The 72,089-nt window shown below is 39.8% G+C and overlaps 1 protein-coding gene across 1 annotated transcript; it reads left to right on the forward strand.

Annotated features, from left to right (window-relative positions):
- Positions 1–5,192: 5,192 nt before the first annotated feature.
- On the forward strand, positions 5,193–42,336 carry mdfi (MyoD family inhibitor). The gene is made up of 5 exons (XM_036152114.1): positions 5,193–5,714; positions 11,137–11,319; positions 25,627–25,755; positions 36,684–37,040; positions 38,465–42,336. Exons 2-5 carry the CDS (start codon positions 11,175–11,177, stop codon positions 38,716–38,718), a joined length of 885 nt encoding a protein of 294 aa, XP_036008007.1. The 5' UTR covers positions 5,193–5,714; positions 11,137–11,174; the 3' UTR covers positions 38,719–42,336.
- Positions 42,337–72,089: the final 29,753 nt, after the last annotated feature.

Genomic DNA, 72,089 nt, shown 5'->3' on the forward strand with positions numbered 1-72,089 from the left:
GAACACAATTTAAGGATGGACAGCTTGAAGGTGTCCGTCAGTCAAGATTAAGTTTTGCTCAACGCCTTTACTCGCATTAACATCTGTTTCTGCCTCCGCCTCGATCTCTCTCTCTCTGTGCTGCTGTTCGGTGTTGACATTTCCTGGATCGTTCCCGTCTGAGCACGAGTTCTCATGCGGTCTGGTCAGAAGACCTTTAGGAAGCAGAGCAGGACTCAGACCAGTCCTCCAGCATCCGACTGTTTTTCACCCAAGGATTAAAAAGGCTCCCAAAGACAAAATAAATAAATAAATAACATCTGACAGAAACTTTGTGTTTGGACTATTTGCTCGTTGCTTAGCTTCAAATAATTTATTTTAATCAAATTTGTAATAAAATTGAATAACATTAATACATGAATACACAATAACTAATTGTGAAATACAATATTACCTATTACTCATAAAATATTTGTTTAAATGTATTAAATAGTTTATGTGAAGGATTTTGCTTCGCTGGTATGATTCATGGTCATGCATAATAACACCAAATATGTTGCAATAACATTATGGCATATCCCCTCCCCCAACTAACATTTTTCTTACTTTAAACAAGGTTGGTTTCCTCCCGTCAGTTAGATGGTTGTTAAAGTTACATAGTCAAACTGAACATTGTCCTTGTGCATGTTCAGTGTTGACCGAAACCCTGACTCTTCCATACGAACTTTGTCAATTCAAAAATGGATTTAAAAGGAACTGCTAAAAAAATCTAGGGCCAAATGCAGCAACAAATATCTCCGTATTCACTTAAATGATAACAAGAATGGTTTGATGATTTAAAAAAAAAAGTAGGAAATGGTTTACGTGAAAATGTGATAGAACAAAATTGTGATGTAGCAAACATTTTAAAGATATATAGCCACGTTATATGCTTATACAAAAAGACCAAAAACTGTTTGATCATGATAAAATAATGTTATATGCACCAAGCGTCCATCCTGATAGTGTTTTCATGGTCCTTTCTGAGCCTCAATAGAACCCAGCACCTGGTGCCATGAGCTGACATAAACAGACCTGGCGCCATCTACCGGCAGTATCGCAGAACTACCAGAAAGCCAGATGGCGACTAATAAATCACTACTAAATAATGCCAGACCGAGCCTGACCCTCTGCAATGCCTCGCGGTAAAGCGGCAGCTTGGTGTGATCAAAGACCAACCATTATTAATTAAATAAACCAATCTACAGCAACTCTAAGAGCATGGTATAAGAACATGATAAATAAAAAAAATTCCCGTTCATAAACGGAAACAGGGACACAGCACCAAGGTAAGAACCAATCAATGGATCTATTTATAATGTTTTTACTTAAGATCATAGAGGCTAAGAACAACATTGATATTACTATTATCATCGTATTAATAAGGACGTTTACTCACATCAATCAACTCTGCAGTCACATCTGAGCGATCAGCAGCTTTAGATTCTGCTTCAGTGAACGTCAACATTCATACTGTATTTCCAGCGCTATTCCAGTCTTTTCCCTCTTGGAATCATAGTTTTTTACACTGGATCTTGGATCATTCTTCACTGTTTCCATTACTTCGCTGGGAGATGCTAATACCTGTTATCCGCTTCCTTGTTTATCTCCTGCTGCACATGTGCAGTGTCGTACCTCCGTTGTTGTTATAAGTAATACATGAAGGGCTGCAGTCCTTCACCCCACATCACAGCCACATCCAGGTCTTGATTGTTTGTTGTTTGTCTGCTGTGACAAGACACAAAAGTTCAGCTTTTTTCAACTCCAACAACTGTCGCTTCGCATCCGTCGCATGTGTTGTGTCGCTCTGGCTTCGCTTTAGTCGCCACAAGTCACACGTTTTTCGTCAGTAAAATCGCCTCTGTGGCCTCGCTTAGCGTCATGTCGCTCCTGTCTTTCCACTGTGCATTGGGATATTATATATGAAGCTCGGCCTGCCACGTGAACACACATTAAGAAGAAATACAGTAAACGTCATCTAAAACCTGACGTGCTGGTTTTACGTTGCATTGATTTTAGTTATAATAATCTATTTAACTGAATTTACAATAATTCAAAAAGTTGGTGGACTTACATTTTGTGACACAGAACTCATCTGCAAGTCACTTAACATCAACAAGTCCAATAGAACCGTTTCTCTCTATACAGATACTATTGTTCTGCTCCCTGAAACATGAAAACAGATCAGTAATCTACTCCTCTGCCTATTCTATGTCCATAAGTCAATATTTTTAATCAATGTATATTCATGTTATGCGTAAGGATACCTTGATATGTGTCAGAGAAAATCAAATATTTATTGTTTTGAATTGGGTGAAAAAAACTGTGAATGAATTGCCTCTCATACTTTTCTCTTATTATTTTCTTGTGAGTGCTCAGTTCCAATAAGCAAAAGGCCATGTCTGCTCAAGAGACTATCCAATTTTGAGAATGGATGGTGCAAAATCACCAATAAAATGTGGGTTGTGCAGCTTGTCCGCAAGAGCGTCAGCAAAAGTATTTATAGCCAGCGTCTAATTCAACTTCTGTTGAGGTAAGGAAATTATCAGCGAAATTCCATTTATTTCTATGTGTTGCTTTACAAAGGATTCGTTCTCACTTTTAAGGTTTTGTTGTGTGACCTACACGAATGTCAGCGGTGGACTTTCCAGTGATGGATAGACACAAAGTAGCGTATAATTTTAAGGGGGAAGGAAAATGATACACGCTTTTAAAACATTTTGTACAAGAAAAAAATCTTTAAACCGCGGCCTTTTCACTTTGACAAAATTTCACGGCAACCAATTTCACTCAGAGGTCTCCTAGATTGTGACCTGTGAGTGATTTAATCATAGCTTCAGAGGCCTGAGGCAGGAATAAAGGCAATGCTGAAAGACAACCGTGTAGGGGGCCAAAGCAAGTCACGTTAGACCAAAATGTTTTTTTTTTTAGATTATTCCCATGGAAAATGCAATGTTGGGTGGAAAATATGCTCTGCACATCCAAATGAACACTTTGCCCCTCATTAACACATAGTGGTGGTCGTATCATGCTTTGGGGGTAACTTCCCTTCATCTGGGACTTGAAAGCCGGTCAGGAACATCCACCAAAATACTTGCAGTTATAATTGCTCGTAAAACATGGTTCTATTAGATCAATTTGGTTATATCAATCTAAATCAACTTCTCTGACATTCACTTGTCAAAAGGGTTTAAAACCATGGATCATTTTCTTTCCAATGAATGAGTATGCTTTGCTTCAGAACTACTTTAGACTGACAGTCTATCACAGAGCATCCCTCCACAATACACTGAAGTTTGTGGTTATAGTGAAAAGCACGTTATGGGTTTAAAAACAATGAAGCCATGAGTTACAAATAGCAATTTCAGGATCTGGGTAGTGACTCGTGATGTAACACACTTTAAATAAAGATGATTTGTAGATAACACTATGATAACAAATACTAGATATTAATGTTCAATTTAGCACATGTAAACTGCCTCAAATACCCTCTGATTCATGAATGAGGATGCTCCTGTTCCTCCCTTCAGTTCCTCTGAGTAGCTGTCTCACTTGTAAGTTATGCGCGCTAAATAGGAAGAAATGTGACAAGCTTTAAACATCACAGTTTGAATCAGGTCAAAGTTAGCGACTATCATATGCCGATGTTGGGGAAGATTTCTAACAATCTGTCTTTGGCTCCATTTTTGAGGGCACAACTTTGTCTAAACTCTATATATTAAAAAAAATTTCTGACCTCAATGTGCTTTCTTATTTAATCTGTAGGTTGTTTTTTTTTTCCACCAATTGCTTTGAATATCTTAAGACAATCAATCAATCTATAAAGTTAAAAATGTTAGCTTTGCTTATTTCTTTCAAATCGACATTGTTTTATTCTGCTGTGTGTACCTCTGATGTCAGCACATTATACAGTTGCCAACAGGACAGCACTCACTCTGTAACATTCAGTCTGGCTTAGTGATCGACGACCAAACAAAATAAGCTTCCGCTTCGGGCCAAACTTATGCGCTATAGGAAAACTAAAAATGATGGATTACCAAATAAAAGTTCCAACAATTCGATTGACTTCAAACAACAAAGAACAAAAAAAATTGCCAAATAAAAATCTTCAGTTACATTAAGGAATTGTTGCAAAAATTCCTACTGTTAAAATGTTTTTTTTTTCTCCTAGTAAAAAAAATATATTCAGATTAAATAATGAAATTATGAATTTTTCTAAATTTCCAAGCAAAGGTTTATGGTACTGAAATTAAAGCTGGATTCATGTTAAGGCTTTGTCCACATGTTTACATAGGGCACAAACAAACAAACAAAAAAAGCTTGTTCTGTTACTAAAGAAATACAATATGTTGAGTTTATCTTTTGATGTGTGTGTAAAATTCTCTCACAGAGTTTTTTTTTTTTTTTTACATGTTTACTGACTGCTTTAAACTGAAAATATTTCCTTGAATCACAACACGTATAACAAACAACACGTATAACAAAACATAATGTAACATACCATAACATGAGGTAAAACAAAAAAAGCAGTGACACTCTCTAATCAGCAACTGCAGCTCCAACTTAAATGACAAGTATCCGAATTAAAACCATCTTAACGTCTTTACAATGGCTTAACTTGACAATTTATAAACGCAATTAATTAAGTTGGATTATCCTAATTCAATTAATTGTTACCTGTTGAAGCAACTGATTAAAGTTGGAGCTGCATTTCCTTTTTAGAGTCTACAAAATAAACAGCTGCTATAATAACATAATGTAACATTTGTGCACTGTATGTCTAATAAGAAGGAAGATATAAATGTTTTGCTGTGTAAGCATGTTTTAATGCTTGAATAAGTTCCTACAGCGCCTTGAGAAGAAACCTTTGAACAAGAATAGTTAATATACTGATTATTAAACTCAGACATGCTGCCCTTACTATATATATATATATATATATATATATATATATATATATATATATATATATATATATATATATATATATTTGACAGCATCACTGCTACTGTATACTAAACTGTCCATTATGGATGGCAAAACACGAGGCTTCTGGACTAGAAATGTGTAATGGAGGCTTGTCTGTGTTAGTGCTCTGTCTGGTTCGGGTTAAAAGGGTAATTATATGACAGTACAGTTCAGCCCAACTGCGTTGTTGCCCGGAGGAAGCACAATCACTGCAGGCTGGAGTTTCCTGTCCAAAACCAGGAGCAGCAGCAGCAGCAGCAGCACAAGTCCAAGACTGGCACAGAACTGGTGAGTGGAGAGGAGCACCAACGCAGGAGAGGAGAAACACGCCACAGAGTTCGGGTCCTTTCTCGAAGAGGAGTTGGACTTTTCTCAGCAGAGTTTGAGGCAGAGTGAAAACAAAGAGATTTCAGCGGAGTCCAACTTCCCAACATCTGGTTCGCTGGAGGACGGGGCGAGCCGAAGTCAGGCACTTTGGAGGCGGAGAGAGAAGACTGGGCGAAAGAAAATGCTCTGAGTTTTGGAGCTTATGTCACCTGCGTGAGGCGAGCTGACTTTTTTTTTTTTTTTTTTGTGTGTGTGTGTGTCACCTTGTGAAGAGACCAAGTTTGGAGGAGAGCTCCAGCGGAGCTTGAGGTCCAGCGGAGGAGATAAGAAATGAATTAGTTCCAAAATAAATAAGTTTATAACTAAACTTCGGCTGCTCAAGAGTGCCAGACAGTGAGAAGGTAAGGTTGCGTGTTCTTTTCCCCTCATGTATGTGTTGTGGAAGATAAACATAAGGGGAGAGTGGGAAGAAAAAAAAGCTAAAACTTGAGTTCGGTCTCAGCATGCAGAGACTTGTTTTTAATCAGAGTGCAGACATGCAAGCAAGACAGAAACAAAATATCTTCTGCATTTTGTGTATCCGGGCCCTGTAGGCTATGTTTTCCCGATGATAAAACTTTAACGTGCTTGCAGCTTCTTACGGGACGCGTTTTTGCTACAAATTACGCACGTCGTGTGCGGTGCGAAGGTTTTTCTCTTTCCCGAAACTTCTACAGACGTTTCCCTATTTCATAGGTTTGCAACCAAGCCTGGCGCAGCTGTATGTGTGGCTGCGTATTTGTGCGTCAAGCCAAGATTACTTTAATGAGGATAACCTCTGCTAGCGTTTAGTTTTCTGAGATTCGCGGGTGATTGTCAAAACTTTCGTGGGGCATTTGAGTGCGGAGCTGTCGCCACGGGAGCGCGCGAGGAGCTGCCCAGCTGAGCAACTGCTTTTGACTGGTGAGGCGCGCGCCTGTTCCTGCTGCACGTGAGGCAGAACGACAGAGTTGTCTCATCTTCTAGAGCACGCGCAGTGTTGGCTCGTCGGCTGCCCGAGGCCTTCAAAAAGTGTAATAATAAGCAAACTTACAGGCAAAAAATAAATAAAAAATTAATTAAAAGGGAATAAAGTGTAACTCAGCCCAATTTTTTTTTTTACAGAAGAACTGTATAAACTGGGTCTAACTGTTTTAATGTCACTATACAGTAATTTTAAATCGTCATGTTAACTTGTCATCGCAAGCCCGCATTTTGGTATAAAAGCACCTCAGTCAAACTCAGGAGTTAAAAATTGCAAGCATTGGGATGCTGGTGAAGATTCTCAGTCATCCAGGTCATGATCATTCCAAAAAAAAGCTTAAAAAATAAAACAACTGGACTTTTTTCCAAAGTTTGAAGACATTTTGCTTCTAACGTCTTCAAATTTTGGAAAAAAGTCCAGTTGTTTTGTTTTATTAACCTTTTTTTGGAACACGCATTGTCATTATTGCTCCATAGTGTTTAGCGTAGTGCTGGCCGATATGGACCAAAAATAGTATCTCAATATTTTTAGGCTGAATGTCAATATACGATATTTATAATAATAAATATAATATTTATATATTATAATCTAATAATATAATATACGAATGTCAATATACGATATTTATCTCAATGAATAATTACTTTACATTTCGTAAAGTAATTATAAAAAGGCATCTTTGAATCAAGGCTTTATCCCAAATGTCTCACAAGCACATTTTGTAAGAAACAACTGTGGATAAATATCAGAAACAGTTGAAGAATAACCTACTGGAATACATAAAAGTATAAGTATAATGCAACATAGACCATCTCAATATAAACAGTATTCTCTCATTTTATATCTCTTTTAAAGGGGCCGTGACAACAAATTTCAGTTTTCTGTGGTTTTGGGGGTATAATATGATCTGTTGTGCAGGTGTGTGTCAAATGTGAATACCAAAGGACCTGCTCAGAGGTGGTCAGCTTTGTGGCTTTGCTCAGATCAGAAAACAGGTTGTCTTTCTATGTAATTCCTATTCTCCAATCAGAGCGCACCATCAAGCGAACAGCCTTCCCCCTCCACTTCTCTCCCCTCCTTCCTCCAGCTGATGCACCAGATGTGAGTCGAGCTAGCATGTCTGACTTGAGAGGAGGAAGGCGTGGCAGCGAGCAGACGGCATCCCCAGATCAGTCTCCCTGTATCGGCTCGAACAGGAGGCAGAAGCCACAGAGAGCGAATATCCAATATTCAACATCAAACTAACTTCACAGCGGTTACTAAAAAGGGGAGCTGATAGGTCCAATGGTGCTCAAAAGTGCATGAAGTTTCCACTCAATTCCGAAGGACGAGAGAATCACAGAAGAGTGGCTGAAGTTCATTTCCTGTGGATGGATTCAGGTCGGGGTTTTCAAACAAACAGATAAAAAAAAAAAACTTCTATTCCAACACGGAGGGTGGTGACCCAAAAGCTGTCATTACCCGTAACTTTATTTCATTTCTAAATGGTGTCTAATGTTAGAAAGGTGTGTTTGTAACCGAAAAATCCAGTCGACTGACGTCCGACATCCTGCAACACAAACACTTCAACCGGCCATAAACCATAATAATGAATTTGTAACAGAGTGTTTGAAATGAGCAATATGGCTTACTGCCCAGGGAGGAATCTTGTCAGGTGGCAGCACAATCAGATGTGTGTGTTCAGTAGTTTCAGAATAGAATACTGTAGAAAGATCCTTTATTGCCCAACAGTGGGGAAATTCAGGCGTACTAGCAGCAAAGAGCCAGTTTACAACAAAAGAAAAAACACTGTGCAGTTATTATAAATAGCACACTCAAGAAGACGTGTGCAAGTGAGTTGGTTGATTTCAAGAAATGTACCAAACATGTACTCATATTTATGCATGAAAAACACCAACAGGCTATTTAAAGGAATGCAAAACAGTGTCGTAAACACTCATTGAGTTTGTTGGGAGCAGTGATGGTTATAAAGTCTAACAGCTGCTAGGATTAAAGAGCTGCAGTAACGCTGATTTGTACATTAAGTGTCTCCAGCTTTGTGGCAGCTACATGCATGGTGGGAGCCAATAGCTACGTTTACATGGACAAAAGTAATTGGAATAGAGGGCCGATCGGAATATAAATGCATCATGTAAACGCACCAATCAAAATATTGTTATCAGATTAAGCTCAATCGGAATAAAATTGTTATCCGAATGAGACGGGTGGATTATGACGATCAATATGCGTGTAAACGCTTGTCAGGATCAAGTTATTCTGAATGTGGCAAGATGACCAGAGTGTGCCCCACGTCGCTTTGAGTGGCGGAAATTTTCCGGGGAGAAAAACTGGCTGTGCTCCTGATACAACCTTTCTGTTCGAAACAAAGAGCTAAATATTTTAATTTATTCAGTAACGTTTCAACCGTGATTAGAAGCTGGTGCAAATCCAGCCTGGGCCCTCAGAAGACAAATGAACTCGTACGCTACTGCTTTGTTTACTATTTTATGTTGTTCAGCAAAGACATAAATACTTCTTTTGTATTTTTTTGTAGGGAAATTTGATAACTGTGCATGTCAAAATGGTTCTATTCTGAATAAAGCCAGGTGCGTATAATGGCAGATCAGTTTATTTGATTATGTGTCCATATAAATGGTACAATCCAATAATTTTTTGTTTTTTAATCCGAATACATTTCAATCCGATCGTGAAATTTTGTGCATGTAAACATGGCTACTAGGGCTGGACAATTAATCCCATTTGCAATATAATTGCAATTTTAAAAAACGCAATTTCCAAATCGCAGACGTCTGCAATTTTTGGCTATGTAACAATTAATGAGTCAGACGCGTCCTTTAGGTGTCAGTAATATGCTTAAAGTGGGTTTGCCTCAACATGGAAGGGAAGGGAGTTGCAGCAGTGAGATAATCTAATTATAATATTTGTTTTATGGTTTATATAATCATACTTTTACCAGAAACTTCCACATAACATTAAGTACTCGTCAAACTGTTTAATACATAGACTTGTTCGTTGGTTGCACTTTGCACTATATGTTCAACAAGGATTGATGTCCAACTCAATTAAAAGCTACTCTCTTGAATAAGAATATTCTGATTAATAAAAACAGTTACATTTCTTGTTTTAAAAAATCCTTGTTTACAAAAATCTTTATCTACAGGATTTTTTTTTTTGCTTGTAGTTGATGCAGAGAAAAGTCAGAATTAAATCGCAGTTATGGTTGAAATATATTGCAATTTTGATTTTTGACTAAATCTTACAGCCTGAATAGCTACTGTCCAACAGTGATGTTATTTTTGACCAGAGTCCTTCTGTCTCCCACCTGCACTGGGTCAAGGGGGCACCCTTAGAAAAAGCGGGCCTTCCTGAAACGCTTATCCAGCCGCTTCCTCTCAGCTGTAGATAAGCTGCTGCTGCTGCTCCAACAAACTGCACCACAGAAGATGGCTAATGCCAACAGAGGGTCAAAATAGTCTTCAGTAGCGCCCCCTGCATGCTAAAAGATCTCAGAAGGCCGACTCTGACAGAGTTCTCTGAGATTAGTTTTCCTCCAGCACCGTTACAGATTATCTCAAATCCGATTTAGGTAGTATAGTCATTTCCATTGTGAGTCAAAACGTGCATTCTGAAATCAATCCAATTAGCGTTATTTAGCCTACCTGGCCCTGGGTCAAACGTGGCTCAACCCAGCCCTGGGTTGATGTAACAAAGCAGGGTTGGGTTGTGGATTTGGGCCAGCATACTGGGTAAATCACAAACATTGTTTAGCGTCACAAATCTGTGAGGCTCCCAAAGAAGAGCTTAAAACTATCCCAAAACATCGATTAACACCCAAGTAATGTTTAGGTTAAAACATTTGTATCCATTTATTTGTTTTCTGTTGTCACCAAAGGGTTGTGTGGGGGTTGGTGTGTACTTTTATCATCTTACCATCTCCATTTTTTCGTCGTTTAGAGGAGGTTCAGTGAAGTCTGATCAAGTTGCTTTGTAGTTCAAAATGATGCTCCTTTAAGAATGATGAGGCTCCTTCTTGTCTCTTCTCTAACTAAGCAAACTGGGTCACGGTTTTTGACCCAATGTTTGTTTTAAACTTGACAGCTTCTGCCTCATATGCTGGGTTGAAAAAAAATAAACCTCCAGGGTGTCTGTGTCTGCTCCCCTGTGTGCTATTTTAAAACGTTTATTGCGAGGTTTGTTGGTCTCTGCAATCGCAGTCATGGTGTGTTTTATGCATTAGCGATGGAGTGAACTATCTGTCAAAGTGTCATGAAAATAAATATCATAATGTTCAACATATTCAGCCAAAAGCTATTTAATGAAAGGGAGACATTGTCAGGGCTTGTAGATGTTTCCTGAAAGCAGTGTGTCTGTCCCTTTAAGGGTTTCAGAGAATGAATTTGGGCAAGTACTAGTTGTGCCTTCCTGACACCTCCCTGTTCATGTTTATTTTGTAGATTCTGTACAATTTGACTGTCGTGAATTAAAATGTTTTTAGTTTAGCTGAAATAAGGTATGAAAACATACCAGGTCTGAGAAAATTACCTGTTTACTTCTGTAGTTCCCTCTACTGGAAACGCTGTCAAGAAACCGTGCCCAATCAGAGTTCGCATCGGAAAACAGACAATTTGCCTTCGTTTGTGTGATAAACATGGTGCATCTGATGTGGCTGAGATGGTAAAAGATGGAAACAGTGTAGCCGGCAGCTTATTGGCATGTTTGTCTTAGTGTCCACTTCTCTTACTGACATTGTGTTCAAATGTTGTGTGATTGATTCAAAGTTGTCCTGTAGCCCCTTTATTCATTTGCTCCTGTTGCTCCAGGCTCATTCGCCTCCTAGCTGAACAGCAGGCCCACGCCCATGGATGAGGAGAGGAGTGCCACTGCCATCTCCACAGAGCAACCTGATAATGAAAACCCTAACCCACCAGCTCCCAGTTCACGCACAGACTCGAACACGGAGAAGGAAAACAGCCCTACAAACCCAACGCCCTTTCCTGGTGAAGGTAAGAGATAAAAACCTGCAAAAGAAAGCCAACAATTAAAGGTGTAACTCCATAAGTTAGAATGAAAAACATGAACCTATGTTGGTAATTCAATTAAAAACTTGAAACTCATATTATATTGATCCATTTAATACATATTCAGAGAACGTATTTCTGTTAATTCGCTAACAGAACGAGATTCAATGAGAATCAAAATTGCCCTTTTCAGAAAATAAAAATATTATATGAGAGCAATAAGTAACTCCTGTAAAGTATGCCTATGTACTGTACAATATTGCCACTTGATACTTGGTCAGGGCTCCTTTTGCATGAATTACTGCATCGGTGCAGCATGGCATTGAGGAGATCAGCCTGTAGCTCTGCTGATGGGTTCAGGAAGCTTTCAGTTCATCTGCATTGTTTGCGCTTTTGGACTTTATTGGCCACACCATGGTCAATAAAGTTGGCACTTCAGTCAGCGTTGGAGGTCCTAATTCCCACTGGTACATGAAATCAGCATCTGTGAAAAGCTTGACAGAAAAAGGAAGCACAGGGTGCCTTAAAAGTTCTTGGTAGACACTTTTCTGACCTTTGGTTTGAGTAAACAAACTGTACAGCAGCAGATGACATGGCACCCTCAATCATCTGTGACTAGAAATGTCACACCATAACTTAAAACTACTTGGTTTTGGTATCTATCCAGTCTTCATCAAAGTGTTCCAGATTATTGGAAAAATTAACTTTGATCTCAAGAAGAAGACTTTGGACCACTTAGCAACAGTCTAGGCTTTTTTTCTCAGATAAAACGGGTCTATGGCACATCTGATGTGTCTTATCAGTTGTTGCCCATGTTCAGGAACCCTCTCAAGGCTGTGGACATCCCTGGTCCACGTGCACCTTTTTCTACAACACCTTTCCTTCCACTCAACTTTCCATTGATATGCCTGTATACAGCATTATGTGGAAAGACAGGTTCTCGACCGATGACCTTTTGTGTGTTACAATCCTGGTGGAGAGTTGGTGACAACCTGCTAGAGAACGGCCAAGTCAGCAGTCATCCCCGAGATCGATTTTTTTTTGCCTGATCTTATGTAATATTCTACTTTCCTGGAGATTTATCTCACTAATAGTAAGCCATAATATTAAACAGTTTTTTGAAGGGAATTACAATGGTCAATGGTGATTTCATGGTCAAAGAGCACATATTGTACTACAAAATTAAAATAATTTCTTTGATGAATTTCTAACATCAACAAATAGTCATATTCTAATATAATGAGATAGACTTGAAAACTGAATCCAGCCTCTGTAAGCGTCTATTTAATAAAAGAAATGCTTAAAAAGCAGAATGGAAAATAGAGATTAAGCATTTTAGAAAGACAAAAAGAGAAGCTTTTTGAGGAAAGACTTCTCCAATTTGTTTTTAGTGTGTCAGCAGCATAAGAGTTAAGAGACAATAAACGTGCAAATTCAATTTATTCGCTAAGATTAAACTCACATATCAGTTTTTCATGTACAGACACAGTTCAGGTCCCCTATGTCTGGAATGGTTGATAATGATATGTGAACATTTTTTATCAAAATCTTTGCGAGGTAAAAAAAAAACATGACACTTAATGTTCGGCAGGGCCTGCTTAAATAATCTTGTGTTTGGGTGGGTGACTCATGGTGACACTGCTGCCGTGGAGCATATTGTGGTAGGAAGTTGTTTTCTGGGCATGGTTGGAGAGACAAAGCAGCTGTATGTGTTACAGAATGCTTTCTTTGCAAGCCACATCACTAAAGGTTAATACTTTTATCCACCTACAAGAAAGCTTACGCAGGTTAACGCGGGCTGTCTAAATTACAAGTAAAAGACAAAGGCTGCGCTCTGGAAATTCTCCGGGAAAAAAAAAAGAAAACAACTTTGTGTTTTTCCTGGAAATAATGGTGATTTATTAGGTCAGAGTGGTTTTCAGTGACAGGCACAACAGTTGTGTATTCAGGTGACGTACCGCCTTGGATGATCTGTGGGGTCAGGCCCAATTCAGCCCAGTGGAACACTGAAAATGCCACAATGGGGCTCCTGGGACTTTGCGCATGAACCCGTGACCCTTACCTCTTTGTGAGTTTTGTCATGCGAAGGGATGACTGACACTGTGGGGTGGGAACAGGGCTGAGTCTGAATGACTCACCTAGGATTGGACAATTATGGTTCAAGTTCAATCGCGTTTTTCAGAGAAAACAACTGCTCCGAGCGTGTATCAGGGTGCAGGTCTTATGAGGCAATTAGCATGGGTGTGTTTACACACAGGGTATTGTGCAGAGATGTAAGTGGTGTTTTTTGCCACAGGAACCTGCCACAAACATCTTTGATTGCTGTTGTTTGTATTCTATTGAGTTTTATATTTGGGTTTTCTTGCTTTTTATGGCAACATCAGACTCAGTTGGCCATGAATACGGCAGTGAATATTTTCCTATCACATCGACATCTCCGTTTTCCAGCACTGTGGATAACCACTATGTGTATAAGTAGCCTGTAGCATCAAAGTTAATAATAATTCCTGAGGACTTTTACAGCAATTAAACCTGTGGTGGTGCCCAAACATGCTGCCTTTTCTGTGCTGCCGTTACCTGTGCGTGCTCCTCAGGGAGCAAAGGCAAAGTCACCACAATGTGTGCGTGTAGATCACGGGAAGCAGGTGAGTCATTGGATTGGTCGAGCATCTGAAATCACCAAGGTGCTGCTTTCGGCCCAGCCTTAATTCTGGCGAGCCTATGAGCAACACAGCACTTCAAACTATCCCTTTTTGGTAATATACAAAAGTTATGTAAAAGGGGCGTGTACACTTTGGGTGTAACCATACCATGTGAGGCAATACGCGACATTGGTTAGACGAAAACAAGACATGATTTGGCGAGATTTTTGGAAAAACTAAAAATTCCCTTTTATCACAAATAGATTGAAGGTTTTAAAAATCTGAATCTAATCAGTGTAGTTTATTCCAATCCAGGATTGAATGATTTATAGGTTGTGGGTTTTGTGCATGCCTCAATATAGTTTGGTTCTAAGGCCAAAGAATGACTTTAGAATCAGAATCAGAAATACTTTATTAATCCCAGAGGGAAATTATTTTCATTACACGCTCCAGATATACAGACAACATATATATATATATATATATATATATATATATATATATATATATATATATATATATTTACAGATCTAAAATATAGTGATAATGATGATGGTCCTTCTACACCTTCTACACCACTGTAGTTTATCTTTGATCAGTATAAACAGTTTATTTATATAGCACCAATTTACAACAAATGTCATCTTGAAGCACTTCACGAGGGAAATAAATCCAATTTCTATACATACATATATCATGAAATCTGTCCAACTATTAAATTAAATTAATGTATTAAATTAAATCCAGTAGGGAACCCAGTGTGCTTAATTATGGACTGTCAGTCTTGACTCTGGCTTAAACAAGTGAGGTTAAACTCTCTCTGTGTTAACAATTCATTAAGCCTGTCTTCATCTGAGTTGTGTGTTTTAGAATAAAATTATTCCAACAAATGAGATAATCTTTTGGAAAACTCCATAGTTCGTTGCTCAGCTCTGTGTTTATAATTGTTATGCATCGTTAGTCAAACACATTGACAATTGGCTCGTGCCTTTAAAAGGAAAATATGGCAAACAAACAGTCCTTTTCAAATTTTGATATTATTTTGAAACCATAAACAGACGATTTTGCTGCAACAAGTTGGTGCTCTTCTGAAACACAGAAGGAGGACATTATTTTCACAGATCTGTTACGCATTCATCTGGTTTATGCAGCTGATATGTCTGGGAATATTTCTGTTTAGACCAGCTGATAATTTGTCTCTGGCATGTTCTGGGGCTATTACTCAGTTAGTACTGAGTTAGTAGCATTAAAATAAAGCGGGCATTCATAATATATTGTAAAGCTTTATACCTCCTGGTTCCCAGCTAACAGCACTTTCCTGATGGAAAAAAAACAACTTCTTAGTTATTACAGGACCATAATATCACTATGTTTAAATGTGCTTTTTTCACTCGTTACAATGTCACTTAAGCATGAAGATGCAACGAGGCTGTATATTTAGTTTACAGTAGCTTTTCAACACATGCTAAACACCTCTGGTCTCTTTCAGGAGCAATAATTGTCCGACTCGTGTCTCACTGTTTCTCCGTCTGTCTCAGTCTTTCTTTACTAATTGCTTTTTTTATTTATGTTTTAATCATTTTAATATAAATAATTCATTTACATAAAAGGGACATTTTTAATGAACACAGCTTTGAGTTTCCAATAAAAGAGTTGTGACTTGATTAGTGTCGTTTGTCCGGGTTTGAAGACATTGGAGGTCAAACAAAGAAATAAAGACCATTTTGTATGGCTATTTTATTACTCTTTAAAACCAGCGGAACAAGACTGACACTGGATCAGCGTTAGGATTTTTGTGTTTTTTTTTGTATTCCCAAAATCATTCATTCACCTGGCAGATTTATAATTACAATTCTTTCTATTCTACCAAGAGTTTTTTTTTTAATCTGGATTAGACATGAGACTGGCATCTCTCAAAAGATCATAAAACAATGTAAAGCAAACCAGTTATGTTATGGTTTTCATTTTTATTAAATATAGCATGCCAAATATTATTTACACCCATATTAATGAATAGTTGGAAAATCTTACTAGTCATACTGTTCTTGTAACTGCAGACAAGCTTTTTGTATTTTTCTACTGGTATTTCAATGATTTATGTTTGGTGACGCGCTCCAAGTTTTTCTGAGGATGGAAGGCCCCTTCGCCATCACCCTAAGTTGTACCTCCCTCCACAGGTTCTCTGTCAGATTCAAGGCTAGGCCACTCTAAAATGTTAAAAATCACCTCCTGTCAGAAAAAAATATTGGTAACATTAAAAGATTACTTTCACCCCAAATCTGTCAGGACGATGAATAACGTTGTGCTTAATTGCTAAAAGTGCTGGATGACTGCACCTTAAATAAGTGCTAGAGTGGACCATTAAAAGTTTTTTTTCCTCTAGATTTGAGAGTATTTCAGCTTTGTTTTTCTTGGTAAATTTAGACAACCATAAAATGCATTCTTCTATTTTTTCTGCAATTGGAAATGTGTAATTTATTAAAAAGGGATTTTTCTGCTCTCTACACCAACGGAAGGCATTTCCTTTCTGATTGGTAGGTTAGACGGTTGGCTCAGTGTGTGAAAAAGTGTTTTGTATATATATTATAACAAAGGATATCGTGTGGCATATTTCTGTTTTGCTCTTGCAATAAGTAACAATGAGCAGTTTAAAGTTTTTTGTGTTCATATGAAGTGAGAGTAGAGCTACATATAGTGTATGTTTAAATAATACAGCTGCATTGTGGGCGGCTTTCAGCAGTTTTTCTCTACCCATGTAATTTATCCTGCCACTGATGTAACCAATATGCCTTTGAAGCAAAGTTATTTATATAAGCGTGTCTATTATAGTTACATTGTAATGTAAGCATAAAAGTAGTCAATGAACTACTGCGTTCAAAGGGCAAATTGACGACACTGCCAAAATTATTTTTCAAACGCAGATATCAACTGTCCTCTTTATGTTTACCATAACTCTGAGCCAGTTATCTTTATATTTGCAACATCTTGCATGTCGCTGCTCTTTTCTTCAGCATGTAGATGTGGCTAGTTTCCCACTCATCCATTTTTGGTGCTGGAGGCTTGCTGAGCCTCGTGTCTAATTCGGTTTCCTGCAGAGATCAAAATAAATCGAGAAGAGTTTGAGGAATTTTTACTTCATGTTTGAACAACAAAAACAAGCGTGTTGTATTACCACCTTGCAAAAAATAAAATAAAATAAATAAATAAATAATGAAAACCGTGTACTGCTGCAGCTGCTTTGTTTGCCTGTCTGGCCTCTTTTTCTCCCACACTCTATAAACTCACAGGAAATTCACTTTTCAGTGACGCTCTCGATCCAATTTTGTTACTCTGCTGTGAAATCCAAAAAAAGAAGCAATGCTTGTTGTCTTTCATTTTCAGCTCAAACCACAGACTCGCCAGAAGTTGGGCAGATTTAATCAGGGCCTTCAATGCTTATTTGTTCAGGTTGTCTTTAGTGCTTGAGCTTTCTTTCCACATGTGCTTTTGGGAGTAGTCAGGACACCTCAGTAGTTCAGACAAAGCTGGGTGACAAAACTATAAGCAAAGTGAAAACTGTTTATGTCCTCAGCAAATAGTCAAATATGTTTATCTTGGATGTAGGACTCCTTGATGTTTATCCCTCGTCTCTCAGTCAGGCATAGACCACATCTTCAGACTTAGGACAAGTATGTTATGTGGAAACGTAAGATTCGTGTCTCTGCCTGTTGTAGATCTCCAGAGCAGACTGGCTGGTATCTTTCAGCTACAATAGCATCCCATATGGTTAAAAAATATGTATAGAAATGTATTTACCTTTTGTTTCTCACTCCCATTTATATCTGCCACATAGTGCAGCCAAAAAAGCCCCTACGTCTGCTTGGTTAAATTAGCTGCCCCTAAATTAGAAGTGTGATTAAACTAATTGACATTAAAGTTACCCATCTACATATATGTGGTCTACCATATATTTTGTATGTGGTAGGAAGGGGCAATGCAAGATAGTTAGTTGTGATGCATCACTTCAGTGCTCAAAGATTACATATTTTTTCTTCTAATAGTTTCTGAAGGGAATTTAATGATTGCTTCTTTTTTTAATTATCTAAACCTCTTGACATAATGAGATTTTCTATAGTAGTGTTTCTCCGGCATATGATTAGGTTTTAAGACTGCCGTTTGAAAAAAATAATGTGTACGTTAACCTCTTTCATTGAAAGACCGAATTTAGGAGCTTCACACAAGCCTAAAGTAAAACACTGCTTTGACTGTATCATTTTCACTGGAGGTTGCAAGATTTAGGTTGCGACCAAAAGAATGAGTGTGAACAGGATCCTTGAAAGGGACTTAGTTTCAAAAGGGCAGGTTTGGCTGTGAGATAGGAGCTGGAGGAGAGCTTAGAGTTAAGCTGTTGCCTCTTCACATGAAAAGAAGCCACAAGATTAGGCATCTGATTTAGATGCCAGAGATTCAACTTCCTTTGGAGGTACTGAAGGTGTGTCTAGGACACCTTCAGTTTCAACCTTTTTGAAACTGAGAGCTACTTCATTGGTGTTGTGTCATACGAAGGGCTACCAGTACTGACTTTTGAACTAGAAGAATCAAAGTTCACCTTAAATTTATGAAAAAAAAAAACAACATTTTTCATGCTTTGTTATATATATTGTTGTTTTAAACCTATACACATGCAAGTGTGAATAAACAGGAAAAGGAACAGAATAAAATAAAGTTGTAGATGCAGCTCACTGGCAGGTTGTTTTGTTTTTAGAGCAGGCTCGTGGGCACCAAATGTGGTCCTCGGGGGCTGCTTGCTGTCCGTGGGCACCATGTTGGTGACCCTTGATCTAGGATGTAGAAGGGGCCACAGGTAGATTGAGACTTTACTGGAAGAATTACATATTGCACCAGGCAAGGAAAGGTTTTGGGATCTCTGAAGAGGAATGGGCACACATTGCAGGGAATGGGGGCATCTGCATACAACTTTGTTTAAGCATTACGAATCTCAATTCATGTGACATGAAATCTGCCAGATCACAGTTAGAAAATAAAACACAAAATACTCAGAATGTAAGGCCCTATTCCCACTAATTAGGAGTGCTCTACTGGTTTCAGGATTTCCAAGAAGATTAAAACTTTGCAGGATTGTAGCAACTTCGGAGACTTGATTTCAGAATGAAGACTCAAATTTCCTGATCTTCTGATACTTGGTACATAAATTTAGGGCTTGGCAATATGTACCAAAAAATTACCTCAATATTTTTAAGATGAGTGATAGATGTATTTAACTTGATATGTTTTCTTTTCATAAAGCGTCTCTGACTCAAAGCTTTATCCCAAATGTCTCACAGGCAAATTTTATTTTATCAAATAGCCATAGATAAATTATGAGAAACAGCTGAAAAATAACCTACTGGAATACATAACAGTATAATTATCATACAACATAGACCACCTCCATACAAATAATATAGACTTACTATATATTTTAAAAAGAATCTCGATATTTTCAACATCTCTACATGTTTCCCAGCCCCACACAGGATTTCCCCGCTTCTTTTCTGGTTATTCAATTACAGTGCTTAAAGTTATCAGAACTCAACTTTAAGGTTTCCAGACTGTCTCCTGAATTTCCTTCAAAATGTTACTTTTTCTGCACCTCAACAATCAGTTTAGGTCTTCCCGTGGTAAAGCTTATCCCAATTATTTTTTCAACTTCTTCAATACATTCTCAATTTTAACCTTGCACTGGTCTCTGTGTGCATTTGTAGGTGAGTGCCATCAGATTATTTCATACAAAATAAAACCAGAATGTCTTAATGTTTCACCGATCACTCTGAGCCAAATGAAATTCGGTGGTGTGTGCACTTCTCCCCAGCCGAGCATCCTACCATTTGGATCGCTACATCAATCTCTTTGTGTACCTACTAAATTACTTGATGTGTTGCCAGTCCAGTGAGACTGTGGCCAGAGTGACTTACGGCAAGTCCTCCTTCAAATCCTCGGATAACCAATTTACACCAGCGCACGAATGCCATATGTCAAGAACAGACTGCCCCTTCTTCTACCAGGCTCCTAATGGCAGCAATAAGAAACAAGATGTATCTAAGGATGCACGATACTTCTCATTACGTAGGACGGAAAATATGAGACCTGATCGCAAGATGTGGTAGAGCCTTTAACAAGAAGATGAAACAAGTGTGAATATTTTTAAATTAAATCTCTTTATGTCTCCTTCTAGTTAATTTTTGATTTGTGTTTATTCATTTTGCCTATCAATACCTGTGCCATCACTTTATGGTAGAGTTAATACTGCAGCTCCAAATCGCTTTAAAGTTTTTTTTCTGTGCTTGTGTGGTATGTAGCTGTAGCGTAAGTGGTTGGGTTTTCTCATGGCCCGGAAGAGACAAAGACACAGTTAAATTAGCCAAAAGCCCGTGACAGTGTTTTGTCTTTAATGAGCTTACACTTCTTCTTTCCCCTCACTATAATCTCTGATTCTGGACATATTCCAATGCAGCACTCAGTGTGTGTATCTGTGTGTGGGTTTGTGAGAAGAGAGTGTGAGTGTGCATGCTTCTGTTTGCTCTTGACAAGAGCGCAAGCCAAAGAATTGCACCCGATTTTCTTTTCATTTCTCCGTGCATGTATGTATGATTATTTGCTGAGGGATAGAAAAAGAAACCACACCACGGCTCTAGTTGGGTGTTCTTCTTTTTGTATCATCCTTTATTTTGATAAAGGTCCCAGTGGTTGCATGGTGTTTGAACTGATTCCAGTGGTTTGCTGCAGGCCACAGAGTTAGCATGACATCTCGTCTTTTAACTCATTATGCTGCTCATCTTGTTCTGCGCCTCCACACTCAAGTCACGCAATTATTCAAGTGCTTTAAATGTCTAATTTAGAATCCTGTTTTTCTCTCCTTAAAGAGCTAGCTTGTGCATAAAGAATACAATAGAGTTCACCTCAGCCCTTGGCTAAAATAACACCTTAGGCACCTTGCTAATACAGCCATTGTGAGCCTTTCTGTTTAGTTCTGATTGGGTTAAACAGATCCAGCTGAACAATCTCATTCCACAAAATCAACTTTGTATTTTATTACCACATGGGATGTATTTGTGTATGCCTTTTTCCCTCTGTATAGGCGTCTATATAGAGTTCCTGTTGGGACGGTAGTCCGTCTGCACTAGAAGTTTAATACCTAGATGAAAAACACTATGTCTTGTATAAATTCACCCTCCAGCATTAGAGCAACCGTAACCATGTAGCAAGAGCTGCAGTGGATTGGTTTCAAAATTATCCACATGTTAGAATGGCCCAGTCAACATCCAGACCTAAATCCAAAGGAGAATCTGTTGTAAGTTGATGTTAACAGTTGTTTGAGCCATTTTTGAACAAGGAATAAGCTAAAGATTTCTGTCTGAAGATTTCCTAAACTGGTAGAGGGAAAAAAAAGTCAAAAGACTAGCAGTTGTAAACGAGGAGAAAGATGGCTGAACAAACTCTTTACTTAGAGGTGATCAAATATAACCACAATTTTTATTTCAATTTTTTTTTTTAAAAACACGTTTTATTCTTTTCTTTCTTAGTTTTTAAGGAATGATGCTTCATTTTGCACTGAGATTTAAAATGCTAATGAGCAATATTTTTAAAAGATTTTGCAAAAACGAATGCTGCAAAAAAAATGTGTCATTCTCTTGATGTGCAAAGCTAGAAGAGACATTCCCTCAAAGGCTTGCAAAGGGGCTATGACATAAAACCCCAATGAAACACATTGAACACATTGATATTTATGGTTGTAACTTAGCAAAATAAAAAAAAGGCATTGTAATGCAATTTTAGAAGCTGTTGTTTTGAGGGGAACAAAATGGAAACACAGGAAAACTCTTCTGAACACTCTAAATGGTTCTTTGTAAAAACAAGCTCTTCTTATCTGAGCGGCCGCAGTCAAACCATTTGCCTCCTCATCTAAATCATGTCTGTGTGCATGCTGTGTGTTTGTACTAATCATTACCCTGTGTGATCTATATGTCTTTGCTTTAATGGTTAACTGTTTACTTGGAGGCTGAAATTCCTCAGAGTCGCCCCTGTAGGGCCGCTGACACGTGTGCGTACACCATATTGCAAACACACATCAAACAGACGGTGGTGCATGGTCAAGCCTTCACAAACAAGCACACATCCTCATCCTGAAACATAAACACACAACCAGTTCTCTGTTTGCTCCAGTTTGATTTTGATTAGGGCTTCATCTTTTTCGGATCTCAGAAATGGCCCGGAGGTTTTGCCGGTCGGTGGTTTGTTGTTGGTGCCAGCACACAACTGGTTGAAGGGGAACTTGGATGGCATCATATATTTGGTGGGAAAGCATTGGGGTCCAACAATCGTGGTTCAAATGTTTAGAAAAGAAAAAGCTTGTTAAGTCAGAAGCCAAATAGTTTCAGACCATACTCCCCTGCAGGCAGCTGAAATCTGATCGGGTGAAGAAAAGAGGGGTTCTCCATAATCTAGCTCAATGAAGAAATGTATTTAGAAAGTTGTGCCAATAATCCAATTTCTGGCATAGATATAAACTCCTTTGTTTTCCTATTCATGATTATATGAATACTTCTTTTTTTTGCTTGAAATACAGAAAAATGCTTTTCTTCATTCTTCCCTTAATATTAATCCTAAATCAACAGTGACAAAAAAATCACATCTGTTGCTTCTACATGAAATAGAAAAAAAAATCTACTTATATACCTTTGTAGATATTTTGTTCATTTTAAAGGTACAAAGCAAGCTTTTAAATAGCCAAAAATCAGAATAATTGTTTAATGTCCAAAAGCTTCACAATCCAAGATGCTGGCTCTTCACATTATGTCCACATTAACTGATTAGACTTGATTCAACTAATTTATATTTCTATATTAAAGCTCTGGTGTTTAGAAAATAGCCATAGTTTAGTGGTGTAAATTAACAGCTTACTTATGACAAAACTACTCCACAGTTGCAGTCAGATCAGTTTATTTATGTAATACCAGTTAACATTTCAATGCACTTTACAAGCCAAACCGGTCCAGTTTATATTCCAGGTCCAGTTTCAGACTTAATTCATCTCACTCCGATTCATAACAAGACAACTTTATAAGGACTTTAGAAATAATACAACTGACTAAAGCACTCAATAGATTATATAAAAGCATTAAAACATAAAAAAACAAAAAGACACAAAAAATATGTTGTAAAACAACTCAATAAAATTTAACGATAAGCTTTCTTTAAAGAGCTGGGTCCAAAACCAATGAAAAAAGATGATTTTTCAGGGCACATTAATAAGAGACAGTGAAGAGGCCAGTTTAATTTGCACTGGCAGTGGACTCTAAATCTTTGGAGCGGCCACAGAAAAAAACTCAGTCTGGTCTGCTGACCTGAGTGAACGGGAAAGGCAATGTCAGAAAGGTAAGCTGGGGCAAGATCATTTAAAGATTTAAAAAAGTTTAAATAATTTCAAAAAGATCCCTATCATTTACATGTCAGAGAGAAGATCTCCGACATAAGAATAAAATGTAAAGTGTATGCTTTCACCTTTCTATTTGTGCAACGTGTTTTTTTTTAATGAAATGTATGATCTAGAAGCACTTTCCATAATTTCAAGTATATCAAGTTCAAATCTCAAAGAAAGAAATCAAATGTTGCCATTATCTTTAAAGACTAATAAAATAAATATAATTGATGAAATAAAATAATGCATAGAATTTTTTTAGATGCATCATTGACACAAGCAGTGGACCTACATTTAGTGAGTAATGACTCTAGGATCAATTGTATAATATTTTTATTAATTTGTATGAAACATGTCATTACAGTACACATAGCAAACTAAGTAGCTTCCATCATTTATAAAAACCATCTTGATTATATTATGAAATTATTTCTGACAAAAGACACTTTTTTTATCATTTCTACACTATACACATTAAAAATATCAGTTTTGTTTTGTGATATTTAACTATAAAGTTATAGTACAGTGATAGTTTTGCATATCTATGCATGCTAACCGTTAAAATTATATTAATACTTCAAAATAATAGTTTCTTATTATATGAATTGCAATTACCTGCATTCCATTAAATCTCAGATGTCCCTTGCAAGTCTGTTTTTTTTTTTTTTTTTTTTTTAGTCAAAAGTAAAATAAAAACTACCCACAGCTAAAGCCCACTGATTCCAGCATGGCATTCCATACATGAGCAAACAGTAAGCTTTGACACGTCAAATGATGTTCTTGCCTTTGCTCTATGTCAGTTTTGCACAAGACAGTGACAATAAACTGGGTCGTAGGTCTAAGGTTTTGCAACACAGTCTGTGTTGCATGGAGCTCATATTGTGACACTATCTCTGGTGTAATTACCATTAGTTTCAACAGTAATACTGTGTGAAATTTGCATCATAAGTATTTATCTGGTAACATTTTTGTAGGACTCTGTAATTTAAATGGACTTAAATGCATAATTTTCACATCACTGTTCTAAGCAGTAGTTTGCACTGTTGCCTTACAACAATAAGATCCCCAGTTTGAATCGCACTTCGGTCAGTAAAGCTATCATTGCTGAATAGAAATATAACTTTGTTGGTCTTTCTAAATATGTAACATTAAAAAAACATTTTTGCGCTCAAATAAATGGATTAAGAGCTGCCTAAATGCAACGTGAACTGACAGAAAAGTTCGGATTTTTGAGACGCAGTTTGGGTTTGCTCTTTGTGCCATTCACATTGCTGCCAACGGCTCGTTTGCATTGCAGACCGTTAATTCGCTCCTGAATGCGCCTTTACGTAGGGATAACATGTAAATCACTTACTCTATTTGTCTCATTATCTTTTGGTATGAACGCACTTTTAGACTCTTTAGAGATGATGTTCGCTGCCAGAATAGTGGCTGTCAGTCAATTGAATTTATTCAAATGTGCAGAGGAATGTGAAATTGAGAGCAGTAGGGAGAGCCAGGGGACAGGCAAGAGAGGACAGATAGAGAAGTGAGAGAGCAGATAGAGTAAATAAACATAGCCGGGAAGTGTTGAGTCCACGCACAGGACGTGGCTCGGTTTGTGTGTATTTATCAAGCCCAGCTGGCTCCCATTTACCCAGGAATGAGTCTGCACCTCTCAGAGGTCTGCGCCTGCTTCGCTTTGAAGGCCCCTGTGTTGTCTCTGTGTGTTTGAAAAACAGCAGCTTTCCTAATGAACTGTGCGACGTCTTTGAACATATCAAACACGTAATATTTACTGCATGTATATCGCGTGTATGTGCACATTTTGAACATATATTTACACCCAAACACAAACGGACACGCTCACAGACACACATACGGATCGGCACAGATTTCACAAGCGTTCACATAGACCCCTAAACAGCCACAAGGGTTGGATTTAACTACTTCCAGATGGAGGTTTAGGACAGAGCGCTCACCAACACACAGACAAAATCTGGCTTTGTTGAAGTCAGCAAAACTACTCTCTTCTAATTAATTAAGTGCTGGCGGATGGGAAATAGCTTTTCCTCTGGATTTATAATGCAATATAAAAGTGGGAATCTAAAAAGGGACAATACCTACTGTATTTTTAACAAATATTCTGTACATTACCCTTCTACTTAATGTTTACCTACATGTATGTACCTGTTTGCTTGTTTGTTTTTGCAGATGTGGCCTACACCTACACTGAGCCCCTCATATTGAGGGTAAATGGCACTCCTAAAAGGTTGTTAAATGACGATGGTGATGGAGATATTTGCAACACAACGCTCACAATACCCAACGAGAGCATTACATGTGAGTAAAGCACACACATTATGTCTTTCTATCTTACCAAGAGCTTTACATTAACTTCCCATTCATTTTTCCTTAATTTCTATGGCTTAAACCTGACCCTTTCCACAAACCTAAACCTAACCTAAACTCAATACACAGTTTAGTCCTAAACCTAACCCAAAATCAGCACTTTTTCTTGTGGGGACCTGGCTTTGAGCACTGGACCCTTATAGGGTTTCCACTACATGCAATGGATCGTGGCGGACTGCCACAGCAAAATAAAAGCCACCACACTTTCAGAATTAAGTTAATATATATATATATATATATATATATATATATATATATTAGGGCTGGGCAAGTTAACGCATTAATTTCGCGTTAACTCATTAGACTATTAACGGCGATATTTTCTTTAACGCGCGTTAACGCATGTTGCTCACATGCTTTTATTTTGTGAAGGTCTGTTGCTGCGGTATAGGGGTTTGAATCAGAACAGTAGGTGGCGATAAAGCGCCAATAATCTCGCTGTCAGCCAAACCTCGGATTCAGAGAAAGAAAGGTGCTGGCCGGGAAAAAAAACAAAGCCGACATGCGGAAGGCGGTGTTTCCCGCAGGAATTTGCTTAGGCGAGGCGGTGAGTTGGCGAACGGAACAAGTTTTGTGCGGAGTGGAGCGGAGTCGACCCCAAGTCGCTTCTCGTTTCAAAGTATCCATGTGTTTTTTTGTCTGTTTTTCCCTGCCATTCACTATATGCACGCGAGAAAGCAACAACAAAAAAACGCGTGTCAACGTCAAATAAACGCAAGGAACGCAAGCATATCGAGTTAGCAAGCATTTCAGTTTAAAGTTCTTCCAGCATCGAATATGACAGAAACAAGTTAGTTGTAACCACTGCCAAGTTAAACTTTGGTATTGAACATAAAATGGTAATGCTGCTCCCTGCTGTTACCTCAGAAATTGCCTGTTTTTGGTAGATTTTTTTCTCATAAAGAGAATTCCCTCTCAGTGGCAATAAGCTTTAATATATTATTATTGCTATTTTTTGTTTAAGTAGAGCTTTACACTAAATATGTGTTGCTGATAAGTGCTACAAATGTTACAACACTTTTGCTCATAGGGCAGCAGAACATTAAAATAAAAGTGCTCTTTACACTACTTTTGAATTCATTCTTGGAGTTTGTAAATACAATGCGATTAATCGCGATTAATCGCGATTAATCAGGCAACTTATGCGATTAATCGCGATTAAATATTTTAATCGTTGCCCAGCCCTAATATATATATATATATACTTCGAAAAACCACCACCGCTCCTTCCTGTCTGGCTGTAAAGCTAGCTAGTGTCTACTGGGCGGTGCAGAGACGACAGTCCAGTGTTCCCATTTAGCATCTTTTTTGCTATATTTAGCGACTTTCTTTCAAAAAGCGACTAGCAACAAGTTTAGCTGCATTTTTTTTTTTTTGTGCTAATGGCAACTTTACGTGAAAGCACCAATTGTTCTTAAGGCAGCAGCGAGAGCTGCTGAGCACGTCCCTACTTCCCTCAGCACTGTCTCACAGGCACACCACAGCTGCTGCTGCCTCGTCCTGAAATCTCAGCATTAGAGGCAGTTAGTATGAAATAGTTTTAACAGTGGTCTATTTTGTCGCTGAAATTGTTGCACTAAAATAATTAACTGAATTTCATTCCCACATAGCTTCAATCACTCATTGACCTCGTTCACTTTGTGTGTATCTGATAACTGTCTTTTGGGTACAGTTTGTTTTATGCAGTGTGGATTCAGGCAATGTATAATGTAAAATTCATAAATCATTTCATAAAGGTCATCTGTAGGTCCAAACACATTTATTCACTGTTTTTAATCTCTTCTTTGTCTTAGCAATAGCTTCTTATTCCTACAGCCTGGGTCACAAATGTATTAACAAATATTCAACTTATAGAATGACGTCATCTACCCCCCAGTTTAAAAACAATCCTAGAGAAAACCCTGGTATATGTTGGAGAAATGGAGCTTACACTGCAACAAATGCTAGAACGCACACACACACACACACACACACACACTCCCACACTGAAACACTGACAGAGAGACTGATCAGTTTGGTTTCCATTACTGATTTCTCCTCAGATGAGTCATATTATCCTGACCTTTAACTGATACATTCACACACCCCAAAGAAATAGGTCAGGTATCCATACACACAGTCAAGTTTTTGAAAGTGACCAAATCTCCACCCAAATCTGAACTTTGCTCACAACTCAAAACAAACGTCTCTCAACTTTTCCAGTTTCCTCTCTTCTCCGAACAATCTTTTTCCCTGCCTTTTTTGTTTGGAAATGGATTGTTAGGAGGTCAGCGTTTCCCAGACTTCACTAGTTATTCAGGGTTCACTGGGCTTCCTGGTCAGTCAGATTATAGTTGGCATTTTATTAATTAGAGGTCTATACGTTCTGGAGTGTGAATCACTAACACCGATCCAACAAAAATTCACATGAGTAAGGACAAAATTATCAGATGCAGACTGTGGTGCTTTAAAGGTTCGTGCCAAATCAAAGGATAAAGGTGGGACTGTTTGCTGAACAAGTTGTGTTTCAAAGCAAATTTACTTTGGGAACATTCCTGCTGTTTATCCATTGTTTGATGTTGGCCAGTGAACTACAAGTACTTTCTCTGTGTCAAGCAGCTCACATTTTAAGAAGCTATTTAAATGGAGGAAAAAGTATCTTGCCATGTTCCCCAGTGTTCCAGAGGGGGATTTTACCTTGCTCCAAACGTCAGTAGGATTTGGACTAAAGTTTTATTTCCATTTGTTCAAAAATCTAAAGTTTCATTTATTTTATTCTTCTTTTTATTCATTTGTAAAGCAGTTTCTGTCGATCCTTTCCAAAATAAATCTCATTTTATACAATTAGAGTAATTATTTTTTTTATTATGTCCTATATTGTTTTACATTTTAAATACACTTAGGAATATCCACATCTAAATTTCTTCACCAGATCTCCCTAAAGGAGCACCTCCCTGTCTCACTAATGAGAGCCATCAAAACTCCAGGCTTGCTTTAAACGTTTTATATCACCAACCGCCATTAGTCGCTTTTCTTTCTCAAATTACAAGTCCTGTGGTTTCGTCTTAGTCAGAGAGAGACAGACGCTGTCTTACTCGCCTTGATGTGCTGTCACAGTCTGAGTTCTGAATCAAAGCCAAAAGTTACGCAAGTTTTGGCACGTCATCTCTCCATGGCATTTATTTTTCAGTTCTTTGTTTTCAAAGAAGAAGAAATCTTAACCTTACTCTAGATCTGGTATGTCATTTATAGTATCTCACAAAATAACTCATTGTACAGCCATGGCTACCAAAGTGAACACAGTGCTAAGAAAAAAACATCCAAATTGTGGCTAAAGTGTCAATATTTTGTGTGGCCCATTATTTTTTTTTTGCACTGCCTTAAATGGACATGGATTTAGCTTAAGCTTCACAGGTTGCCATTGGAGTCCTCTTCTTCGATGACATGACATAGCTGCTGGATTTTGGAGAACTTTGAGAATGACCCACAGATGCTCAATAGGGTTAAAGTCTGGAGACATGCTTGGCCAATCCAGCACCTTTACTCTCATGTCGTTAGCAAGGTGGTCGTCTTGGAGGTGTGTTTGGGGTTGTGATCATGGTGGAATACTGCCCTGTGGCCCAGTTTCCAAAGGGAGAGGATTATGCCTCAGTACATCACAGATAGGGATGCAAACCAACAATCAGATTAGGATTGTCTATTAATGCTTTGGTAGATTAAAGCTTGTTCCATTCAATTAACTGCTAGCGTCCGCAAGACGGGCCTTCTTTCTGTGTTGCAGGAAAACAAGTATGCATGATGCACTTTTTGCAGTAAATATAAACATTCAACAAGCCCCTTAAAGGAGCAATAAGTGAAATTCCACCACTAGGTGTGCTGTTAAGCACTGTCTGTAGATCAGAACAAAATGTGTGACAAGCCACCCCTCTCTCTCTACTTCCACTCTAGCTGCAACCTGGCACCCCTTTGCCCTACCCTTTTCACCCGTCGCCTCGTATGCGCATATTTACTAAGGATAAATGCACAGCAAAATGGCATCACCTTTCAGAGGAACATGTATAGTAAAGAAGTAAGTAACTCATAACTTTATATGCCGTTACTAAGAGAGTATTTTGATCCGCTGGACGTGCCCTCTTTTTTTTTTTTTTTTTTGCTCCTATTACACTGCATTGACAGTGGCATTTTAGGGGCAGGGAGGGGCTAAGGTCTGGGTGGCAGCCATGGATGTACATGCACGTGCGACCAGCCCGGCTTTTTAAACAACATCATACCATATTCCATCTAAAAAGATACCTTTAGTTGTTCGCATCACTATTTTTTTAGTTCTTTCAATCAAAAACAATAAATTTTTGCTTATTGCTCCTTTTAGTTATGACCAGAATAGCGGCCATTCAGCCGTACTGCATAAGGCTCTGCTTTGTGCTGCAGTGTAGCTTGTCAACCAAAAGTTACTGATGTGCGGAGGGCGTTACGCAAAAGAAAATGTAGCATAATAGAAAACGACATGATGCATAAGCACGGTTGATGCTGTGAGCTTTCATGGGGAATAGAAGTGTTTCACTTATTTTATTCTGCCGATCTTATTTATTTCTATTCCGTGACCTAAAAGTTCCTGTTTTATTATATTTTATAAATATGTTTAACAATGTGCAAGAAAACCACATTTTCCTGTTTATTCAGTCATTATTTAACACAGGCAGGCGCAATACATTGTTAAAAGATATTGGTGTGCCTCTTTTTAAATTCTGCATATTGTAAAAAAAAAAAAAAAAAAAAAATAACCGTTCGAGTTATGGGAAGACCTTATTGATACAAGAGAAAACTAAAGTTTTTAAGAAAATGGCTGATATAGTTATTTGCCTTAAGGTGCCATGTTGGACTTCAAATGACCAGTATGAGAGAATGGAGAGCAATAATACCACATTTAACACACCTGCCCCCCATTTGCAAATGAGACCTTGTAACACTAATGGGTCACATGACATAAGGGAGGGGAAAATGGCAATTTGGACCAATTTTGCTTAGTGTTTAGTTATTTTGAGGGTATAGCAAATCTACATTGTTTTGCAAGCTACTTTACATTACATCAAGGTGTCACATTCTCAGTGTTGTGATGAAAAAAATCTAAGACATTTACAAATAATATCGTTCGTGAGACACTATATTCCTTTAGAATAACGACACCCACAAAATTGGAGCAAAGTGGTCTTTCTGTTACGCCGCTAACCTTACAGTATGGTGAAAAAATGTTAATCCTCCACTGTGGCCTGAATGCGTGCTTCCTTTTTTTGCGCAGAAAAGAAGAGAGATGATTTAAGTGAGTGAGTGGTGATTGAAAGGAGGAATTTAGGTCCAAGGGAAGGGTTGTGTAAGCTGTCATTTGAGTATGTGTTAGAGAGCCGCAGCCTGAGATCTTTTCTTTGAATCCAAGGCCAAAAATAGGTGACATCATAATAGCTAGTTCGTGCTAACTGAATAACCAGCATTTCAGGCAGGAAGGGGATAAATGGATAAGCAGGTAAAAAAGAAACAGCGTTCTATGAATTAAGTGGATGAGTGAACGTCTAGTCAGACTCTCCTGCCTCTACCTGTCCTGTCTGCGCTTTGCCTCTATTTTAAGCCTCTTTTTTTTTCTTCTCAGCGTCATTTTGTTTCCCAATATAAAATGTCTGAAACACACCCGCTCCATATGTTCTCCTGGAGAGGTCATGCATCACGTTTTTATGTCATCATAGGATTCCTCTTCTCTGTAGGGGTAGATCAAACGGTTACTATGAAAACACACTCATTTTAAACACAAGTTTAATGGGCTTTTCTAGGATTTTAGGTGATAGACCAACACAAAGCAGTAGTAGCGAAAGGAAAATCATAGAGGTGTGGCATACCCCTGTATTCAGCCCACATGTGTAGGTTTCACTCAAATCCAAGTCTTTTTCCCCATCTTTTAAGCTTTCTTCCAGGATTGTCCTGGATATAGCTCTTATCTATCAACCCTGACCAGCATTGCCACAGCATGGTGCTGCTAACATGTTTCACAGTGGGACCATTGTATCATGTTGATGTGTGTTATTAGTTTTCAAACACACATAGCATTTTGCAGAAGGTTCACTTCTGATCTCATCTGACCAGAGTACCTTCTTCCACCTGTTTGCTGTGTTGTCTACCCGGCTAGTAGCTGGGACAACCAAAAGTCCTCATGGTTTCCTTGTAAGAAAGGTTTCCTCTTGTTCTATGCAGGGCAGATTTGTAAAGGGCATAAATAATAACCATCCTGTTGAAAAATCTTCCGTCCTGAGTTGTTGGTCTCTGCAGCTCCTCCAGAGTTACTAAGGGCCTTTTGATTGCCTTTATGATTATGGGGCCAATCTGCCAGTTTAGGTGGACAGCCATGCCTAGCTATTTGTAGTTGCCCCTATTCTTTCCTTTTTGGATGGTGGCTGCTCTTTTTGATGTTCCTAGTCTCTGATATTGTTTTAAAACCTAACCTTGCTTTAAATTTCCTCACAACTTTATTTTTCACTTGTCTTGCATGGTCCGTAGACTTCGTGGTCCAATGGATGTAATGTATGGATATCAGTGAAAATGGAATAAACAATGTATGTCACAGTTTTCACAATCTTATTTCTAAAGAAAAAAAAAAAGAAAAAGAAAAAGAAAAAAAAACTATCAGTTCATTTCACGCTATATTCATCCACCAATACTGTGCTGGTCACACATGAAATCTTAGTAAAACAGACTGAAGTTATTTTGCTGTAAAGTTACAAGTTGTTTAAAGGTTCAAGGCAAGGCAAGTTTATTTATATAGCACTTTTCAGTAAAGACGATTCAAAATGCTCAAGGGGCGTAAACTCTTTTGGCCCTGGATGTTGTTCCTGGAGTTGGACCGGAAACAGTTCCTAAACTTTCTCAAGCTAATGTGGAGAACTTCCATCTGTTTTTTTCTGCAGAAGTACACATCTGTCTCCCTGACTACGCTATCATTTTTTGTCCTGTTTTGTTCTGCATGAGGTGACTAGTGTGTTTTTGTTAGAGCGCTTTTTATGTGGCCTTTGTCATTTGCAAGTAATACATCAATCATCTGTCTACAGTATTGTGTTTCATAATGAGCGGGTGGACGCTATTAAAAAAATCTGACTCAGGCTTGTGGTGAGATCACGGCCCACTGACATCTGTGAAAGCCTTTGCATGCATGGGGGGGGGGGGGGGGGTGTTGCGAGTGAGAGTGTATCGAAGCACGAGCTGAAAACTACATGCACGGCCCCGTATGTTCCTGTCTCGCAGTGATGATGGCATGCGTCTGGCTCTGGGTGCGTGGCTAGCTGTCTGAGAACAATGTGCAGAGAGGTTTACTAACACATGTGGCCGACTTGAACACAGTAAAAGTTTCTGGCTAGGTGATGTCATGAGCCCGGTGTTGTCTTTGACGTCACCGACGTAGCAGGATACACATGTTCGCAGATGTCTAACAGCTCACAGCCACGACTGGAAACAGTGAGACACGTGTAATTAATTACTGACAGGATCACAGTAGCATTTATGGTGTAATATTTTTGGTTTGAGTTTTTTTTACTGCTATATTTTCAGAGCGTGAGAACTAAAAAACGTTGGTATTTTGATTCTTCAGGAAATCAGGGCGCACGCTGAGAGGAGCTGTTTGTTATTATCTTCACCATCAAAGTGGAGCGCTCGGCTGTGCGCTGTTTTAGGACGTTTAGCAGGACCGATGTTCATGATTAGTCAAGCACACACATTTAAACAGTTTTCCACTTTTGTAAAACTGACTAACTCACCTTTTTCTCTGGTTTCTTCTTCTGAATTTGCTATCTGTCATGTTTGAACTCCTTTCACGATTACTGCCGAGCAACAAAACCCAGGCCCGTGTTGGAAAGTCTACCTTTTGCAGGGGGTAATGTCTTCAGGGCCTCGTTCACGAGAACCGATTTGTTAGTTAGTCAGTGGAGCTGCTGGGCATGAAGTTGATGTTTCATGTTTTTTCTTCAAAATTCAGGCCTTTTTATTTCAGTATTTGCACAGAGTTCCCCTTCATTTATCAAGCACAACTAAAACAAATGAGTCAAATAAAACAAAAAGTGAATGAAGCTTATTTTATGACTAATTTGGTCTCCCTCTTCCACCCCCCACCCTTCCAAGTCAAACCACAAAAGAAAACATGAGATTTGCTTTAGATTTGTTTTATGCCGTATATCACATTATCACACGGAACACAAAACTAATCAACTATGCCTGTCAGATGATGGAACAAGACAGATGTTTACTACACAGCTGTCTGTTACCAGACATTTCAGCAGGAGAACCAGAACTGTCACAGATCTGAACATTGTTTTTAACAGGAAGATTGAACAAAATAGGTCTAATTTACGGTCTAAATAGCGCTTAAGGCACTGAAAAACATCCAAAGATGTAGGAAATTGTTTATCTAAAGGAATATTAAATTCTATTTTTAAAGTCCAGCCCAATTAACACAGTTTCACAGCTTATCAGCACTGGGCGAAACAATAAAACTCTAACAGAAGCCCAGAAGCATTCGGTTATAAGGAATCTGGGACAAATTACAGGCACTAAAAAAAAAAACATTTGAAATAGTTTTGAAATGTTGCATAAATGTTGGGAAACTTTTTCTCTCTGGCAAATTCAGTCAAGATCTTGTGTCTACACATTTTACTTGTCAAACAATTTAGATAAAACAACATAGTTTTATAGTTGGCATTCAAAATCTATTCAGAATTGATAGCTGGCGGAAAATACTTTTTATTTTATTTCAAGGTTTAGTTGATGCCTGCAGTTTTTCACCCCTGCCAATGCAGACAAACTGCGGAAAAGACAATTAGATAAAGACAGAGACAGTCATGAGTCATGCCAGCAAAGTAGAGTTATTCTCTGATCCGGGGAGGAAACTGTGTAAGTACAGGGTATATGACGACCAGGAAAAGGAGTTGGATATGGAGGGTGTGAGAATGGCGGTGTGCTTGGGCCTTTAAATTGTAGTGACTCACCCAAACCTGCTTCACAGCTCAAAAATATCTGCAGATATGTACATAAAGTTGTTGTCCAGAGGGTTGCAGGGGCCCTCATTGACTCTTATAACTGTGTTCCTACCAAAGACTCAGCAATCAGAGACACACTGCGGTTTCCCGGCCTCATCATGTTAATGCCACAGTCACTTGGCTTTTTATTTGCTGTTATTTTTAACTGGCTTCCATTGCTGAATCATTGTGTTTATGAGTCACACCCATGAATCATCCTGATCCTAAAAATGCACAAGGAGCAACAGCCTCTCTCTTTTCCCCAAGCCATCTTTCTTCTTCGTTTTCTCCCTTGCAAACAAAGGGACCTTGTTTTTTCTCTCTCTTCCTTTTAGTGTGTGCATGTGCAGTGTGCATTCGCACGTGTTCTCGCATGCATATATTTGTATGCGAGTGGGTTTAACCTCAATCTCTGTTTGGAGGCAATCCGGACTAGCCGTGTCTCTCTGTCTCAGTCTGCCTGCCATATCCGCCTATGTATTCCACTCTCACATACTGACGCCGCCGCAAACATCACAAGCTCCGAAACATGAAATATGAGTTTCTCAACAACACTAAATTCCACTGGAAATACTTCACAACAAAAAGGAATAATATAAAAATGCTCCCAGCCACCCTCGTGGTTTTATCATTTGTGTCTTGGCTATCTGGGAGTGTTAGAAGAAAAGAAACTGAAAAGGAGAACATGCATAGGGGGAAGGATGCATACTGAGAAAAAAAGGGGCAAAAGAGAGCCTTAACAGAGGAGAGCAACAGGTATTGACTTTTGACACACTTTGGAGAGAGAAGAATGGTTGCTTCTTCTAGCTTTCCAACTCCAACCCAATGCACGCACACACTGGCCCAACAGCGTGCCAGACATCTGGAGCAAAGTTAGAAAACGCTGAATGAAAGAATCTTAAATAACACTGGATTGTTGTGTGACCACAACCAGCAGCCAATCAAAGCAGGCCTGTGTGTGTTAACTGTCTCCAAGTGATTATCAAACGCTCTTTATTTTCCCTCTTTTCTGCCTAGTTTCTTTAAAAAGGTAGCGCTCTGTGGCACAGAGAGCTAGAATGTACAGTGCACTGAGCAAAGACCCACAAGTATATCGGGTACTTTTTGGTTGGTTGATTTGTCCCGGGAATCAAGCTGTAGATCTTCACACAGCCGTTTGACGGCGATTTGTAATTTGACTCTGTTTCCCAGCTTTCCTCTCTCCATATTACTACATCAGCATGACAATGTGTTCGATTTGTCTACAAATTCAGGGCTTGAGTCTGGGACTAATGGCACTGAGTGCATTTTAGTTGCAAGTAGGAAAAGGCAGTGAGATGTGTTAATTGTTGTGGTGCTAATCATTAGTTCGCTGACCTCTGTCGTTCCCAGTCAGAATGCTGACTTCAGTGGGCGTTCTTATTTTCTTTCTGCCTGGGGAACTTCAAAAAGAACGCACTGTTGGTCTGTATAGCTGCACAGTGCTGTATCAAAATGCAAATTTGCAAACACTCACAGGTGTTAGCATAGTTTGTATAACTGTTTTACGGTGATTAGTTTTCTTAAACATTATCTTTATTTTTGTCCAGAGACGCTGACCCTTCTGGCAAACGTGTTTTATTCTAAAATCACATAAAAGTCACATAAAAGTGTAGCTGGATAGCAGAAATCTGCAAAATGTCCATTTTTCTTTTCACTGTGTGATGATTATCTTTCCGTATATCTTTATACTTTAGAAATATGAGGATACTAAACAATCAGAGCTTCAACATCGGCAGCCTAAATTGAATTTACTCTCATTGTATCCGTTATATTACGTTTCCTATTGTAAATGCGTGTGCCTTTGTTGATCCCCAGCTCAACCAGCCGCCAGATCCACACCCATCCATCACACAAAGCCTTGTCAGTCGCAGCCCGGCGGCCTGCTACGCAACGGAGCCAAGAGCCACGAGCACACGCACTGTTCGCATCACACACACACTGCCCACCTGCACGGCCTCCAGTCCAACCCTGTCAGGAATGGTAGCTCTCACAGACATCCCAAGCTGGGCTCTCTCCCGAGAGGCGGCTCCTCCACCTCATCGTCTTCCTCTGCAGGACCCAAAGGCACCAAGAAACTGCGGTCAAACCCCTCCATCACCTCCCAGAGCAGCAAGAGGAGCAAGAGCAGCTCGAAGAGCAACAGCTCCCAGATTCCCACAGACGCACAGGACGGTAAGATACAGATGAAGACACAGAATACTGCTGATGAGAGTTGGAGGACAGTGAGGAGAAAGGACAGGCAGCAGAATTTAACACCAGAGCTCATTTTAAGACTGCAGGGATCTCATGCCATATTAATGTCATTTGTCTGTCCTTTTCCGCCTATGTAATAAAATTTATAGTATTAAACTTTGGTGTATTTAACTATCCTCATATCCAAGCATCGCTATTAACTTCTATGATTTAAAGTGTAGGAGAAGTTACAACTACTGAAGAACTTATAATAAGAATTTATAGAAGAATATACCGAGAGAATATACATATCATGAATTAAATCAGAGGCAACCAGACTTTCGGTCAGTTCTTTCTGAAAATGTTTCGACACTTGTCCAGGAGTCTTTGTCAACTATGGTGGCTTGCACTTGAGCTACCAACTGCAGGTTGCAACCAGCGTACACATTTATGAATAGAAGGCCTCAGTAGAAAGAGATAAGACCTGAGTGGATTTGGGAGATTGTTTTCACGCGATAATGAGCAGAAGAGCAGGTAAGACAGTCTTGCTCATGTGCGGTTATTCAAAAAGGGACTTGGGGAAACGTCCAGGAAAAATCGCCGACTCTACCTTTAATCGGCTATTAATTAAAATACCTGCAAAGGTGTCCTCAAACTCTAAACAGTCTCTCACTCTGGGTCAGTGGGAGACAACCATGGCAAAGACTGCTGACTAGACCGCTGTCCAGAAGACAGTCATCGACGCCCTTCACAAGGAGAGTAAGCCACAAAAGGTCACTGCTGAAGAAGCCAGTTGTTCAGAGTTCTGTATCCAAGCATATTAAAAGAAAGTTGAGTGGAAGGAAGACGTGTGGTAGGAAAAGGTGCACCAGCAGCAGGAAAAACTGCAGCCATGAGAAGATGGTCAAGCAAAATCTAATCAAGAAGGGGAGCTTCGCTAGGAGTGGACTGAGGCTGGAGTCGTGTCATCTGGAGCTACTACTCACAGGAGGAGCCCAGCACAATGGGCTACAAGTGTCTTGAAAGTGAACTCTACATTTACTTTGGAAATCAGGGTCTCCTAGTCTGGAGAAACACTGGGGAGGCACAGAATCCTGCAGACCGTTTCACTTCCTGAAATGACTGCCAAGAAATACAGTACTTTTTTGCAATTTTCCAATTTTATGAGATGTACCTGTAAGCTCTAGGTTCTGCAAATGTAGGAGTTATATTATGCAAAGCTATAGAAGAGGTGAGCTGACCAGCACCTAAGGAAGGATTGAAACATCAGTTTGAATATAAATGAAATGTATTTAAGATAGAGGTCATTTTTCGCTTTGCTTATATTAGCAACATTTTTGCAAGTCGGTCTAAAAAGAAGATCTCACAACGGAAAAAACAAGAGGAGACTAATAAACTCTTTTGTCTCGTCCCTTTTCCTGCAGACTGCTGTGTCCACCTTATCCTGGCCTGCCTCTTCTGTGAGTTCCTCACCCTGTGCAACATTGTGCTTGACTGTGCCACCTGTGGCTCCTGTGCCGGGGACGATTCCTGTTTCTGCTGCTGCTGCGCATCGGAGGAGTGCGGTGACTGTGACCTGCCCTGTGACATGGACTGTGGCATCATCGACGCCTGCTGTGAGTCCGCAGACTGCTTAGAGATCTGCATGGAGTGCTGCAGTCTTTGCTTCTCGTCCTGATGTATCACGCCACACCACCGAACGGGGCACGGTAGAGGTTCGCTGTGCAAGGTTAGCCAGGCCCAGGAACAACCGAGACCAGAAGCAGCGCTTACACCTGGTCTGTGTCCCCCCGAGCATCTGGATTGATAAAAGATCAGCGGGTGTAACTATCTCTGGAAAACATCCTACGCAATCTACGCAAACTGTGACCTAATTATTTCCTTTATTGATCACACAACCTCCTTGCTTTGTCTGAGCTATTGACTGCTCGCCTCTCACTTGGCTGTGCAGTGCGGAGAGAATCCCAGCACTGATATGTGAGTGCAGCCCGAGCCTCTGGACCTTCCCTGCACTAGCTTTTATTACAATGGAACCCCCAGTGCCGTTTGAATTACTGGAGTTCTTCAAGCATGAAAAGTGACCTCTAAAGGCAAATGAGGAAATGGCTCCATTTGAGCAGATTTTAGTGTTTCTGCAGATAAGAGCAATGGAATAATGGGGAACTGGAAGCTCAGATCTCAGTAGAAGCGTGGTCTGTCCTCCTGTCCTTGGCAAGGGTAAAGTCTTGCAGTTTGATTGGTTGCTCTGGCCTTTCTCATAAAAAAAAAAACTGTTAAAAGGGAGATGTCCAATCCTCTGCTATTTTTGTTCTTGTTGCACAAAAGAAAACAGAACACAGTAATCTTGTTCTTGTTGTAAAGTGACATAGAAATCTCTGATGGTATTATGCCTCTTTCCTTACCTGACCTGATCAGAAAAGATGCTCCGTATACCAGCCAGGATATGGGATCTAAGTGGGTATTTTCACAAATGGACATAAATGAACAAATTGTTGACATGATCTGCGAACAACACATTTTTCTCTTCTAACATGTGAATGGGGAGCATTCTTATGCTAAGATCTCTCCCAACTTAACATTTGAAACTTTGTTTACTTTTACCTTTTGCCGAAGGACTTTTTTTCAGTGAATGCTAGCTCATCCGGTGAGTCATCTTCTTTTTAATACATTTCATTTTTCTATCATTCCTTCCGTGTGGAGAAATAAATGGCCTTGGATCAGCTTAAGGCCTGAATTTTCAAGTAGGTTCCTCGCCTTCACCAAATCTCCATTAATCCTTGTTTTGTAGATTTTAGTTAAGATATTTGCATTTTTCATCTAATGTAAAGGAAAAAAAAAAATCACATTTCTGCGTTATCGGTTTTAAGCTGGGCTCTCTGTTAAGCAGACCTAGCTCTGCATCTAATTTAATTCCTCTAGTGAAAATCCTTAGGAAATTATGCTAAGTTAGATCCATACGCTTATAGCATGAATGGTACTGTCTTGATAAAAGCCGTGCACAGTCATGTGCCGCCGCGCCTACACTCTTTTCAAACCAATACCTCTTAAGATCTCACATAGATCAGTTGTGCATTTTAAAGTGACTTGATAGAAATCTATTTTTTTTCTTCCTCTGGTTAAATACTGTTAGAGAAATCCTTTGCTCTTTTGGGACTTTAGTTTTCAGGTCTTTAATTACTTGTACATAGAGGGGCTAAGGTGCGACACTAATGTGTTTGATAAGGCCCTATTTTATGGGCCGAAATCTCATACTGATAAAGACACACTATTGTTGTATTCAACTTGATTGCATCATGGAAGCAATGCATTTTTGCTGCTTTATTTTCATATAATCCAAGGAGTTTAAGTAATGCAACTTGAGACGATGAATCAAACTGGATGTGTATCCCCTGAAACTCAATTTAAAGCCTGGAGTACCCTGGAAACATTGGGATGTTTAGGATGATTGTGAAGGATAGAACAGATCATGCAGAATGATGACATGTACAGAAATCGTAGCCATGTTAGGTGTATTTACAAGACATTTCAAAGCACAAATTCTAATTATGGTGCATCATATAGAGAACTGTTCTCTGTCACCAGACCAGGAGAGCAGTATGATAAATATCTCTGCTGTGTGCAAATCATCTCATATGCATATGTAAATTAAGCAAGAAACACTAACAACTTAACAGATCGTTAATGTTGGAAAATGGGGTAAATAAGATAAAAACGGGAGGCTAGCCACAAATTAAACAACACAAAATAAAAAGTGTTAAATGGGGCTAATTCAGGGAATGAATCTACAGTTAAATCTATAGTTAACCCGGGTTGCATGTTGAAGCAATGATGATACACAAATATGTTGGTGATGAGGAGACACTATAGGCAGACATTAAAAAAGCAGAGATTCCAACATCCTGACATGAGAATTAAAATATTAGATCACGAATAATAAAACAATACATAAATAGAAACAGACAGATCAGAAATATCCATAGCCTATGAACTTTTTCATATTTTGTTATAATACAACTGTAAATAATTATGGATCGCATTGGGATTTTATTTTACAGAATACCACAACATAGCATGTAATAGTGGAGTAGAAGGAAAATTCTGCAAGTTTGAAAAAAATATATAGAAATTAACATCTGGAAAGTATTGCATACATTTGTTTTCATGATATGGAAAAAAGACCCAAGGAATACAGCAAAGAGCTTTGAGATGAAGTTCTGGAGATGTTTAAAGCAGGGCTATGTTCTAAAACAATACAGAGTTCAATCCATCCTCTGAACATGAAAAGAGTGTGGCAACCTAAATCTGTTTACAGGAGTATTAGTCATGCACTCCACAAGTCTGACCCTTATCGAAGAGTGGCTAAACCTTGTGGACAACGGTTTAATCCATCATGGGAAAATTGAAAGACAGTCCACTTAACCTCACAGACCTGGTTGTCAGAACAGTAATCAGAGAAGCAGCCAAAAGGCCCATGATAATTCTGGAGAATTTGCAGAGATCCATAACTGATGTTTTGGTACTTGGGTTCAGTTGGTCGTGCACTTTACAAATCTGACTTTTATGGGAGACTGGCTAGAAGAGCACTATTGGAAGAAGGTGATCTGATCAGGTAAGACTAACGCCAGACTCACACTGAATATGGTTCAGGTGGTGCAAAGTACCCAAATCATTAAAATCAGTTTGTGCACTCACATCAGCCCTGGTGCAGGTCCGGATACTGAGGCCGTGCTGCTCTGCAAAAAAATTACGCAAGAAGGAAGTTTGGCCAGACACAGCAGCAGCCCCCCGGATCAAGCACCCGAATTTCATAAGCCAAACAGGAAAAGTCGGGCGACAGGAGAGAGTTCCAGTGAATTTCAGAATTAAATCACCCCACCAAATTACGCTTGACTAATGTAATCAAAATGGCAACACAGAAACATGAGGAAACAGACGGGGTATTGAAGGATGAAATAGGTTATTTATGTGCACGGATAATGAGTTTTGCCCTGAAAAAGGAAAACAATAGCTGTTTTTTTATATAATTTATGAGGGATAGCAAAAGAAAGGACCACATGAACGTCTGTTCTTGCGAGCTCCGTTTCTGCAGCCGGGATCTGCCGGGGGTTTGCAGAGAAGCCGCACTTGATCAGGACTGTAACCTGCACCGTAGTCAGTGTGAGCCCAGATTTAAATGATACTTTTAGGGAACATGCAAAACTCAGAGTATAGTGGAAAGCTAGTACTACAGCTCATCTTTGATTCACCATTCACAGCTGATCAAAAAGTTAAGCTTCACAAACTGATATTACGCAAACAAAAGTATTAGTTTCACTACCGTTAAACTAATGATAAATAAGGAAATTTAAGGAACCTAATGCTAATCACTAACCGAAGGCTGTCAGTCTGTGTCTTTTTGACAAAAGTTGCTAAATGCACACACAGCGCATGATGAATGTGTGCAGCGCTGCATGTTTGACGGGATCATTGCTTTCAGGATAAAGGACTTAAATTTTAACTTTTACACGGTGGAAGCTTTTGAGAAGAATATTCTCTGCCTCTGTGCCCATGCAGCAGCGTCTAAAAAGAAACGGTGTGAGTGTGGGCAGCCATTATTGCCAGTTCTTGTGAGGAAACAAGCAACCAGCTCTATTAGCTCTACCTTGTAAAAAAAAGTATAAACGAACAAGCCCAAAGTTGCTTAGAATAAATGGATGTGGCAACACTGCTGGAAGCCTGGAACACAGTGTAAGCATTTCTCGAGGTCCCTTCTCCCCTCTGTCATTAGATTCTTTAACAAACGTGCAAAAAATATTGACTTTTTGGGCCACTTATTGTAGTAACATCAATAATATCAGTATTGTTATATTTAATGTGTCGGCAACAAACCCAGAAAGCTCGGTTATACTACTAATTAAATGCGACCGCCATCAAACCCCAAAGCAACTTGCATGCTGATATACCAGAAGAAGATGTCACATAGCAGCGGATACCGGTGTCTCTGTGTTATTATTAGGAAGTTGTTGAGAAATGGAACAGACAACAAGACCACATCATAACATGAGGAAGAAATGTTAATGCCCCAATTATCTGTTTGCGGCTTAGCGCAAATGCCCAGCACTGCAGCTGTGAAACACTAGTTGCAACATCATGTTTAGGGAAGCTGGTAATAGAGGGTGAGAAGATAGATTGAGGTTAACTGCAGTACTAGGGCATTGTAGAGGATTTGGGAACTTGTGGAAAGTCTTGCAGCTGATGCTGTAAAAAAAAAAAAGGTGGTTCTCTAATGTATTAGCTTGGTGGTAGCGGACAGGATGGGAATTGCAATTAGGCGCTAGCTTTTGTTGGTCTGTCATATACAATCTAATGAAATACTTTGATGTCTGAAAAAAATGTGAAATGTTAAGTTAGTATGAAAATATTTGCAAGGTATGCAAATGGCATCAGAGTTATGAGTGCTGTTAATTCTGAGGTTGATAACATTCCCGGAGTTGCACCTACCTTGTAGAGAAGGTGCTAAATTTCTATAATATATTAGGAACGTGCTATAAAACTTGTCTATCAATGATACATCTGAGTATTACAGTGTAAAAATAAATCATATCAAAAAATTTTCTCTTAAAGTTAAGAGAAAAACAATGGAAAAATTTTTTTATCTTGTCTATATTTTTGTTTTCAACGCTTGTGAGGAAGACACTTTTTACTTGGTCTGGTGAGAGAGAACACGTCTATCCATCTAAATTCTAATGATGAATTCAGAACAAGGTGTCATGCCACCTCCAAACATACTCCCTGTATAAAGTCCATTGTAAAGTTACTGGAATAGAACAAGTCTAGTTTCACCAATGCCCATGTTCAGTATTATGAGTATTTTTTGTAAAAAATATTTTCTTTTATGGGTTCATTATGTGATTATGCAATAAAAGTTGGATATTGACTCAAAGGGCTGGCTGCTTCTGCTCTAAATCAGAAAGTTATTTTTGCCCATCTTGAGTTTTTCTCTAGACTGTATACTTCATTATAACGTCATTTTGTTTACATGACTCTGATTTAATGTCAGTTTGAATTGCTGTCCTGGAAGTTGTATTAGGGTATCTTTGTTTAATTCTGAATAAACAATGTGAACTTAACGTGTCTTTCATCCTTTATTATGTACTCACGCACGCACTGTCATTTTCTAAGTGCTTTTAATAAAAAAAAAATTTAAAAAAGGGGGGATTTTACTTTAGTTTGCTTAATTCTGGTACCGCCTATTACACACTATGTATTTGTCACACGTCAGACAGCATAATATGTCCTCACCACCTCTCCTCTTTCATATCTTCTTGTGAGCATTTACTGTGTGTTTTACTGCATCAAATCCCCACATCTACCCACTGTCTGTAGTCTGCTATGTGCCATCCACAGGCGGAGAGACACTGGCCACCCTCTGTTTCATTCAGGCCGTGGGCAGAGTTCACTTCTTAGAGGCTTGGAGTTTGGCCCCGGGGCGAGTGCCTATAGAGAGGGCCGGCTACTGCTTCTAACATGTGTTAGGGGAGGACAGAGAGGAGAGAAATGTGTATTTTGAAAGCGATTCAAATGAGTCGGGTCAGACAGAGAGGCAACTGAAACTGCTCAGTGGGAGCAGTGACACCGAGGACATCTCTGGACATCTGCAACTGTTTTGCAGAAACCCATTCTGCAGTCAGCCCTCATTTCCTTTTCCAACAACACACACACACACACACACACACACACACACACGCACGCACGCACACGAAAACACATACACAAGCTGAACAAATCAAAAATGATTCACTGCTTTTGCACATTTCACATGCACAAAGCAGACACAGGGGACAAGTGGCTATTGAATATTAACCATGAAATTACAAAGACTGCATTCTAATGGAGGTGATGAGGTCAGAAGCTGGGATGGAAATCATAAATTAATACCCCTGACATGACAAGCCACTCGCCCTTGGCTCCCGCCAAACCTCCCTCCACCGAAGTCAGAGAGACACCTAAAGAAGGAAATACTCGATTTATTATTAATAGCAGGTCAAAGGATTGCCACAACAGAGAGGGGGACTCATACAATATGCCTGATACTTTTCTGATGTGATTATTGTATGCAGCCACAACCATGTAACCTTCAAGTGCGGCAACATCTGTAGAGGTTAATATTCAATGTTATTATGGGTTCTTTTTTTTTTCTTTTTTTTTTTACAGTCAGCTATTGTGTTTCTTTTGAAATCTATCAATGCCTACCTTTCCCGTGTGCAATGCTCAGGCAATATATTTTATGGTTGTTCAGATGAACAATGCAAGAGCAAGACATGTATTGTTTGGCTGCGGATGGCCTTAAGTTGACATGAACAGACTAAGAAGAGAAAACTAAAATAAAATGTAAAAATTAACAACAATTCTGCCTCTTGGAACACATTTTTTCACATCTGAATAATAGGAATTAAAATACAGAGCCTTGTAAAATTATTCTTACCCCTTGAACTCCTGTGTATTTTAATGGGAACGTATAGTTGTGCATAACTCTAACGTGGAAGATAAATGATCCATGGCTTTTAGAGATCTTAAAAGTGTGGTGTGAGATTTCCATCCACCACCCACTACCAGCTTCATCCATCTACGGTGTGAAATGTTCACATATTCCTTTCCGCAAAACAGCTCAAACTCATACAATAGGATGGTGAATGTTGATTTTCAAATCTTGCCACTTATTCTCAGTTACATTAAGGTCTGGACTTTGACTGGGCCATTCTAAAAGTGATACGATTTGATCTAAACCACTTAGTTGCAGCTCTGTCTTTAGGTTTAAGGTCGTTGCCTAGACCTCCATCCGGTTTGAAATCGCATGCACCCTCAGATATATTTTGCTGTATCTAACTGCGTCCTTATTTCTATTAACACTGACCTTCTTTTATGTTCACACACCATGATGCTCCCACCACCATGTGGGCATGACTAGTTTTGGTCCTCGTGTAGAGTTTGCGGGTTGGCCAGAGCTCCTTCTTCCACATTGTGGTTTATCTTCTGCATGGCTTGTGGTAAACATGATTTTCTTTATGGCTTCCTTTCAACCATAGCTTTTTCACCCATAAAGACATGGTTTGTGGAGTGTACACTTGTTATCTAATCCCACTGGAGCAGTGGACCTTAGTGAGCCTCTGATTAGTGCTCTCCTTGCCAAGCATCTCAGTTTAAGTGGGCGGCCAAGTCTTCAATGGTTTCCTTTCCCTGGATGGATTGAACAGTACTTTGTGAGACGTTAAACATGTTGTCCACAGCTTTATCCCTGACCGACCTGCTGTGCCACTCTTTCTTCATGATGCTGTTTGTTCGCAAACCTCCCAAGCCTTGTCAAAACAGCTGTATTTATACTGAGATTAAATCACGCACACATGGACTCTGTTTACCAATTAGTTGACTTAAAGAAAGCTGATGGTGGCACAGAATCTTATTTTGGGGTACCAGTAGAGAACGGTGGCTAAACATAAATGCAAATTGCACTTTTCGGTTCTTATTTGTTATTAAAAAAATGAGAAGCCCGATAAAATGTTCCTTCCACTTCTTTGTTTACCACTTGGTGTTTTTGCACCGCTGTGTGTCGGTCTATATTATAAAATTTCAATAAAATGTAAAGACATCTGCGGTTGTGTGCTCATGTACATCACATTTTAATCATCTGTCTTTGCTTATTATTTGGAGCAGTATAAACAGATTGCTTAATTTCTTCCTCGCAAGTGATAGGAGGTCTTGTTGTTTACTGTGCAACAGACCGAGCCGGAGCTTTGTAAGAACTCACAACATAACCATAAAGAAATGTATTGAGCTAGAAATTGGAGCACATTTTTCTTACGTATAGGACACTTAATTGTTTTAAAAAAGCTGAAAAAGAAACATGTTTTTCATTTAAATTTTGTGATTAATTATTTCACATTGATTATGTGAAATAATTACTTTTTCCCTACTGATAGTATTTCTAAAGATAGAACGTTTATGTGTGATGAAACTTGTTATAATGTATTGTACTATATGTTGAGTTTTTAGTAATAGAAAAATAAAAGCAAATTGGCCAAACTGACTGTTTGCTTGAATTAAATTGAGCGTTATGTTTGTTAAATCTAATTTAGTGTAAGATCTTTTTTCCTAGCAGTATTGTTAGTGACATGTGTTGATGGAGCTTTCTAATGGCCACATTAATGCGCAGATGACTGTTGCTGCAAACGGGTCGGACAGCCGAAGACTATCGATCAAACCTAAAACAATGCTTCAACGGGCGTAGTCACATAGTATGACTTTGTAAATTTCCACGCCAGGAGCTTTCTCTCTGTTTGCGTAAAAAGTTGTTTTGATTAAATTATTGTCCCCTGTTGGTCTTATTATATTTTATTTCTCTGTTTTACACTTTGTTTTGCTGTATTTGTTAATAAATGAAGCATATTTGTGTATATTTGCCTAAACCAGACCTGTGACAGGAAGTACGATATTGTGCATGTGTGCAATGAGTGAACAAGGTGAAACAATGGACCCCACAGACATATATATGACATTATAATGATGTTATGATGAATAAGTAAAATCATAAGTATATGTTCCTTCTTACCTGTGAGAGATAATGCCAGTAGATCTGGTTTGTACTGAGCATCAGATGGTACAAGTCCATGCATCACATGAATGAGGCATCTTCTCCGATGTGATAGAGCCGAGTGAGTCAGCAACACCCAGCAGAGGTGTGAAAAGAAAAAGGGTAAGTAAACCTAACCCTGTAGATCTGGTTGTTCTTCAACTACACCCAGCTGTCACTTTACTGCGAGACATTACAGGACGGTCTGCTGGTTCTTAACGATGCGCTCCCATCAGTGGCGGTTCTACACCAAGTTTAGCGGTGGAACCAGAGTTTTTTCATGGGGGCATACAACAAGATTGGGGGAAAAAAAACTAATCAGGTCAATATTTCATCGTTGAATATATTAAGTGAGCCAAAGAGCCGATTGTGGCTCTTGAACTGCAGGTTGCAGACCCCTGATCCTATATTAATCTGTCTGGAGCTAAATGTGAAACAGCTTCAGTTTTAAATTACTGTTAGAGTAAAATTATAAAGGTAAAAAAAAAAATACAATAGGTCCAAGTGATCTATCAGTTTTGGTATCTTTGTCAGCATATATCATCGAAAGAAATTTATTTATTACCATAACTTTAGTACAGCCCCATAACGGGGGCCAGAAACAGTTCAACAGGGACACTGGCCCCTGTCTAGAGCCGCCCCTGGTCCACATCAAACGCGAATGTGATGACCCGAGCGACAGATTTATGTGATATGCCTATGTACAGGTGCGATACAGGAGCGATGTGACGCAAAGCGAGGCAACAGACGTGTTTCTAGCGATGCAGCGACGAAGCTGCATTTAACATGGAAGACAAGCTGATGGTGGCGGTCTGCGGTCGGACCAGGGTTCCAGAAAGGACCAAGCCTGCAAAAAAGTGAGGAGACTGGAGAGGCAGGTAAGTGAAATCATCCTGAGATAGCGCCATTGTACTACTTACTGTATTTCTGGCTTGTCGCCCAGCGTGCAAATTGCTATTTGCACGGTGACGCCAAAGTGGCAACTTTGTCAAAATTGCGTTCACACAACAATGTTTATGTCTGCTGACGCGCCTGACGCAAATTCATTTTCAGGGTCAAAAAGTAACACTATCAGGACGAATGCTTGGTGTGTATTGCTTTATTTGAAGATTAATCTGTTTTTTTCCTGTTTTCATTTTATAGTCAAAATATGTGACTAGGCCCCTTTAATGAAATGGTAGAAGAAGAGCTGATTTTCAGATCCATCATTTACATATTAGCTATACATCTGTAATAATCAAGGACGACAGAAGATGTAGAAGGCAGTTTTAGAAGCTGCTACTGAATTGGGTTTATTCTTTGTATGACACACTTGCATCTTAAATCAAGGCAGTAAAACTGTTCTATTTAAGGGTAGCATGGGCTCCATACTTACACATGCATATATATATATATATATATATATATATATATATATATATATATATATATATATATATATATATATATATATATATCACATGCTGAGAGAGGGTGGGCCCTCTCTGTGTGATATATATGTAAGTGTGTTTTTTTTTGCTTCCTGAACAGACCACCCAGACTGGTGGGGTTTGCCTGATATACAGCATGTCGTGGAGTGTGAGCCAGATCAAATGTAAAACAACAGCTCAGCTAAAACTACCAATGAGAGATCGCTCACAGGCATCACTCCATTACAGTTACAGTAACCCTGAACATCAGACAGCCTTCAGGTGTTTTTTGGAGCCAATAAACATTATTGTTAGTTTAGACTACACAGGGACTGATCAATAATAAAAAAATGACAACAATCAAAAACACATAAATAATAATAATAATAATAATAATAATAATAATAATAATAATAATAATAATAATAATAATAATAATAGCAATATTCTTTATCTCCAAATCGTTCTCTCTATCAGGCACATTTGTGAGACTGAGCTTAAGAGAAGAAGATAGTGTTATACATTGCAGTTCTACTGGGCCTTACAAGAATCTTCATACCTCTTGTAAATTCAAACTGAAGACTAACCCTGGTCACACCTGCATCCACTGATTGCCTCAACATGTGTCCGTGCACGAGCCAGTCTGCGAGTCCTCCTCAAGTCCTCATCCTATCATCCCACAAGGCTCTCCATTCGTGGACTCTCCTGCTCTTCTTCTGAGCTTCGACCCTCCTCCACCCCGTGTCCCCCTTCGCGCTTGCAGGCTCCAGCTGGCTCCTTCTCTCCTCTGGCCTCATCACCAGTCACCTCGGGGGGGAAGACTTCTCTAATCTTAAAATGAACATCCAAACTCAGACATTCGCAGCTTTCACGTCTTCTGCCGGGTTCCAAGTGCCAAAGATCTTTTTTGATTTATGTCTATGAATCTCTCTTACTGCCTCTTTTGTTTGTGTGAGTCGGGAGGAAGTCCAGGGGAAGACCCCAGGATACGCTGGAGGGACTATGTCTCCCAGCTGGCCTGGGAACGCCTTGGGGTTCCCCCGGAGGAGCTGGCCCAAGTGGCTGAGGAGAGGGACGTCTGGGCCTCCCTACTGAAGCTGCTACCGCCACGACCCGACCCCGGATAAGCGGAAGAAGATGGATGGATGGATGGATGGATGGATGGATGGATGGATGGATGGATGGATGGATGGATGGATGGATGGATGGATGGATGGATGGATGGATGGATGGACAGACAGACAATAATTGTAGAATCCCCTTTTAATCCCATATTTTCATATTACCCGACCCCGGATAAGCGGAAGAAGACGGACGGACGGATTTTCATATTATAAATTGACCAGAGCTCCATGAAATATTCAGAGATATGACATTTGTTTTACTGCTGTTGGTTCACTGATATTATCTAGCAAATCTCTGAGGTCTGTATATGTAGTGACAACTGATTACACACACATAGAGTCTAGTTCTCAACTAGGTGACATCTGAAGGCAATTGCTTTTATTTATATATATATATATATATATATATATATATATATATATATATATATATATATAGTAAAAACGTAGTATACTGTGAGTTAATTAAGCTTTTGCAAACAAGTTCCAGCAAAAGAAAAAAGCTTTTTTATCCATAACAATGGACTTAGTTTGGTGATCGAGGGAAAGTGAATATCCAAAGGGAACAGAATCGCTCTGAGAAGCATTAAGTAATACGTTTTTCTGATCCCAAGATACATACTGATTCTTAAACCGAAAGATTTCTGAGGTTATTAAAATGCTAAACATAAGACAAGTCCACAGTGACAAATCAACAACATTTGAGGCTCAATAGTCTTCTTCAGTACTAAAGCACACAGTGTTCATCGGATGCCAATCACACATTCTCCTCTGTGGTGTTTTACAACAAGTTGAGCCGAACCAAAATCATGGCAGGCAGAGAAGCTTGGATCAGCAACAAAAATGTGTGTGTACTGTATCGAGTTACTGCCACTACAGGACTACTGAGGGAACCACAAGTCAGTCAGCTCCCATGGAATATATGCTCACACACACACAAAGCTGGCAGGAAGAAGACATTAGTTTCTGTTTCACCCTGAGCAGCAAGAGGGGGAGGAACTCTGGTTGGGAAGAGATTACCATTATCAAGCTCTGTGCGCTGAAACGGACCAGACCATCTAATTTGTGCTTTGACTTTAGTTAGTGGAAAAGTCAGGACAAGGAAAAGCCTTCAAAAAACAAATAAAGGGGGATGAACTGAACCAAAAGGAGGACTGGTGCTAAATGTGTCCTTTTTTTTTTTTTTTTTTAAACAGCACGTGTAATGCTCTTGTTGCAAATATCCCTGCCCAGTTCAGTGGCAAACCCGCCACCTTATTTCCTCTCTGCGCTGCTGAACAGTGACCATATATCTTCTTTATGAGACTGTGACAGATTGATTAATCTAGTGAGCTGGACCCCTCTGCTGGGAGAGCAGCCCTTAGATAATGAATCACTGATGAATTACATGAAAGATTTTGCTCCAAGACAAAATGTAAAGGCATTTGCTTGCATGACTATGTATACCTGCAGTGCAGCTGAAATATCTCGCTCACTCCGTTGTGCCAATCTGGGCACAGTTTCTTTTTTTCCTCAAGATGTTTAACTGCGAATTCAAGCAGGTGGGTTTTATGAAAGATTAAGCTACACTCAGACTAATGTGTCTACAGCAGCGGTCAGCAGAACTCATCGACATGGATGTGTTTGGGCGTTTAAAGATGCATTTGCACCAGTAATTTATTTTTTGGTGATTAGAATTATAATATGTCTTAGAACCTCCATGAATTTTACAAACAACTGGGTCTGCAAGTTTAAATTAAATGCAAATTTTCTCCTAACCCCATGCGCATTTATGGTTAATTGTCTGCCTTTTTTCAAGTTGCTGAGAAACTGCACGCTTTTTATAGCCATGATCAATTTCCTGACCCAGCTCTGGGTAGACGTTTAAACCAAACAGATAAATAAATAAAATTCCACACGGATTAAAAAAACAAAAACGACTCGGGTTTGTTTCAAACACGACTTTCACAGCAACTCTCCCTCCGTTTGAAGAGAAGTTGAAAGCCAATGCAAAAAGAAGGTACGGATGATTAAAACGCTCTCTTCGCCCAAGCCGTTTTTTTTTTTAATTCGGCCGGAACTGAAAAAAGAAGCGAACAATAAAACGGGAGAAATTGAAAGATGGGAGTGATATACAGCAAGTCCAAACTGAATGCATAATGGCTGTCATGTTAGCAAACACACACTCATGCACACATGCACACATACATTAGCTCCATCACAGCTCTGGCATTCCTCCCTCCCTCTGAGAGCAAAGCTCCTGTTTCAGACAGGGGAGGTGCACTTGGAGCAGACATCGCCACTTAAGAGTTGGCTTTCATCTGTGTGGGTGGGAGATGCCAGATACTCAGTGCTGGCACTAACACAATAAGGACTGCATAAATGCTGGCTCTCAGTTAGCACAAAGTATTCCTCGTGTTTGGCAGCTACTTAGAGTCTTGTGTTTTTGGAATAATGACCTACCCATGGTCTTATGAAAACAACAAAACTCTTGTAGCTGACATTGTAAGTTATTGAAAACATGGATGAAGAAGCAGCGGTTATTCTCTCAACCAGTTTTCACATTCATCCAGATAGTAATACGGTTGTTTCAAGGGGAAATAAGAACTAATTGATTTGTATGATTTCACCCTTCGGTTAGAACATGAGTTTAAAAATTCTCAAATTACATTTCTTCGAGAGAAACAGCGGCGCAACATTTTGAGTGTGTGAGTTAACACAATGCCATGAAGGGTATGACTCCTGCAGTGGTCCGAAATATACATCATTCTGGGAAGGGATTATTAACGCAGAAAATCATGAAAGAAACAAACAAAAAACAACGATACTGACTGTCAAGTACAGTAGTGGAGGGGGATTAAGTTGGGCTCACTTTGCAGTCACAGGATAAAAGGCGTCTTTTGTAGAAACTGCCAAATCACATATTAATAACCTTTTCACTCTTCCCTCCCTATCTTGTCACGGTGTATGTAACCTGTGTTCTTCCTTCACATAAGCTTGTATTTAGTATATTTAAAGACCTGGGGTCCGTTCTTCGTACGTTGCTTAAAACATCCGAGATCAAATGAGACATCCAAGATGATTTCATCCGGCTAATCATTATCCGGCTAATTGGGTTCTTCCAACACACCTGTTGTTTACGATTAGTATGGCTGGATTGAGTTATCTGAGACAACTGCGCGTCATGCGTTTGTTTAAAAGGGGAAATGTATCGATAGTAGAAACAATGATCAGCAACGCTGCTATTCCCTGTTCAGCATGGCCAAAGAACGCCCACAGTTTTTCTCCCAAGCAGAACAAGAGCTTTTAATGGAAGGTTATGCTGAAATTGAGTCATTAATTAAAACACCTAAAAATCAGTTAAAGCCAGGAGAGAGGGCTGGCAAAAAGTAGAAAACAAATTAATGTGTAAATACTGTCCATGGTAGATGTTTCTATCACTTTCTACAGTATGTATTTGTGCATTTTAATAATTTCCTATTTACTTTGTTCTTTTATATCAGAGCCTCCACAGGACCCACTAGAACATGGGGACAAGTAAAAGTGAAATACAAGAATATTCTACAAAATGGTAGCCTTTAATTATTATACTTTATTTTAAAAAGGCACTTGTTATGTCAAGAGATCCAAATTTCAGTGTCATTCCTTAGACACTGGAAGTAAAGGACACGTGCAAACTGGGAATTTTAACAAAAAAAAAAATCTTTATCCATAAAAAATGAAAATCTTCCTTTTCCAAGTCATCCACAGTTTACATATAAAACTGTATTGCTCCGTGTCTAGATAATCTATCCATAGTTTTTTCTAATACAATATACGGCTCGACAGGAAGCAAGCCTTTCAAAGTAAAACTAAACTTCACAATAAAATGGCCCGAACAAATCTTCTTACTGAATAGGATAAAAATAAAAAGCAAACCATCATACAAATAACTTAAATATTTTAGATTTATGGCTCCAACATCACGTTTTCCTCTTTAAAAGCCACTGTTAAATGATGTGTTTGTCTGTTTATAACAGCCACCAAGAAAAATCTCTCTACAATTACACTGTCGCACTGCTCTAAAGGATCCTGTATATTGCGCAATACGCGATTAATTCGAAAAACTCTGCAAATTATACTTGCATCTTCCGCAACAGGTTGCAGTCGTAAAAATGGACATGGCTACGGCAGACTTCCCTATCTCCTCCGCTTATAAAACTGCGATCTAATCCTGTTTACATGAAATAAGCCTGCTCTCTAGCAGGCTTAAGCTGGCGCACATGTTGCTATTACAACAAGTGCAGGATGTCTTTCGAAGAACCAAACGATCCAAGATCATGCCAAATCGTCAACAATGAAATCCTGCTAACTGAGTTAGCGACGTACGAGGAACGGACCCCTGGTTATGTTTTAGTTCAGTTTAGATACACGCGTCTAATTCATGTAGAATTTAATGGAATGACCCATAAAAAGGATAAATGAAAATCACTTTGCCAAGGTAAGAACTACAGGGGCTTTGTGTACCACTTTGCGTTGGTCTTTCACATAGGGTGACCAGACGTCCCCGATTTCCGGGGACTGTCTCCGTTTTGAACCACCTGCCCCCGGCTACAGCTGTCCCCGGAAATGTCCCCGATTTTACCGAGGGGGAAAATGTGTTACGGTAGCTGGTTGCGCTGCGCACACCACTAGATGGCGGTAATGATCCTTTTGGATGTCAGATGCCATTAAAACAAAGAGGTAGAGGAAGAAGAAGAAGAAAAGGAAGAAGAGCGCACCACTTTTAAAACAGATGAAGAAGAACAGGGGGAGCTGCCCTGTGTCATGGTACATATTTGGATCGGGCTGATCCTGTGATAAATGTTTGGTTTTTGTCCAGGTTAAAAATTATCAATAAAAAGTAAGACAAGACCACGAGTTGCTGCTCACATCAGTAAAAGACACTTGGATAAAATGTAACAGAATAATTGAAAACTCCTTGTAAGGCGCTAATCTAGTACACTGGTTCTCCAGGGATCAACAAGAGTTCTTCTTAAGATGTTTTAGAACTGATTGGTGACCTTTAGTTTATATTTCAGATAGTTAGTTATAAGTAGAGTTATTACTAGTTGTTTTGCTGATTTATGAGCATAGACTTCCAGTCTTAGGTTTAGCTTTTCTACTGCTCACTTTGGATATATGAAAGCTCCTCATGAAAAAATAGGAGTCAGTAACAGGAGAACTGAATGAAACAAGATCTACATGATCTGAGAACGATGGAGGAAGAGATAACCACCTGTTTAATGTCCATTTATTATGTTGTTTTTGCTTGTAGCTCCAAATATTGTGGTAAATAGATTTGTAGTGTTTAATCAGATGATATAATAATAAAAATAACAATAATTGGAAGTTTTCACGTTGTACATTCTAATGTTTTTGGAACTGATTTTAATTATATAATGTCTGTTTTAGAATAATGTAAGATTGATACGAGAGGAAGAGGATAGGAAGTCAAAAAGCAGATTAAATGAGAATTGAGGAAAACAGGAACACTGATGGAAAGAACGATTGATAATGGAATTTTTTTTACTTAGAGCATTAATAAAGTTCAAGTGATAAAGCATTGACACGATTTAAGTGATAAAGTAACGTATTGAGTAATGTAGTGTGTGAAGTTTGCTATGTAAAACAGAGTGACTCAGGTTTGAGTTGAGAAGCCCAATGTCTGAGGATATAACCACTTTCTGAGTCTCTGCACTGAACATGAATTTCACTGCACTTCCCTAGCTGTGGCAGAATGAAGAGGCAGATTAGTTGTATTTTTTCTTGTGTTTTAAAAATTTCTGTTCTGCACATAATATATCCTCTCCTCTTATTTTATCCAGACCTCTGGATACCGAGGCTGATGGCTCTTCAGACACAGAAGGCCTTGAAGAAACCAGAGATGATCTCATGTTAGCGACTCACTGACCGGAGTTATCTCACCTTATAGGAGCAAACAGTATACTGGCACATCAACTACTACCATACACATACACATAATGTAGTTATACACACTTTGTGTAAGTTTATACATGCTCATGCTGCACACTGATCCAAGGGGTCTCCAAGTCTGTGCCTTTGTTTCACCTCAAATCACCACAACCCATTTTCTTGTCCCAAACAGGCTCCATGCACAGCTCCACTTCTTCCTGAAGCTCAGCAGCTCCTAATCCAGGTGTGTCTGACTTCAGCAACCAGCCAGACACACCTGGAATAATCAGCTTGTCCAGTGATGAAAGACAGGAAACAAAGGAGCTGCTGAAGTTCAGGCAGTAGTGGAGCTGTGCTTATAGCCCATTATGGAAAGAAATGAATCTGCTTATTTGAGATGCACAGGCCCCTGATGTGGCCAGGTGACAATAAGAAACATGTATCACCCTTTACCTGCGGGCTTGACCACTACTTCTTTTTGATGTTAATGCAGAAAAACCTATTGCTCATAGGTATGTAGACATGAACAGAATAAGTATTTGTTGCACTTTTTTAAAAGGTTGAGGAACTCTGTCTTCACAGAGAGCCACAGTCTAAATGTTTGTATTTACTGGTTTTTCTTTTCCTCATATCACTCTCCCCTTAGGAGGTGGCAGAGCTCTTTGGGCTACACAAAAATGAAAAGCCCTTCTAACCACCTTGGACCCCTCCACTCCCACCCCCATCACTTTGCCTCAACCCAAAGTTCTAGTTTTCTATTAACACTATTTATTAATTGTATTCATCTTATGATATACTTAAAGTGTGGAGAGGATTATTCCTGGCTTTTACACTTGATTTTTGTTGTTTAAATATTAATAAATATGTAAAAATAAATGAAACCATTACTGTCCCCGTTTCCTAATTTCATCTTGATGAGATGTATTGATTTTTATCCACGAGCAAGAAATGTCCCCAGATTTGATTTCAGAAATCTGGTCACCTTACTTTCACATAAAATTCCAATAAAATATGTCTATGTTTGTGGTTGTAATGTGACAATGTGCGGAAAACAAGGGGTGTTAATACTTTTGCAAGCTTCTGTATGCACGAGTGTACTTCATCCATCAGTGAGCACTGTCGTGCTTTATTGCATGAGAAATGTACATGATTTACAAAATACAGTAATAGCATAAGCAACATACAGTTATATGGTATAGAAATAAGTATTTACTTTGCTAAAAAGTCTGAAACCTTGTTTGTTTTGTCTAGACTTTTGTGTCGTATGGCTGCCAAATTTCGTATCTGTAAACAAGTTCAGCCACAAAATCCAGATTTAAACCTGTGAGGGGTGCTGTGAATCCATTATTGTGTTCCCAGCCAGTCCTGGCTGTGAACAGAATTTTTTTTTTTTTTTTTTACATATTACGTTCGGACTCACCTCTGTATCCACTTTCGATGCACAGAGCGACGTTCACCGAATCACTCTTCTACACTGAATTATTTTTTAGTGGTTGTGGGTTTGAGATGCAGGAAGAGTCATAGAAACAGTTCAGAATAAGATCCCTCTTAATTTCAACTGGAATACATGAAGCTCTGTTTTAGCCCACACTGAATCTTCTGTTTTGTTTTCTTTAATTTGATACTCGCATACGTGGCTTACACACTCCTGCCGGTTGCCTTTTACAGAATCCACCACCTTGTTCACCACAGCATCTTTTTTATACCCTTCAGATGTTTTTCAGACTAGCTAAACAATTGTAAAAATCACTATTGATTTTAGGTTGGCATGCAAAGCTTTTTTTCTCCACATTTGGTGTCCTTTCACCAGTCACGAACGATGTTAGATTAATTGGCTACTAGATACTCTCTTAGTTATGACTACATCCATGTTTGCTGTTTGCAAAAGGGCTTGTACTCCCTGAACAGCTTCTGCTGTGTTCATGGGTGGGGTGATGATGATCTTTAAAAGAGGGGCAGTTTCTGAAAATACACCTTCTAGATTGTTCTAGATTGTGCGACAAGGCAGCACAAGACAAGATGGTCTGTGTAGGAGAAGCCCCCCTTGGTTTGTCCCAGAATGGCGTCCGCACACCTTCCACTTCACAATTACGTGCCAATTTGTGTCGGTCCATCACATGCAATCCCATTAAAACACATAAGTTATACGTTTATGGTTATGTGATCACTTTAAAGGGGTACGAATACTTTTGTAAGACGCCGTTTGTCTCTGTGTTGCCCTGGACTGAACTGGCAACCAGTATTCTACCTCTCAGGCTTCTCTCAGGCCCCACCAGACCCTTCGCAGAAAAAAAACGAGTCGGGACAAAGCAAACATCTCTTAACCGACTGCGCTCATAAAAAGACGCGCCTCCCAACAGCTTTCTAGTTCTCACTTGATTAATCTTTCAACACGTCGCAGTTAGAGTTCCTTGCATCTGCTCCTGCATCTGAGTTCATTTATAGATAACATAGGCGGACATATTTAAGAGATGGTCAGAGATAAAGAGCTTCTTTCTCGGGAAGTCTGAACACTAACTGAAAATGGCGGGGCTGTGTGGGATTTAACAAACAAGGAGTAAATTGTCAGTCAGTTATCTTTACATCCAGTCCAGGAGAGGTTGACTATTTTAAAGAGCAGCATCGTTTATTTGCGTTTTACAGAAAAAAGCAGCCTGCTTGTGTTGCAACAGGAAAAAAAGAAAATGTATGACATTGGTTTAAAACTGAGGACACAGATCAGTTTGGTTGCTGTTAGTTTCATTGTGTAATGTGAATTTGTTGATGATTTATCTTCAAACTTGAAACTGATTTCGGGTTTGAGTTTCCTAAATGTATAAACCAAACTCCAACAAACCGTTGCTAACGAAAGGTAAAAGGTAAGATCACAAGCAAAAAAGAAATACACAAAAATATAGAACTGTGAGCTGATGTGGCAAAAAAATAAATAAATAAATAAATAAATACAGCGGAAGGGGGAGAGGCATGGCACCCTGCTGGTTTAAGTCGGATTATGCAATGCCTGGCTTTAAGCCAAGCCCCTCGAGCTTCTCTTAACCACAGCAGCATTACTCTGAGGAGCATGTGAACAGAGGAGACACAGAGACGTACTCTTCTAACACATATATGTGCTCACATCCCTGACCTCAAACCTCCAAATCAGCACAGGTCCTGAGTTTCCCCCCGTTCCTGCCTCATCTACCAAATATGCCCTGACTTAAAACAGCCAGCCATTTTTAACCCCATACGCTCTTATTCAGGCCATAAGATTGAGCCCACAGTTATTAAGATTCTTGACTCCAGGAGAAAACAATTAATATAAATTCAGTTATTTTTTTACTTATCATTAAGGATGTCCTGAGCCAAACCCAGGTATCAATTGATGTCCTGATCAAGGCTTTTAAAATAGTTTTTATTGGAGTGCTTGACATAATTAAACTCCCAATACCTTTTTGTGGTTTTGTGTATTGTCACTTACAAACATAGTGACGGGGGTGAAATGACTGGCACCTGCAAAATGCTTCAGGGCTGTTGGCAAGAGCAAGTTATTAGTTAATGAAGACTGTAGTTGTATGTATTCAGTCAAATATAGGTTTAGAAACAATGATTAAACTACACGGATCTCAGGTGGTTAATATAGTAGCTTTAGTAGCAATGTCAAGAAAAACAAGAGTCCAAAGTCTCCAAAACATCAAAGATAAGTGAGTTTAGGTCATAATATGGGGGGACAGTTGCACAGGAGCTAGGAGTTCACTCTGTAACTAATGGGTTGCTGGTTCAATTATCTCAGTTATTGTGTCTTTGAGCAAGACACTTCCCCGCCGGACCCTGCTGCTAGTGGTGAGAGGGCAGCTGTGACTATAGAGCAGCTCACCACAGTCAGTGTGTGAATGGGTGAATTAATGGGTGACTGAATGTAGCGTGAAGTGTTGCAAAAGTACGAGCTTTTTAACAATTACCAATACTACTGTAGACCATGTAGTTCTGATAAAATGCATTGTTTTGATTATGTGTACATTGCATTGATTTTAATAAAGTTGCTGAATGTTGTCAAATGCACGAAGCACTCTGATCCGTAACAGGAACAATAACATCGTGCTCAGGACATTTCTACTTCTGAACGTTTGGACAAAATCAAAGCACAGAAAGCTCCAGGAGCTGAAAAAGCGTTCATTGGCTGGATGCAGCACGAAGAGATTCAATTTTAACTCCACCGCTGACGTGTTTCTAAATGAGTCTGCGTTTATCCCCTGTGTGCAGTTTTGAGAGAAATAGTGAGCGAAAAACGTTAGGCAGTTCGACGGGCCACTCGAAAACAGGCTGCTGTTTTGGATTTGAGCTGACTCATGCCACCTTAAGCAAACAGCGAGCACAGACCACAGCCTTGTCCACACACACACACACATACAGACACCCACACACACACACACACACTGAGGATACGTACTGAGGATCATACCTGGACTTCCATATAATTCAAATTATTTTCAACCACTTCTATGACCTAACCCTAACCGAAACCTAATTAACGGCATAGTCCTAAACCTAAAACACTGGCCCAGAAAAAAAAGTGAGGACCGAGAAAAGGTTCTAACTTTACATCAAAGGCCTCACTGTACTAGTAAAATGTGCCAAAAAAATGTCCTTACTCAGCTGCAAGGAATACACACGCACAAGGACATGCATGCACAGAGAAAATGCAAAGGTAACGTCTTCTGTGGCTAAACATTACATGTAGTCTGCCATGGACGTGACACACTGCAGACCTGCAGCCACGGTCTGCCAGCTATAAAGGGATTCAAATAGAAGACAACAAAAACAAACGGACCCATTAGGGTTGCAATCTGCTAACAAAACTTTAGTGTTTTCCACAGCTCGTGCATTCATTAGGCTTTAAGGAGGGGCTGACACGCAAGACTTTTTGAGATAACAAAGAAAAGGGAGACTAGAGTGCGAGAGTGAGAGCTTTCTTGAAGATTTCTCTCCAGTGTTTTTACAGGAAAATGAATTCCAGGAAAACACGCATGCTGATTAGGGGGTTGGTTGCCTCTCAGTCTGCGAAGAGGAACAAGACGGCCTTGTCAAATAAACATTTTTTTTCTCCCCTCCTTTGTCATATGCGTTTCTTAGGACGGTGTCTGTGAGCGTATGCCTCCGAGAAAAAAAAGGTGACCGAAAAACAGCAGAGGGGGGCGGATCAGACCTCAGTAAACCCAGGAAGATCCGGTCCAGCTGCGGTTCAGCGTAGAAGCTATTTCTCAGCAAGAGTTAAAAGAGGGTAGGGATGGGGGTGGAGGTGTGGACGAGGCGAGGGGCAGGGGTTAATATTCTGGACACTGTTTGGGTGACGGCGCTCGCTCTTTGCCATGGCAACCATACAGCCCATTTGCTTTCAGCAGCCGCTGCTGTTTTGCACTTGCCCACCTGCTGTCACATGTCCACCTCAGGGAAAGGGCAGCTTTCAAACACAGCGAAGGACAGGAGATCACAGGTTTCCATGAAACAAACCACGACCACAAACTGTGTATTTGCAAGACAAGATCACATGTTTCACCCATATACGGAGAAAAAAAAAGTAAAGTGAAATTGAACTAGTTTTTTTTGTTTTACTGCAACATTTTTTGCATGCAGGCTCCATGAGCTACAGTTCACTGGTTTACTATATCAAAAATAACTTACAAAACAACTTTTTCCTTCCACTTCTTGAAGGTTTCTTCCCTTTGAGTAAGTGAAGTGGCAAATGTTGAAAGTGCACTTTTTCAACACCTTTTAAAAAAACATTTTTTTCCCCAGACAAGATAATCACTCACCTTTAGTAGGTGAAGTATGTCTTTACTTTGACAGTCGTGTTAGAGCAAGCTGTGGAAATTTTGGCTTAAGAGTAACCAGGACTGTTTTCCAGGAAGAAGCAGCTTTTAGACACGACAGTTGAATAGAGAAAATAATGTTTTGTCTTGGCAGGTTGTAAATATCTTCATCTAGCAGATTTGATCGAGACAAATGTGTGATTTCATAGTTTGCCAACATCAGACTAAAGCAGTTATATGCATTATATAGCCAAAAGTTTTAGCTCCTCTGCCTTGACTAGCATATGAATCCATATTTAACACATGGATTAAGAATATTTATGGTTAAATATGACATTAGTCCACACCTTGCAGCTGTAATAGTTTTAAATCTTCTTGGAAGGCGGTCCACAAGGTTTTGGAGTGTTTATGGAAATTTTTGACCAGTCGTCCAGAAGCGCATATTTGAGGTCAGACAATGAAGTTGGACAAGAAAGCCTGGCTCTCAGTCTCTGCTTTAATTCATCCCAAAGGTGTTCTGTTGGGTTGAGGTCGGGAAACCATGCACCCTAGTCAAGGTCATCTACACCTTGCTTTGTGCTTTGGTGAAGTCACGAGGGCCCGTCTCCAAACTGTTCCCACAAAGTTAGGAGCCTGGTGTTGTCCAAAATCTCTTGGTATGCTGAAGCATTCAGAGTTTGTTTCATTGGAACTAAAGGGGCCAAGCCCAGCTCCTGAAAAGCAACCCTGCACCAGATTCCCCCCCCCCACCACCAAACTTTACACTTGGCACAATGCAGTCACACAAGTACCGTTCTCTGTTCAACGAGCAAACCCTGACTCGTCCATCACATTGCCAGATGGAGGAGTGTGATTTGTCGCTCCAGAGAATGAGCCTCCACTCCTTTAGAGTTCAGCATGCTTTGCATCACTGCATCCAGCGTTTTGGTTGCATTTGGTGATGTATGGATTGGATGCAGCTGCTTAACCATGGAAACCCATTCCATGAAGTTCTCTACGCCCTGTTCTTCAGTTAATCTAAAGGCTACATGAAGTCTGGAGCTCTGTAGCGATTCACTCCTTAGAGAGTGCTCTACCACTTCGTGGCCGAGTTGCTGTCATTCCTAATCGTTTTCATTTTGTTGTAATACCACTGGCAGCTGACTGGGGAAAATTTAGGAGCGAGGAAATTTCACGACTGGGCTTGTTGCTCAGGTGGCATCCCATCACAGAACCACGCTGGAACTCTCTGAGCTCCTGAGAGTAACCTAGTCTTTCACAAATGTTCGCAGAAACGGGCTAAATGCTTAGTAGCTTGTCATCATACACCTGTGGCCATGGAAGAGATTGAAGCGCCTGATTTCAATTGTGTGGATGGGTGAGCAAATATTTTAGGCAATATAGTGTATTTAGTGTGGATTTAAGCCTGGGTTTTGACTAGGCCATTCTAACAGATCAAAAGGCTTTGATCTAAACTCACAAGTAGCTCATGCTTGGATCATCAGTGTCGCTATTTTGGTGGAAGGTGAACTTCTACGGGGGTCTCAAGATTTTTGCAGCTTCCAAAAGTTATTTTTCCCTAACTCTCTTGTATTCAGCTCCACCGATCTTTCCATCAGCTCTGAGCAGCTTTCCTGTCTCTGTTTAAGAAAAAGATAATCACAGTATGATGCCACCACCACCATCTTTTTTTTTTTTTATTTGGTGATGGTGCATTGTGAAGTCACAAACCAAAGTTTTCCTGTAGGCGTAAACTTTTGATTGGGGTTTCATCTCACCAGAGCACTTTCTTAAACACGTTTGCTTTGGCTCCTACATTGCCTTTGGATGACTCAAAAAAAGACCAATGACAGATTCTCCCACCTGAACCAATACTTTTTTGCAGCTCCTCCAAAGGCGCCAGAGGGGTTCCGGGCTACTTCTGTCATTAAACCTGTCCTTGCTCTGCCTGGCAGACGCTGAATCAACGTTTGGTTTGATTCAGCATTGCATCATTGTCTTTCCAATTCCTGATAACGGGTTGAACAGCAACAACATGAAACGTAAGCTTTGAATGTTGTTTAACCTCTAACCCCTGCGTTAAAGTGCTTCAAAACCATCTTCCTGACCCGTCTGCTGTGCTCCTTTATTTTCATGATGCTGTTTGTTCACTTACGTTCGCACACAAACCTCTGAGCCCTTCACACAACAGCTGGATTTATACTGAAATTGAATTAAACACACGTGACTTCTGGGGCCAATTGGCTGAGCTGGATTGTTTTGAGATTAAACTAAAAGGAGGCACTTTTCAGGCTTTGTATTTGTAAAGAAATGTTGACAATCATTTATACTTTGTGTAGCTCAATCATATAAAATCACAATAAAATACATGACAGTGTGTTGAATTACAATAAGGAGTAAAAAGGTTAAAGGGCTTGGAATAGTTTTGCAGCTGGTGTAAGTAGTTAGTTACTGACACTACTGAAATGGGCATTTCACACACCTTTCAGCGTGTGGATGTACGGCCTCTTCAAAATGATCCCTGCAAATGGATTGTTTGTCGAAAGACTTTATTCTGGTTTATTCTTACCTGCATCCCCCGGCAACTCTGCCTCCACCCTGCTGTGATTACTCAGGCTTTCAGCCGAGGCAGCGGCTGAACATCTGGACCTCTAAGTTGATGAGTCATGCGTCTCACACCATTATCAACCTAACAGAGGCCAGACAGTCACCAGCAGGCTGCAGCCATCTCAGAATCCTATCTGTTTCTGTGGCATGTGGGAATGAGGCTCTTCTCAGTTGCTCGGCCTTGCCCGAGTCCTCTTCGGGCCGGGCCTTTAGATAGGATGGTGTCTGCAGAGATACGAGGGGGGGAGAGAGGCGGCTCTGCAGACAGCTGGTAATGATGTTCTCTCACATACAGCGGCCCGTGTATAATGGCTGTGTCGAGGCCCCGGCACATACACCGAGATGGAGCAGAATAGCGGTCCAAACAGAGTCCTGGGTGCGCTCTTCTGAATTGCCTTGTCTTGTCATCTCGCGCTGATTCTAGGCTACTGGTGGGTAAGTCAGTGTAGCGTGCAACTCATTTCACACTGTGATTCTCTTCCTCCTATCTGGATCTGCTCGGTGCCAGACTGAGTTTAGAAGAACACAATTAGGTAATTTTTCCACATGTGATAGGGAGTTATAGGACTGGATCGCCTCTACTGTTTTGTGGGGGCTGGAGCCCAGCTCTGAAGAAAAAAAAAACTATTCTGATCATACAACAACACTATTTTATCACCTTGAAGAAATCTCTAAAAAGGGAGGTTTGTAAATTATATAGCCCACTTTCTCCCTTTAAGGACAGTTTCCACTTTAAATATTTGTGCTAAAGAAATCAGCTAGTGACAGAAATCAGACGATTTTCAGTCTGATTGGCCTCGATTGATGACTTGCCCACGAGTGTGGTGGAAAAAATTGGATCTTTGTAATGATCTCTATACGTAAGCACTTGCAGGGTGCAGTGATAAAAAAACATTCAACTCTTCTGCTACTGAATGAAGATGTAAACTTAGCTATTTAATTATCAGCAAGTCGTTTAAAAATAAAGTCAGATGAAGAAATGAGATGCCAGAAGCTGTTTGAAAAGAAATTGTATTTTCTAAGACATGCTGAGATTCAGTGGGATTATGGGGGGAGCAAAACATTTAGCCAGTAACAGGAAGACTGAACAGAGTACAGTCAAGTTTCTCTGTTCTATCTTTCTGAGTTTTCAACCACCCTCCATCATGGGAGATGCTGGGACTGAAAATGTTGGACGCCTTTTGGCAATATCAGTGTTAAAGTAAGACTTACATTCTCAAGGAAAACAGAGACTGCTCTTTCAGTAATACAAGCCACACTGATTGCCACTGTAAGATGTTAAAGACGTTAAAAGATGTTGATTTCTGTAGCCATTCTGTCTTAAATGACTTAAACCGTGTTTACATCACGGTGTTTGTTAATGAGACCCTGGAACGGGTAACAACAAGAGTAATTGAAGTGACAAAGGGAGCGCTTCTTCTTCAGGCTTGGGAGCGGGTTCCAGCACAGCGCTGAGGAGGAGAGGTAGGTGGTCATTGCAGGAATACATATTTGGAATATGTGATGGGGTTTGAGGTTGGGCAGAGACCTGCTGTGGCAGCAAATGGTCAGGATCCTGGCTGGAAGGAGAGTACATCAACATGATTTGAGGTTGACAAGCTGGGTGTGTGTGGAGCAGATTCTGATGATGTTGTTTTTATAGAGAGAAAATAGAACGTGTGTTAACCTTGTGAGATTATAATTTTTTTGTAAATACCCAGTTTTCTTTCACCGTCACCATTATCCTGTCTTGTTGTTGCTGTTTTACTCTTCAGTTCGTGTCAGTGTTGGAGGAAAGCTGCTTAATTTGCCTTTCCCTCTCTGTGTTTCCTCTGTGTACGTCTGAGCAACATTCACATCCAGCGTATCTAACCTTCCAGGGTGTGTCTGGAATTGACAGCTATGATGAATTAATCTGATTGGATGAAGAATTTCACAAAAAGTGCTGATTGGCTATAGCTCTGCCTCGGAGAATAATCTTTAAGTAACCGATTAGGGAGCAGCATGAAGTTCCATGGAAGTCAAAAGGTTAAAAGCATACATAAACATTCATCTGGTCAGGCGTCCCTCGCCATTTCCAAACATGAATTTGGACTTACACACAAAATAAACTCAAATAAACCCACATGGAATGGGATGCTAAAACAGAGAGAGAGAAAAGATGTGATAATTACTTTTTATTTCCTAATTTATGTTTCCTGTGTCTACAGTCTTTCTTCCAATTTTGATAGGGCAAGCGCCCGAGTGACAACACAGAATGTTTTGTTTTTTTAATCCCATCTTCCATAGGGCATACATGATTTGCAAATGTTTGCAGCCTGTTGTAAGACTTTGAAACAAAGTAGGAATATTTTCAGTGGTTCCTGTTACAATTAGCAATACTAACTATGAAACTAGCTTATAAAGGTGGATAAAAACGTTTATATAATCTAAAACTTACACTTAAAGGAGATAGCTACAAGTTAAATCCTCTCGACCAATAGGTGGCGGACTCACCATCACTCGTTCCTACCTTCAGTTGTACTGTTTCCCAGCCGGTTGCCAGGTCCTTGTGTCAACATTTAATTTACCTGTCTAGGAGTGGCTACTGACCCTCTTTGCTTCCTTGAGTTGGCACAAACGTTCAAAAGCTTCCCCGATGTTTACCCTCATTTTGCTTCTTTTTCGGTCTGCTTGAATCTAAGAAATGTAACGCCATGAAGAAGCCATTTCTCAGCGCAATCATGGACTTACGATCTGGCAACGCCTGAGCTCCATCTCACGTGACTTAAACCTGGGGTAGAATCCTTTCATATCCATGTTGGCATCATAACCAGATGTAAATATTTTCATTTTCTGGACCCATCAAAATTTATGAAACTATATATATTTTTCAGTAAAATTCTTGTTTAGTCATTTTAGGAGATTTTTTTTTAAGTAGAGCTTATTTGGACCCTTTTTTATACCGTTTCTTTCTCGCGAGGGTAGAATTTGACTTGCGTGTGTGCGCGTTCATGTGTTCCTGTTTAACAGCTCTTACTGTTTAGCAGCGTGATATTAGCTTTTTATGTGATGGCGGCCTATTTCCTGGGCACACAGCACACGTGAAGCGGTGTACAAACATCCACATAGCAAAGTAATGAAATGAGGAGATTTTAAACCACAAACGCTAGAAGCATGTATCTTATATGGAAATGTTGCCATGGTTCCCATCGTTTCCCGGTCTCTTACGTAAAAAAAGTTACACAAGGAACAACACTAACCGACTGCACTGCAACGAGTCCCTGATTTGTTGGAATCGGCCCTTTCTCCAAAGGCAGGCTTGATGCCATCTTCACCTGGTATTGTCCCACTTTAACGAAACACTCAGGCGCAAAACGTGAAGCGCATATATGAAGAGTTGCAGCGTAATCCACTGCTCCCTGGTAGTTTGGTCCACAGATGTTTATTTTGGCAACCAGCAATGGAGCAGTTGACATCAGGTGGTCGAGTCATGCCATGCCACTCAGGTGGTTGACGAGCAGTGGGCGTGGCTTACGTCACCACACCAACTTTTACCTGCAGGTAGAGCCACAGAGTTGATAGAAGCAGCTGCGTTATGCTCTGAAGTCTATTGCCATGTCCTTGCTGACAGGTCCTGTGGGGGATTCTCCCCCCGAGTTTCAAAACCAGGGTAAAACCAATACTAAATGTATCGTCCCAGCATTTTTGGACCGGAAAATATTGCTATCCGCAGATATTTAAAATCGGATACAGGGATTGGATCTACACTTATAAATCCTTATTTTGTCAGTCTTAGCAAGAAATCTGAGTTAGCAGCAGGTCTCAGCAGTTTCTGGGCTTTATTAAAACAGCCTATTGGAAGTCGCCAAACCCTGATTGGTGCGTTTCTTGTACTCGGTGCTGAACTAGACCGGACCGTGGCTGATAATGACTCCACACCTGTCAGCGGTCTTCATCTGGACTTTCTGTACGCCCTCTCCGTGTGACAGGAAGGAGCGGAGCCACAGTGTCATCCGCTTCATGGATGAGGACATCACGGAGGCCCGAGAGCCAAACAGCTCAATTACACAGCACCGCTGCTTCTGCTCTGCTAACGACAGATTGACTGGTCGAATGGAGATATTTTAAAAGGCGCACTGACACAGACACGCGCTTTCCTCACAGCACCTCCAGCCCTCAGTTCAGCCTGACTACGTTGGTGTGGTTCTGTGCACGAGTGTGTGTGTGTGTGTGTTTCCCCTGTCGGGCCCTGCAGTGGACGGCGCTGACCTGCGAGGAAGAACAGAAGAGAAGAAGGGGAGTGGAAAAGCCAATTAAAGGGAAGATCACTTGTGTGTCTGCTGGAGTGTCTCCGAGAGCCTCTCACGGTTAACCTTTCCAACTGGAGAGTGAGGAAACGAGAGAGGAACGAGGGAGAGGATGGAGAGGAAAAGCCAGCCAGGGAGATCAGGCGTTTCGACTTTAATGGTCCCTCAGTGTTAGAGTGAAGCTGCTTAATTTGCCTTTCCTTCTCTGTGTTGCCTCGGGGTTGTCAGGCTGGTGTTTTTGCGAAGGAATAATAGAGGCCACATGGATGTGAGAAAACGATTGCTGGGAACAGGCATGGGATGTTTGCTTCCTTTGCTGATCAAACCACTTGCCCCAAGTGGTTTGACGGCCAACGATGCTGACTCTGCATGAGCGGCTCGCGTGGCGAGAAAGTGAAAGAAGTGCTTGGTGAGTTGTTGCATCATGAATCCGAGAGTGTTGGCCATGCATCACAGCTGTAGAGGTGAACACAAACTGGGGCTAAATTAATGGTTTCAACCGTGCGTGCGTGGAACAGAGGGGGGCTGAGGGGGTTGCTGAGCTGTGGCTGACAGTGTGTGGAGGCATAAATTGGGGTTAGATTAATGGGATGCAGATCTGCCTCCATGCTCTGACCCCCATCAGGGCAGAGATGAGCTGTGTGTCTCAATTAACCTCGGCAGCACACAGGAAGGATACATGCAAACATGTACACAGAAATCCGGATGCTGCCGCCAAACAAACTCCCACAGTAGAGCTGTTGAAATAATTTTTTTTTGCAAACAACAGTGCATCAAAAGTCCTTTCAAGGTTGTTCGGTGCGTATTTCGTGCTCACTCGGACGTTTCAGTCATGGCAAGGCTGCGGAGGAATAATCTGCGAGTGGCATGCTGTCTCGTCTCCCCGCTAATTGTATGCATGGCATGTAGATCCCTGCAGTGTTGCCGAAATGATTGCAATTAAAGGCACTCCCTCATCCACTCCCCTCCACCAATCTCCCCGTACGCACCCTCACCTCTCCAGCCCTCGCTTCATTCACAGAAGGCTGCTGCCCGCTGGTGTAAAGTGGCACCAGCCACACTGAAGTGGTCTTAATCAGTGCTGAGAGTCACAAATATCCTCCACCTCCTCCATCCGTGCTCCGCTGTTTGCTCTAGTTTGCTTCTCACCTTAACCCCAGCCCTGATGAACTTGCACACAGCAGCTAAAGGTAATGCAAAGGGGCTCATGTGACACAAATCACATTTTTCATAAAGAGTATTTAAGTGTCATGTTATTGCAGTTTTTTTTCCCCCCCAGATTTGGCAGATTGACCGCCTTCCTGCATTATCTGTGATTTTATGGTGAACAGCTGTGAGGCAGCTTTGTTAACAAGTGAAATCAAGGCTGCTGTAAGATGAGGGCGAAAGAAATGACACTGCTCCTCCTGATGGCGTGAACTCAGCACTGCAGGACCAGGAGGCAGGAGACAGAAAAATTAATGCGCAGACACAAAAAGCGATTGAGAAACATGCAGGTTATTGGTGTAAATAAGCAAATGCAAAAGCAAATACTGAAGGCAGTTTTAAGGGACTTAGAAGCGGGCTTGTGGTGAGAACAGGGTGCTTGCTTGCTGGCAAAGCTGCAAGTCCCCTGGTTTGAATCCCACAGACTGTCACTTTGGGTGTCGCTCACCCCCTGAATGCTCTGAGTGTTGCACAGTGGCAGTCCACTGCTCATTAAAGCACGGGTTAAATGCAGAGGACAAATTTCATCAGCATCCACAAGGTTAGAATGACAATAAAGATGATCATTGTTCATAATAGAGGCAAGAAAAACTTGTGAATCTTGAAGCTCGTTATTCTTTGTAATATAAATATTTCTTGGCATAGGTCTACATCCAGCCGTGCTTCGCTTCTATGCAGATGATACAAGTATTCATACTATGGCACCATCTTTGTAAGTTGCAACAAATTCCCTTTATTCTTTTAAAATCCACTGAAGGTCATACGAAAATTAGCTCTCAATGGGAAAAAGACTAAATCAAAGACATTTTTCTTGGTGATAACCTTAACTTTAACGTTTGTATTCATAATATTTGGAGGAAGCATAGAAAGTTGGAATTTTGTTTTTCTCTTACCTTAAGTTTTTCTTTTGCTGCCAAAACCATTTACTCCAGAGGATATTTGAATCAGTTTTAACTATGTCTCGACCCTAATACAATTTGCATGAACCCGTGTATCTTGTCTTTTTCTTAGAATGCTTCTTTATGCATTGATTTGAGTACAAAAGCTAGGACTTCATATTTGTAAGTGAATGATTTGGTCAGTGAGCTATCATCATCACTTGGAAGAAATAAAATCTAATTTTCACCATTAAAGCACTCATGGACACACTATCACATTATCTGCACAACTGTTCTAGTGTGTGTAAAACCTGGTCTTTAGAAAAGTTTTTTTTTTTTTGTGATAGTTCATCTCCTGCACAGAATTAGCAAAACTGCTTTTCAAACATTGACTCCATATGTGTTTTATGATCCCCATAACAGACTGAACTTTGATTTACTACCCTAATTTTGTAATTAAAAGAACTTTAAAATCAACTTTAACATTATGCGCTCCTTTTATTGAATGCTCAGTGGTTTTCTTTTTGTATGTCTTGTGTATCCATGTATAAATTTTTTTTCTGCATACTGGTTCTCTTCAGAAGAGCTACCGTATCTCCGCAGGAGATACCTGGTTAGATGAAATAATATGAATCAAAATATAAATATAATATGTACAGAGCTTTACCAAAGTAACCTTATCTTTTTTTCATGTTAAAATCTCAAAGTTTCACTTCATGGAACGTTGTGTGATAAAGCAACACATGGTAAAGTGTAATTGAGAAGTATAAGAAAAAGAAGTGTTAATTTTTTTGGAAAAAATAAACACTGAAAAATCAAATCTCCTTTGTATCTGCATTCAGCCCCCTTTTCTCTGATACCCCTAAATAAAATGCTGATGTCATGGAAGCAGGAACAGGAAAGCTGGTCAGAGTTGATGGGAAGATGGGTGAAGCAAAACATGTATAGGGAATTCTTGGAAGAAAACCTATTAGAGGCTTAAAAAATACCTTTCAGTAGGAAAACAACTCTAAACATGACAGCTACAATGGAACGGTTTAAAACAAAGCCCACTTATGTATTATGGGATGAACGATTCAGAAAAAACTCTGTAGACACAGAGTTTGTCGAACAAATGAGGATTTTATTTCCAGACCTACATCACAAGTTGCAGACTGGTGCAGCCGATCTGGGAAAACCTCCTTGCCAAATTTTGAGGAATTCGCTGCCGCTCTTTAAGCATGGCCTCTAATATGGGGCTTGAGGCAACGCCTACACAGTATCATCTCTGGCA

Source organism: Fundulus heteroclitus, chromosome 20 (genome assembly GCF_011125445.2).
Source record: "Fundulus heteroclitus isolate FHET01 chromosome 20, MU-UCD_Fhet_4.1, whole genome shotgun sequence".
Classification (NCBI taxonomy): domain Eukaryota; kingdom Metazoa; phylum Chordata; class Actinopteri; order Cyprinodontiformes; family Fundulidae; genus Fundulus; species Fundulus heteroclitus.

What these genes read in the sequence shown, in the direction of transcription:
- mdfi (XM_036152114.1), top strand. Translation starts at nt 11,175, where the DNA reads ATGGATGAGGAGAGGAGTGCCACTGCCATCTCCACAGAGCAACCTGAT. An exon ending in AACGCCCTTTCCTGGTGAAG is followed by an intron (nt 11,320 to 25,626) that starts GTAAGAGATAAA and finishes TTGTTTTTGCAG; the next exon opens with ATGTGGCCTACACCTACACT. An exon ending in ACCCAACGAGAGCATTACAT is followed by an intron (nt 25,756 to 36,683) that starts GTGAGTAAAGCA and finishes GTTGATCCCCAG; the next exon opens with CTCAACCAGCCGCCAGATCC.